Source organism: Enoplosus armatus, chromosome 16, assembly GCF_043641665.1.
Source record: "Enoplosus armatus isolate fEnoArm2 chromosome 16, fEnoArm2.hap1, whole genome shotgun sequence".
NCBI lineage: Eukaryota > Metazoa > Chordata > Actinopteri > Centrarchiformes > Enoplosidae > Enoplosus > Enoplosus armatus.
Genome location: NC_092195.1, coordinates 14,187,731 through 14,248,678, shown reverse-complemented (window position 1 = coordinate 14,248,678; position 60,948 = coordinate 14,187,731). Strand labels below are relative to the sequence as shown.

At 41.1% G+C, this 60,948-nt stretch overlaps 7 protein-coding genes and 1 non-coding gene across 8 annotated transcripts in view; 5 read left to right on the top strand and 3 right to left on the bottom strand.

Moving 5' to 3' along the window:
• Nucleotides 1-14,468: 14,468 nt before the first annotated feature.
• Nucleotides 14,469-17,874, bottom strand: cks1b (CDC28 protein kinase regulatory subunit 1B). Its single transcript, XM_070921800.1, has 4 exons — nt 17,790-17,874; nt 17,476-17,543; nt 17,196-17,323; nt 14,469-16,182 (listed from the first exon to the last, which is right to left on the bottom strand). The coding sequence occupies exons 2-4, from the start codon at nt 17,532-17,534 to the stop codon at nt 16,133-16,135; spliced, it is 237 nt and encodes a 78-aa protein (XP_070777901.1). The 5' UTR covers nt 17,535-17,543; nt 17,790-17,874; the 3' UTR covers nt 14,469-16,132.
• Nucleotides 17,875-19,510: 1,636 nt separating this feature from the next.
• pbxip1a (pre-B-cell leukemia homeobox interacting protein 1a) lies at nt 19,511-27,472 on the top strand. The gene is made up of 12 exons (XM_070921719.1): nt 19,511-19,597; nt 20,417-20,544; nt 21,615-21,699; nt 21,836-21,903; nt 21,994-22,002; nt 22,364-23,015; nt 24,446-24,679; nt 25,004-25,027; nt 25,470-25,513; nt 25,689-25,784; nt 25,956-26,136; nt 26,313-27,472. The coding sequence occupies exons 2-12, from the start codon at nt 20,473-20,475 to the stop codon at nt 27,362-27,364; spliced, it is 2,517 nt and encodes an 838-aa protein (XP_070777820.1). The 5' UTR covers nt 19,511-19,597; nt 20,417-20,472; the 3' UTR covers nt 27,365-27,472.
• A 3,121-nt stretch (nt 27,473-30,593) lies between these two features.
• On the top strand, nt 30,594-32,613 carry s100a11 (S100 calcium binding protein A11). The gene is made up of 3 exons (XM_070921843.1): nt 30,594-30,665; nt 30,779-30,925; nt 32,274-32,613. The coding sequence occupies exons 2-3, from the start codon at nt 30,797-30,799 to the stop codon at nt 32,406-32,408; spliced, it is 264 nt and encodes an 87-aa protein (XP_070777944.1). The 5' UTR covers nt 30,594-30,665; nt 30,779-30,796; the 3' UTR covers nt 32,409-32,613.
• Nucleotides 32,614-34,137: 1,524 nt separating this feature from the next.
• On the top strand, nt 34,138-41,688 carry s100u (S100 calcium binding protein U). Its single transcript, XM_070921558.1, has 3 exons — nt 34,138-34,234; nt 37,014-37,144; nt 37,478-41,688. Exons 2-3 carry the CDS (start codon nt 37,025-37,027, stop codon nt 38,030-38,032), a joined length of 675 nt encoding a protein of 224 aa, XP_070777659.1. The 5' UTR covers nt 34,138-34,234; nt 37,014-37,024; the 3' UTR covers nt 38,033-41,688.
• Nucleotides 41,689-41,932: 244 nt separating this feature from the next.
• s100s (S100 calcium binding protein S) lies at nt 41,933-44,240 on the top strand. Its single transcript, XM_070921254.1, has 4 exons — nt 41,933-41,975; nt 43,301-43,349; nt 43,696-43,849; nt 44,043-44,240. Exons 2-4 carry the CDS (start codon nt 43,336-43,338, stop codon nt 44,238-44,240), a joined length of 366 nt encoding a protein of 121 aa, XP_070777355.1. The 5' UTR covers nt 41,933-41,975; nt 43,301-43,335.
• A 6,827-nt stretch (nt 44,241-51,067) lies between these two features.
• On the bottom strand, nt 51,068-58,486 carry LOC139298591 (SH2 domain-containing adapter protein E-like). The gene is made up of 6 exons (XM_070921253.1): nt 57,974-58,486; nt 55,027-55,153; nt 53,052-53,288; nt 52,395-52,623; nt 51,992-52,111; nt 51,068-51,251 (listed from the first exon to the last, which is right to left on the bottom strand). Exons 1-6 carry the CDS (start codon nt 58,484-58,486, stop codon nt 51,068-51,070), a joined length of 1,410 nt encoding a protein of 469 aa, XP_070777354.1.
• Nucleotides 53,784-53,965, bottom strand: LOC139299495 (U2 spliceosomal RNA). The gene has a single exon (XR_011598783.1). It is a non-coding gene; the product is annotated as a U2 spliceosomal RNA (small nuclear RNA).
• A 2,225-nt stretch (nt 58,487-60,711) lies between the features above and the next one.
• pygo2 (pygopus homolog 2 (Drosophila)) overlaps nt 60,712-60,948 on the top strand; it is a 2,633-nt gene continuing 2,396 nt past the window's right edge. The window contains exon 1 of the mRNA XM_070922185.1: nt 60,712-60,813. Within this exon, the coding sequence (XP_070778286.1) occupies nt 60,765-60,813 (49 nt within the window). The 5' untranslated portion in view covers nt 60,712-60,764. The remainder of the gene's footprint in view (nt 60,814-60,948) is intronic.

Below are 60,948 nucleotides of genomic sequence, written 5' to 3'. Positions count from 1 at the left end.
CACACTCCTTCCTCTCTGTCTTTGCTCATTATCCCTCCTTCCCCAACTTCTTGACTTGTCATTTTTTCCAAAGCCTCTCCCAGATCTCCTCTGTGCATCTGTGAATTGTCTCTCTCCGTGGCTGTGCCCCTGTACAGCCAGACTCTTCACTCCATCCATCTCTGTCTCTCTCCTGCCTCTCCCCACTCCCCTCATCCATCTCTGCTGCTCCCTTATTCATATCCTCTGAGCTTTCTCTCCTCTCCTCTTTGTTGCGTGTCATGGCAACCAAGTTTCTCCTTGACCCTGTGTAGCGAAAGCACACACACACATTACTGTGACATACGTCAATACGTGAGAATATCATTGTAGAAAGTTACGTATTTTTATTGCTCTCTGTGTACATTATCTATCTATCTAAAACCACCACTTTCTACTATATTCTATACAAATAGGACAACTCAAACATTACACCCATCTGTAATTGTTAAACATCTCATTCCAAAATGATGGGCATTAATATGCTGCTATAACAGCCTCCACTCTTCTGGGAAGAGTTCCTCCTTGTTCCTCCAGCTAACACAACTGAATGCAGAGTCAGAGTCAGTTTCAGTGGCGTCTGGCTGAGCTCTGTTACATCAAGTTACACAAAGCGTCTGTATCCAAACTGATTCATTCAGAACTAGACCCAAATATATGTGGAAAAGAGTGTCACCATACATTTGGTTGTATAGTCTTATCTGTCTACCTATAACCCTGAATTATTGATTGGTAGCATCAACACCAACACAGCAAGTCAGTAAACACCCAACTTCACTTTCTCAGGGTCTGTTGCACGCACAACTGTGCCCCATGAAAAAATCAGCATGTAGGAACTAAAATGTCCCTGACATATGAGGACATGAATAAGCAACGAATGAGAAAGTAGTACAATATTTCTCGAGATTCACTCATTGGCTTTCTGGCCACGAGTTAGAAGAGAAGTTCAATATGGCTCTCATGTTTGTATGGTAAATATGAAGCTACAGCCAGCAGCTGGTTGGCATACTGTGGCTTAACTTGAAGACTGAAAGGTTAAAAAAATCAGCCTATCAGCACCTCTACAGCTCACTAATTATCTTGTTTGTTAAATATGTACAAAAAATGGATTGGATTGTTTCCAGCTAAGCTAACTGTCTCCTGGCTCCAGCTCCATATTTAAAGGACAGATATGAGAGTGGTATCAATTGCCTCATCTAACTCTAGGCAACAAAGCAAATAAGCACATTCCCAAAAAAGTTGAACAATTAAATGAAATGTGATACATAAACAATGACAGTAGTTATAGAGCTGTAATTGATTAAATAATACCTATTTAATAATAAAACTTTGAAAACTCTGCAACAGTCTCTGCAAAATAGTATCGTGGAATTATTAACTAACACAACATAGTTTACCACAGAATGTTATACAAAACATAAATGAGTATGGTAAACTTGATGTAATGAGTACAGTAACTAAGGATACGTATCTTTATGGATAAATGCATACACAACAGCTTGCTCATATACACGTGCAGCCGAGCAGACAAAAGTCCAGTCATTCCTCCTCCTTTTCTTCTCCTCCCTCTTGTGTCTGTCTCCTCTCTTTCTCACTTTTCCTCCTTCCCTCCCTCTCCACAGAGCAGGGCCAATTAGAGAGCATCCCATGTTCCTTCTTGGCTCAACCAAGACACTCTCCAGGGCTGCTAATTAAACACAAACCTTCCCCCTTTCTGTCTCTTTCTTTCTCTCTTTCTCTCTCCCTCTCTCTCCCTGCACTGTCACCTCTCTCCATCTGCCTCACATCCCTTTTGCCCCCCCCCTCCAGCAACCTCTTTCCATCAATTCACTGTTTCCCTCTTTTCACAACTCTCGCCTGGCCCTTCATCCCTCGCCCTCTTTGCCTATTTGTCACGGTGGAGGTTTGATATTCACATTGGGACAGTCTTCAGAGTCAATCTGTACAAAGCGCCGGACTTGTTATTCTCTTTTGCTAGTGTTAACCATGCGCCCTGTGACCTCAGCCATGTACACTTTAGGAGAATGTCCAGATCTGACAGTGCTGCTCCTTTTTAACAATGTTCCTCTGCAACTACTGTTGCCCACTGTCCACAGCTGAGCCCACTGACACTGACAACCAGCCCTGTTAATAGGCCAGTCATCGTTACCCGTTGCTTTCTCTCTCTCTCTCTCTCTCTCTCCCTTTTTCTTTTCTCCCCCATCACTTCCTGTCAGGGCACAGCATAAAGAAAATACATGGAGCTTCATGGAAACATTCACCTGGCTTGGAAACGTGTCAGTCAGTTCTCACTACCTGTACATTTTGGCAGAGAAAAACAGAAGACGTCTGTTGTTGCCATATTTTTATAAAATGGGTTTCATCCAAGAAACTCGACTAGCCAAAGATGTGATCCAGCCATAGTGTTTATTCCAATTAAGCATTACACAGGCTATTTGTTCTTTTTTTTGGCTGCTATGCAAAGTCTCTAATAACCAGGGAGCTAGTTAGCAATCTTTCTTGTTCTCTCATTTTTCCTCTTATATCTAGACAACTTTGAAGAAAACTTCAGACACCACAAATGTTTTGTTATTGCATCATTTTCATACTCTCTATCACAGGAAAGAACACCCTGTTGTGCACTATTTCTATGTAAAAGACTCCCTAATGGTCTCAATAAAAGCAAAAAATATCTCACAAGCATATCTTTCATTCCCAATGCAAAATATGGGCAACAAGAGATTCCTGCCAACTGAAAAAGGAACAGCTGTAGATGCTCATTCTGATTCATGTGTTGCAAACTAGTTTCTTGTTTTCGACTGATGGAGGTAATTAGTCGTGATTTTTAGGGATGGACTACCTCCAGAAAACAAGAGGAATTTGAATCTGCTGATGAGGTGACGTGTCCCATCTTCTGGTCGGTCACACTCTGTTTACCCACTGTTTTACAAGCAGACACAAAATTAATATATAACAGTGGTTACAGTAACAGTGGGGGTGGGAAAAACAAACTTTTTTCTGCCACATTGTGCTTATATGCCACATAAAATGGTTATATTTTCAGAGCTTTCTCTCATCTATTTTCTTGTGAAATACTCGATAGTTTTACCATTCAACTTATTCAAAATAACAATCCAAGTTCTCATAGCTTATAAAAATATGTAACCTACTAAAGCAAGTAGTTTTTTGAGCTAAATGTTAATGTCAGCATGCTAACATGCTCACAATGACAATGCTAACATGCTGATGCTAAGCAGGTATAATGTTTACCATTAGGATTCATCCTTTGGGAATTAATGAATTCCATGGCAATCCATCCAATTGTTGTCATTTGAAGTTGATATTTCAATCTGGGCCAAAGTGGTGGACTGACTGACCGACCGACATTGACTTACCTGCTGCTAGAATGGCTCAAAATGTTGGGAATCATTGATGTATAGGATACATGAAAATAGATTGTCTAAAAACCAATTACATATTATTTTTTGGAGATATTATTTCATACAGGATTTCTTATGATAGTCACAGACTGCAGGTCAACGCTTTTATTTACTACGGCATCATTAGTCATCAAGTGTGCTTCCAGTGACGTCCAGTAAATATACGCATCCCGGAGGGCTGGGAGTGCAGGGTGAGAGAGATTGTTCTGGGTCTCACTTTGTCAACAATTGATTGATAAGAGGTTTTGTTTTCATGACGCCACCCAGATCACCCAACTCCCTCTCCCTCATTCAATCCCCAGCCCCTGAAGCAAAACTAATCCTAACTAAACTCCCAGGATTCCTCCCAACTCCCATCCCACTCCTCTTTCTCTCACTCCCCCATGTTCTGTCATTCCTGAAGTGGCACTAATCCTCCCCCCTTCTCTCTTTTTCTTCTCTTCTTCCGTCCCCTCCGTGTTTTTATGATCTGTCGTTACCGGAGCAAAACTAATCCCCCCCCCCCCCCCCCCCTCTTCCCGTGGTGGCTCCAGTCCCCCTTGCCCCCTGCTCGCTACCTCTTATCCTCCCTCCCTCCTTCCCACTCTGGCTCCCTCTTCTTCCTCTGACACCCAACTGTTATTCACCTCAGACCATAACTGTATTTACCCCTCTCCACGCTCCCTCCCCACCACAGTACATCTCATCTGCTCTCTACGGGCAAAGTTATATTGACAGCCAAGCCTTTGGAAAAAAGACTCAGGTGAAAGCTGCCGCCATGTATGTGATGTTCCCCCCAAAAACAGCTTACACAAATAGACTTCATCTGACACTTTGTATCCAAGAGCTGTACTAGAAGGAAGAAGATGTACCATGTAATAGTGCTCTTCCACCTTTCAAATAGGAGGCAGTGGCAGTGCAGCAGGAATAAAAGCAGAGGCAAAGATTTTTTCCCAGACATACCTGCAGCCTGGACGAATTCAGACATACTCTGACGTCTTGTTCATATACTGACATACAGTCACGAGTCCTGACAATGCAGACACACTCAGACGGCCGCACACGCAAACACTCATGTATTTGAATTGAAAGAGGCCCTGCAATTTTAGCTGCATCTCAGGAGTCCATGGAGGGAGAGTGGACATAGAGAGAGCACAAGGCTGTCAGCTCATTCTTCACAGCTCCACCACAAATGCGTATATCTGCTGTAGCCGCATAATTACAGAGTTATCAGAGCCTTTCTCAGGTCCTCAGCTACCGACAGCATATGAAAAGACCCCAATTAAGCAATTATCTTTAAAGGTAGAGCCTAATTCAGTCATTTGAGCTCCAAAGAAGCATTGAGAAGGAGACCACAGTGGCTGACAGCTAATTCAGAAAGTGGGGCTAAAAGCATTAAGGCTTAGATAAAAATGGAGAGGGCTTGTCATCATGTAATGCTCTGTAAAATTGCAATAGCAGCACCGAAATGTCAGACTCTTGTCAGATAAGATTATAGTTTTTATATACATGCTATGGACATTCATGCCACTTTATCATACATGTCCATTCTCCCCTATGGTTTTCATAACACTGCAGCTCTGAGTTCAATTCACTTATACCAAGATATGGCACTAATAGTACAACATTAAGCAATTAAGTGTAGACATTTTTTTCGCTCTCTAATGGCTAACGAGTCAATAAAGTGCCCTCTCTGCAGCATGCCACCTTTTAGCTCTGCTGTTTAACAGCGGCTAAATGCTGCTGTCATTTTTACAATTAGTTTCTCACACTTTCACTGCTTTCACTCTCTGTCTTTGTCACTCTCGCTGATGTGAGAAGTCCTCCCCCTAAACGCTGTCCTCACACTGTAATGATCATCACAAATCACCACCAACACGATTCCACGGCTTATGAATCAAAAGGAGAAATTGTTGCAAATTTGTAAAAAATAAATAAAAAAATAAATAAAAAATAATAATTACACCAATTTACCATTTTTGCTTTGTCTAATGACATATGTGATCATTTGTACGTACAAGTCTGTATTTCATTTTGTTCAGTCTGCATATTCTGATATTTCCATTCCCTTCTTGATCGCTCGAGCCCAGGCGTCCGTAACTGTTGTGTGTGAGCTTTCGGTGAGAATACAGTGCTGCTGCTATGGTCTGCTTTGTTATGTCCAGAGCTTTCTGTGTGTCTCTACGGTTGTATCAATCTCAATTGTCTACTTTATACTGTTTGTCAATGTGTCTATAGTACTGGGGCAAAGTGAAGTGACAGACGACTTGACTACCCGCCTCTTGAGCTTACAATGTACGGGGAAGGAACTGACAATTGCATTTCTGGCTTTTTCGAGTATTGTGCTGCAGTATATTGTAACTATATGTTAGGGAGGGTTAGCTGTCGATGTATACTTTGCTGTTGGATGTAGAGCTACAGCTGAGCTGAATGTCTTTTCATTTCAACAACAGTGCTCTGGCTCGTTCTGACAATAATCAACACAATGATAGCCAGACATATTGTGATGCATTATTCATTTTTTGTCTGTGTCTGATTACCCGCTACCATTTGACAACCATCACACTCAAATGTGTTTGGATTACAAGCAGTGAGGAGTGAAAAGGGGAAAATGGCTCATATATTGCCTATCTATCATGCAAAGAGGGTCTTTTGCAGCAGCAAGGGAACAGAAGTAAAGATTCACTGACTCACTGGGAGTATAGTTCATAAACACAAAGCTGGAGTTTGACACAATGTCTATCCTGAGGGAGGATAAGTAGCCTCACGAGTGGTCAATAAGTCAGACTGTGCTCCATAATCCACAAAGATAAATCCACGGTGCCAAGGCAATTCATAACATTTGAGTTGTGTGGGGTCATTTAACCATTTCCATTGATTACTGTCATTTTGGAAGTGTGTTGCCGTCAAGGGGCCTGAATGGAGAGGCTACTTAAGACTCGACATGCTGATCAATAGTGCAGTCTCCAGGTCCAGACGGCCTCTCACACATCAAGGCCATGTGGAAGTCCTCCCCAGCTCTTCTCCAGATGGATCAATACGCCATGCAAACGCACAATCACACGCACTCCATTTGCTCCCAACATCCCATCAACAGGTGCAGTTTAATATGCCTCATTTATACGCGTGAGTCATTGAATCAGCCCAGATTGAGTTGCCTTGTTCTACATAAAGAGAGCAGTCAGACGCTTCGACCGCCACTCGCCAGTGCAAGAAATATACTAATGTTTAAAAGACCCCTAAAGGATCTGCCAAGGTTGAAAATCAAGATAAAGCGCTCAGTCGATCATAAAATTGATTTATAACCCACCTCTCGCAAAGACCTCTTGAAAATACATGAGCCAGTGCCACAGTGTTTAAGACTGATTTCATTTTGAGCCGTATTCCCTTTGAATAGAGTCTCAGGATGTAATCCAAAAATATGGTTGGATAATATTTCTGTCAGCCTTAAAGCTACCTCCGGGGAATGATGGAGAGGAAACTAAGAGACCCCAAAACGCTGTGTATTGTGTTTACAGTGGAGCATTATAAGGACAGGCAGCTTGACCCCTGCTGCTCATATCGACAGACATTACTGATTTTTCTGCTGTCGGACTCATTACTGATTTTTCTGCTGTCGGACTCAGCGTGCCGCTAGCAATCCCAACAGGCCTGCTCATGAAAGAACTTGCACTGCCAATCTCAATATCCTTTTCAATGGGGCCAACTCATAGAAAGGCTCTTACACAAACACGCCATAAAGTCCAATGAGCAGAGTCTGCAAGGCAAGATCAATACAGCTAACCGGCAACGTGCCCATAACCAAACATCTTAAAATCTGTATCACCAGAGGTGCCAGAGTCGCTCCTCAGACCAGATCAATGCCTGACCGGCTGACTCCATTAGAGGACCTTTTTACCAACAGGAGTGATTGGTGGAGGTGGATGAGTTAGAGCTGGCTCAGGCTTTAACCTCTTGCGGTAGGTTTCAGTTCCACTTAAGTGGATGAACTCATTTGATATCTTGTTTACTGACTAAGCTTCGACCAGTGTTCAGTGGAAACAAGGACAAGATGAGGAACTGGTAAGAATGCACACATTGAGCCGGCCAGACTCTGAACAGATCAAGCCTGATTTTTGCCATGAATTGGTCGCCAAATTTCTGCCAGATCAGTTGTCGTTTGACGTGCAGTTTGAGGAGGTCACCTGCCTGATTAATTGCCCGAACGATCTGGCTCTCGCACGATTGGTTGGATTTCTGGCAGGTCAGAAATTTAGGTTGGACTATTTTATTGGACTTACATTCTCCAGGTGACCAGAAACTCGACTCCAACTGAATGCCAATGTTGCTTTGCGTCTGCTGGATGTGTAAATAGGCAACTGTTTGCTGGCATACTTGCCATATAAACTTAATGAGATGATAATACGTCAATGTTATGTTTACAGCTGGTTGCGCCGCCCATAAACAACCTTAAAATCAATGCTGGTTTGAAATGCTCAATTACACACTAGAAGAAATCAAACCTTAGTTGAACCAGTCCATTGATTTGTTCATACAACATTTACATACAAACATCTTGCCAGGAGTAAAATTCAATGGGAACCACATATTTTTGGCGTGGAACATTTTAAAGACAATGAAAAATATTGGCTATTGGCAGGTTCAACGCAAGGAAGGGGTATCGTTCATCAACCAATACAAGTCAAATTTGCACTGTATGTATTTTGCTCGTCACAAAAGAATATTGTGCTCTCAGCTGGAGGAGAGGTAAGACAAAGCCAGCTATTTCAATTACCGTGAATATTTGTGGTAAATGTTAAGGTCTGATCCTGAAAACCTTAATATAAATGCTGCCATAATAGGATTTTATGTTGTTTCAGATGAAATGTATACAACTTGAGAAGCCATGAAAACCTTAGAAAACATTTGACTGTACAGAATGTCATTGACTTTGCTCAGAGGTCTCTGAATCTGCAGTGTGGTTAGCACTTTCACTCAGTTTTTACAATATTGCCACGGTTCAACAACATTAATGTGGTGTTAAACACGGCTCCTTGGAAGTTTAATTTATGTCCTCATTTAGTTTTGCAGCACTAATTCTCTGTAAAATTGGAACTGTTAAACACTAGACTGAATCTATGATTATTTTAAATCTTATCTGAGAAAACTGTTGTGACAAAAGTGTGTGTGTCTTAAATGCCATATTAGCCAAAGAGTAAAGCTGAAATTTGGGTAACACATACTTCAGTCAGGTTCTATAGACCTAAACACCATATTACATATAATACTTTGTCATTACATTTATTGAAACTTGTCTTATGCTATGTGACATTTGGATATTGTATTTTTTTTAATACAGTACAAGGACATAATCAGTTTGACACATACTGCATTGTAAGTCTTTTTGAATATATTATAATACAACATTATAATGTGCCAAACTTGTGCAGTATTTAAGGCCATTTTGAAAAAGTTAAAGCAACTTGTCACAAGGTTATGTAAAACTTTGCAGGGGAGCGAACAAGCTGTCACAGTGAGTGACGTTCACTTTTTTAACTTTCATTTTGTGGGGGGAAAAAAAAACATGCTTTGTAAGAAGCTCACAGTGGGGATTTTTCATATATTGTATTAAAACTTGAAACAAGTTATTTTTCCATTTCTTTTTGTCTTCTATAATGTGCTCAGCAGTGTGCCTTTGACTCTGGACAGATCCCACCAGGAGCTTTAATTTAATATATGACACTCATTTTTGCCAGAATTGCCCTTCTGGCCCTTAAGGTCTCATGTCATGTGTCTTTAGGGGGAAGGGATCATTTCATATTTTCATTTTCCCTGACAGTATCAGTCTGACGCAAATCAGTAAATCACATTAACTAAATTATACATTTTGTGAAATGTATTATTCAAAGATTAATTTATCACAGACAGTTTGTTGTTTCACAGAATATTAACCTTACAATGAATTGCCGGGTTTTTTTCCTTTTTGTATACTTTGATAGATTAGTCTTATGAATTATTTCGTGCTGTTCTAAAATTCATTTTTAGAATATGATTCTCTGGACAGTCTAATGGAGCAATTTTGGGCTCTTTGTTCCATCAGCCGTCTTTCAAACAGCAGCTCTCTCTTCTCTCGCACTCTGTATCAAACTTGGCTTCCTTTTAGAAGGCTCCCCGCTGTGTCGACGACACCCAGACATAAATACCCCTTCTCGCCAGAGCACTTTCCATCTCCCTGTCTGACCTTCTTTCTCTCCTCTCTCTCCCAATGCCTTTCTCTCTGACTTTCCCTTTTTGTATTCCTTTTCTATTCACATCCCTCTCCTACCTGCTCCTGTAAAGACTTACCTTTTGCCCTGTTTGTCTCTTTGTGTCTCACCTCCTTCTTTCAGTGTAAAACCCTCCGTCGTTTCTCTCCTCTGGTCCTTAACGGAGCACATCTTCACACCCCGTTATCCTGAATCACACTTTCCTCTCACCGCTTTTCATTTCCTTTAAATTATTCATATACCTGGCTAAACTTAATAACACTTCAGAGCTCTTTTGGAAGTTTTCTTTATTGAATGGAGGTACAATGTCAATTCCCAATACCAAACTAGAACTTTGTCTTTGTCATTTTGTCATGCTGTATAAATGTTCATAATGTTGGGATCTTTGTCCGAACCCAGAACTTACAATACTATTAGTTTTTATGGCTCACAGCTACCAAAAGGTAAAGTGAAAGGACCAGTGTATAGGATTTAGGGGGATCAATTGGCAGAAATGGTATATAATATTCATAAGAATCGCTGTGTTTTCGTTAGCTTAGAATGAGCCCTTCATATCTACATAGGGAGCAGGTCCTCTTCCACGGAGTCTGCCATGTTGCATCGCCATGTTTCTACAGTAGCCCAGAACAGACAAAACAAACACTGGCTCTAAAGAGGGCCTTTCGCAGTTTTACGCTTAAGTGGCAGCTTGAATTTGGTGGCGCAACTGCACTTGTAGGTCACCGTAGGTTCTCCTACATGCTTGGAAAGGGAGGGGTGAGGGCAGCAGCTACATCTACAACAAGAATGAAAGAAGGTTGTAAATATGATTGTATGTGTATAAAATGAGTATAGTTTTTATATCAGTGAAGAGTAACTTCACACCAGGCCGAAAAGTAGTATTTCACTGCCCTCTCTGGTTGAAGGTTTCAAGCCTGTTTCACCTCTGACCACGCCCAGCATCAGTGATGGAGTCTGGTTGGGTGTGCTCTGTTGCACTTGTGACCACACCCGACAATGATGTCACAGAGTCCTGGAGTACACCTATACATCATTGCAGCAAGGTGAGACGTTAAACCAGCAAAGACTATAAAAAAAAGATTTTCAGGGGGTGTTAAGTTACACACTAAAAATTGACCCAGTTTGGGTCGATGTGGCACCATCGGTTGTACTGCCCTGTTTTAGTATGATTTTTACATAACTGTTGGTTTGTTTAATAAACTAAAACATGGCTTTCTACGCATTGGTACTGGGTGAAGTTAAGCTATTATTGCATTGATGCCATATTAACCCAAATTGGGTAAATTTTGACTCAGTGTAAACTCTTTAAGGTGGAGGGGGGAGGGGTCGTATCTGATGGATCTGATTCATGTACAATAACCAATGAAGGGTGCTCTGATGCCACAAGGCTATCAAGATTCAGGTTAGCAAGATTTATGCAGACAAAAGAACAACATGTGAAGAACAACACAGACAGATTTCTGACAGGGATGAAAAATGAGACATCATTAAGCAAAACTGTCCACTATTCACGAAGGCTCGAGAGCAAGATGTCCTTCTGAGAGTTTGTGTCTTTTATTTGCAAAAACTTTAGTTGCATTTCTCAATTGAAGAATTTACAAACAAACATTTAAAGAGAAATGTTTCATGATCAGGCTTTTGACGCTTTGAAATGAACTAATGGACCCTAACTTAAATTGGTTAAATTATCTTCCTTAATTTATTATATTTTTTAAAAGCAAAAAAGACAAACTTGTTCCAGCTTCTCAAATGCTATAATTAGCTGTTTTTCTTTGTCCAATGTGATTTGACAAAACACATAATTTGAAAACGTCACCTTTGGTTTAGGAAACTGTAATTTTCACTCTTTTCTGACATTTTATACACCAACCAATTAATCATTTAATTGAGATAATGATCTTAATAAGCTTAATTGATAATGGAAATAATTGTCAGTTGCAGCCCTAATTTCAACCACTCAGTGTTTGTCCACGACATTTTCTTCAGGGTGAAACATCCTCTGAATCAAATCATTTCTATGAAAATGAGCACATTAATATTAGTAATAACATTATAAGTTAAATGCCTACTGGTAGATCACCAAACATTGGCCTGATGAACTGGTTCATTATTTTGCTGCACCTAGCTTTTCTGTAAATACAGATTTAGGTTATCATTTACCTTTAAGACTCCAACAGGAACCAATTTTCAGCATGATTCATAGATACCTCTGGCAGACGCTTAAGCTTTTTTTTTTTTTCCACCTTAAGGCGTCAGAACATCTTATTCTGCCCACCACACATCTCTGGATCTCAGCAGGAGGCTCAGATTGCTGACCATCACAGCCTGGTGATTACCTCGGCAACATTTTCCAGAAATTGTCAGAAATCTCCCTGTGATTCACAAAACATTTCCTTTCCTCCATTACCCGTGACTTCCAAAGTTCTGCAGTTACTACCCACTGTGTCTGACTGTCGCCACGAGCTCTGTTTGCACCCACTGTTGGCGTGTGTGTGTGTGTGTGTGTGTGTGTGTGTGTGTGTGTGTGTGTGTGTGTGTGTGTGTGTGTGTGTGTGTGTGTGTGTGTGTGTGTGTGTGTGTGTGTGTGTGTGTGTGTGTGTGTGTGTGTGTGTGTGTGTGTGCGCACATCTGGGGACACACAGATTTGCTTTTGTTAGATCACATTATACAAATAGTTTTACAAATGTGATGCAGACACATAGAAAGTGCAGATTCAGTAAAATGTAACCCTGAGTCATAAACGTTTTGTTTACATTTTGAGTTCAGAGCAGCTTATATGCAAAAAGACAACTGAATACATGTAGATCGCCTCCTCCTTTTCCGTAGTTGTGTCGTACTGCCCTCCACAGTCCAAAGTGTGGAACTTAAAAAGTGGTGTGTCACAGCAGAGACATTTCTATGGGCTCCATGTTTTTGATGTTCTACTGTATTTGAACGGGGCTTTTCATTCTTGCATTGAACCGTTTTGTGAATGGTTTATATCTTACTCTGATTATTAGAAGCATTCAGCCTGAGGCACCTGGACGTGATGGCAAACAGGACGTTTTCTTTGATTTAGATATTCTATGATCACAAAGAGACAATTTATGTAGACAAATTACTAAATAAGACATTAACCCTTTTGCAACTATCTCCCTTTTAAGGTTGTACTGCCTAAATGGAAACAAACTGACTGTTTCTGATTGCTATATAAAAGGCTGCTGGATAGCCTTTTGGTCATATCAATACCCCAAAACAAAAAAAAGGACACCAGTTTACTCCGAGGGTGCTGCTGGGAATTCAGAGGCCCATGACAAACTGCAACACTTGAATCCACACCCTGATGAAATTAATTACAGCATCACCTTTCCTCCTCCTCCTCCAGCTTAAAGCTCAGTGAAAGTATTTCCCCACTTTTTGTCCCACTTGCAGCACCCCAGCTTCAGCTTCCACAGTTCTCTAACCCGGTGCTGCTACTGCTGCTGAAGCAACCTGGAGAACTGACCTACATTAATTGTCAGCTAAAATGTAAACAGTAACTAGACCTGAAACGATTAATCAATCGACAGAAAATTAGAGAGCAACAATCATGCAATCTTCTCAAATATTTTCTAATACATTTTCTTAGTCTTACATGATAGTAAACTGATCATCTTTGGGTTTTTGTCTGCTGGACAGACAAAATATATGTAATTCGATAGACCAAATATTTGAGAAAATAAATCAGATTATGGGATAATGTGAAACAATGCTGGTTGCAGCCCTAAGAGCAATATTCACAAATTCTTGCTTCAGTCAAATTTGTTCCCTTATCAGTGGTGGCAGGTTTATGTTGTAAGTGGTGTAATTTGTTACACCGTTTGCTGTCGTAACATTTTTATGTGCATCTGTCTGTCAAAGCCTTTCGGCCTCTTACCAAGCAACTGTTGCAGTCAGTTCTTGGATAACCCGCAAGGTTAAAAGACAACTTTTTATAAAAAGGTCTTAGAGAACAAAATGTAATTTATGAAGAGCTGAATCCTGTCTAAAATTGACAACTGAACCAACATATCCTCTGAATTATCCAACCTATCCTCTGAATTATCCAACCTCACGTTTTTGTTATTGCCTGTTCATTGAAGCCTCTGTACAGCAATAATCCACCAGTCGTTTACACCAACTAACTAACTTTTAAATGTGTGGCAGATGCTGCGCCTGCCTCTCCCTTCATGCACGTACACCATCATAATGACTTGCCCATTAAATAAAACATTTTGTCCATTAAGCCCACAGACATTTACTGGTGGATGAGACCCATATTACACATGAAATGGGAGACACTGGAACTGTTTGAGTGGTAATATCATAATAAGAAAAACAAGAGTTCAGTGATGGTGCCAGATGACAGATGAAGTATTACTGTGCCATTGGAAGAAGAACAACTGTGTACCATAATATCACACATTCATGGAGGTGTGCTGTCTGGCATACATGCCTGCTTGTTTTGTCAGATCACAGCTTTATCCCAGCAGGGCGCATCACATTACACTATACAGGTATGGTGATGTGCCACAACACCTGATTATCGTACACACTTACAGCACAGTTTTGGCTCAGTTATTCCAGTAGCACACATGTTGATTTGTAATGAAGCTGTGAAGAAACTGCTAGTCGTTTCTGGGGTCATACAGGAAAGTAGTATGTCTGTATCAATTAAAAAAAAAAAAAAAAAAAAAGCTGTATGACGGCCAAAGATTTGGTGTTGTAAACAGGGATAACACTTCAGCTTTTCAATAGTTTTATTTTTTCATTTATTTTATTATTTTTTTTAAATCAATGATTGGGACCAATTGGATCTGGTGTAGCCAAATAAATGGTTCATACAGAAACATGAAGGATTGGAGGTCACACTTAGCACTCTATTTGATAAGCAAAGTTTTCCAAAGAAAGTAGAAAGCAGGGTTAAAATAAACATTTAAAGCATTGTTGCAATGGGCCCAATTGAATTTCCTGTGAGCCTCTTTCACAGATTATGTTCAAATAGATGTATACTATAGTGAAAATGGCAAATGTGGTTAAGTAAATGTTTCCATTTTAATGCAGCAGCATACTGTTGCAATACAAAATGGGGCATTATCAATTCCACATCTGTAGTAATCCAATATTCTAGTGTTATTCTCAAATGACCAAACCCCATCTCTCACACACAATAATTCTTAAGGTACAGGGATTTCATCCAACACCTATTTCATGTCAGTTGTTTCATTAAAGACTGAATGCATCATAACTTTGCCAATATTGTTTTTTTTTTTTAATAATTCTGAAAGGTAGAACAGATCTATACCTACACATGTAATACCTTACAAAAAGGCACAAGTTCACAGAACAACTTTTCAAGGCAACATTTTAGCCTCATTGATAGAGCAGTTCAGTATGTGGCAGTAAAAAAAAAACAAAAAAAAAAAAAAAAGAAGGGACAGAAGGTACATACAAACATGTCAGAGTGGGTGCAGGTATTCAGAATGAGTTTGACAATGAAAACAAGTGCCTTAATGCAATATTTGTAAATACCAAAAAATCCAAAATAAATGCAATTGGCTTTCCAACATCTCATTCAATGATCCGGATTTATTAAGAGCATTTTTAGGGTCGTGTCTGCCATCAAAGCTGTCAACCTCCATTTTTTTTATTATTTTCACATGCATTTTCATGTGTCAAGTGGCTCTGTGTAATTGTACAGTAGTTGTAAACCACCAAATACTGCCAAAACCCAAGTGCACACTAACAAGATTTAAAAGTTTACATTTATTTCAGAAAAGGCAAGACATTCATAAATACTGAGCAGCTCACTAGTACAAATCAGACCCATCAAAATGTTTTGTTTTAAAGTAGGCCAAAGCTATTATAATATGCTCTTATGGAAAAGAGATCAAAACCAGTTTCTATGTGACTCTTTCAGATACGGCTTTCCATGCACATGACAAAAATTGTTAAATGCCAAATTTACAGTGTCATTTAAACCAAGCAGCAACATGTCACTTAAAACCGCAATTTGATGTTTCAGAGTCTAACTTAATTTGGGATCCAACTATTCTGGCTTGAGTTCTGACCCGAGCTTGACCCAGAAAGCACTCTGTTAGAATGTTTGAACAAGCTTCACTCCCCACATCTTATAACAATAGTTCTAAAAAGCTGGAATATCCAAGCAGGTTCAGCAAGTTGGACAGATAGGTTAAGTCAAAAAGACAGTGTAAGATGATTTGAAGGTTTCTGGCAGACGGCGTGTCGCTGTTAACACATGAAGAAGTCTTTTCCCCAAGAGAAGGGTGATGATTTTTTTTTTCCTTCAACGCATACTCCACAACCACTGTTCATAAATGTGATAGTCCTTCTCTCGGTCCAACATGATCAGCCCGAATCACAAGTCACCTACTTGCATGATCCCGATTTGATGAGTTGATATGTGGCACATAAGTAGGACTGATCTTCCAAAGGACCCAGAGAACCTCTCCCTTATGACTTTTGGCCGGGCAGAGGGCGCCGGAACAGCAAGATGTGTGGCTCTGAAGGAGGAAGGCACACAACATATAAGCAGAGATAATGATGCTTTAATTCCTTATGAAGGAAACTATTGAACCGTTTATAACCAACTATAATTCTGTACCACCTCTTCAAAAAGGTGCAACTTTACCCATTATAACATCAGCCCCCCACCAGACTTTGTATCTTTCATCTTCTACATAAAAAGGACATCCAGATGGGGTGGGTCCCCTTCCTGGCAATTACACTAGCTAAGACAAAAAAAGGGGGCCAACAAAATACAAGAAAAAGGCTTCAACTTTTTTTGTAAATGCAGATTTTGTGACATATTGCATTTGTAATCTGCAGCCTTACTGTCAAAAGTTAGTGTCCTGTGGTCAAACAATTTCTCTACTATAAAAATGTAGACTTAAGAAAAAGAAAAAAAAAGGCACAGAAGCCAATTTATACATATTTGACTCAAATAGATAGACATGCACTTTTATTAAACTTCAACATTGCTATCTAGATTAGAATCTCATTTTCACACTTGATCAGAACAAATGTCTTGGAACGGCTCATTAATTATGGCACTGTACTTTTGTGATAGCCATTAGAAACCTGAAAATCTACAGCTACACGTTTCTAAACTTAATGGTCCATCGTGATGGGTACAGGTCTCACTGTTTATTGTTGTCATAGTCTCCAGCCACTATTTACATATCTGGGCCCCTCAAATTATCTACCAATGATGTTAACTAGTGCAAATAGTAATATACTGTGTATCTAATAACTAACACACATGTCCTTCCATGAATGATAGTTCAGCATGTGTGCTAAAGTGCTCATCTATGAACGGTCTCAGTGACAGAAACAGCCAAAATGGCGTTTGTTAAATTGGCCTGTCACTAGTCCCAGCAACAGAGCTGGGCCAAGGAAACAATATTAATCACAAACTGATAAGGGAAAGCTATTGAGGACTTCTTTGTTTACTACTGGAATATTTCCAGATAATTTGTTAAAGACATCATCCCTACCTAAAAACAAGATATAATACCTGGCTGGTGGATCATGTAATGCACCCATCCTTGGCTCTGCTGGACCCCCAGGTTCCTCCACTCGGTCTCCGACATCAAATGGGTCTTGGGTACACGCTTTGCAATTTCTTTGGGTAGCATTACATGCCTATAGATAAATATAATTATGATGTATCGTGTTACATAACTGACGACAGTTTCAACACATTGCCACCTTTGTAACGTTGTTAATGTAGTTATAGAACAGCGTTGACACACTGACAAAGTTAAATTGCATGTTGTAACATGAGTCATACATACCTGTACTCGTATTTGTCATCGTCGTATTTATCAGAGTAGTAGATCTGCTTATGAGACATGACGGAAACCTGGTGGAGAGGTTTTTAATATTAGTTAACATTCAGAATTAGAAATAAAGCAGACTGGCTAAATATTATAGTGTCCATCGAGGCAGAAACGTATAGTTAGCATCGCTAAGCGAGCGTGGCTAACAGTTAGGCTAAGGTCATCCAAGTTAGCCGAGAGCAAGCGACTCTGACAACTTACGTTTATGTAAACGCCAAACTAGATGTTTCTGTTGTTGTGCGACGCAATCGATGAGGTTTTAAAGTTACCTTATATGATTGCCAAAATATCCTGATGGGGAAAAAGTCAAATATTCCAGTTTTTGCGTCCAACAGTGGCGAGATGTTGACTCCTTCTTTGTTTCCCTCTCGAATGTTTGCGAGCCCGCTTTTCACCGTTCAAATACACCTCGTCTCATCCTATTGGTCAAACGAGCTGAAAAGCCCTCTTGCCATTGGTCAGTTCTGTCTGTCGCACGAAATTATCGTAATCGTTATAGGGCCTCCCAATTGGTCAGCAAAAAAATCTAGTACCAAAATTGCAGGAAGTCTGCGATACAATTCAAACATGACATACTTTTAATGTTATTGCATAACTAGTGACCCAGATATTTTCACTGTATCATGGATGCATTATAATAACTCCAAGTTCATAGTTCGAACGCTCAATAAGAGCTCTCTTAACACAACCGTGAGTTTGACACTGTTTTATATATTGATCAAAGAGACAGAAAGAGTGACATGATACTTTCAGAGCTGCCAGAGTTGGACTTCAAGTAAAATGATGATTTTGTCTTTTTAAGTTCTTAATAAGAAGGTTTTCCTCCTCAAAATGTTGGTAAACTGTTCCTCAACCTGAACAGGCTAAACATGAATACCCTAACTTACACCTTAAAGAATTACTCAAATGAACATGTAGAATGCAGTTTCTCAATACTTCTGCACATGTTTATCGACAGAAATGTATGGCAAACATAAGATTTATTATAAGCAATCAGAAAGCATATGTCTCAAATAACCCATAAAGTAAAATATAATGTTCATTAAAGTTTCAGTTTACAACAACACCAGAAATAGTGGACAAATAGTCACTGCCTGATAACTACGCAGTCTCTCTTGTCATAATCAAATCAAGTTGAAAAGGGGACTCTGATCATGAAAACAAGTCAATATAGTATAAAAAGCCACAAAGACCAACAACATACAATGTCTATATACAAGCCAAGTGTTCTGTAGATTGTAAACGAATACAAATAGTGCAAAGGAATAGACATTGAATGGGCAAAGTACCAGATTATTTTATATACCTGAAGTGGGGTGTTATGTACAGTTTATGCGAGTACACGTCTATACACATGTACATCGTGCATGGTTTTAGATGGATGATACTTACATGTTTAAGCATAGTGTGTATTTTAAATTGTAAATATATCATTTTTAATTTGTAGGGAAGTGGATGTTTTAATGTTAAAGGGTTATTGACACTATATCACATATGTAGGGGTATCAAAGTAAATGTGCCTATCACAGACAAAACAGTTAACAGACTAATTTTAGAATAAAAGGAGTCAGATGATGAAATAAATGTTCACACTGGAGCAACCGGAGTGGAGGGGTTGTCCGCTCTGGTAAGTCCCGCAGTTCAAATATAGCTCTGCAGACGTGTCAGTGTGCGGCTGGTCCTGGTAACTGCTCCCGTCTGTATATATATACGTGTGTGTGTGCACGCATGCATCTTGAGGGTTAGGTTCACACATGAAGCCGTATTATTAAAGACCGGGGGAAGGATCTGTGTCTATCACCTGTCACTTTCACCTGCGGACGTCAGTCATGCTGAGATTTGCGTCGTTTTCCCCTGACACGACACTTCTATCTGATTGGTCCAGCCTTGCTTCAGGGGCGGGAGCTCTATAGCCTCTGCTGAAATCCCATTGGACGAAAGGCGCCCTGGTTGACGTGACGCAGCTTGGAATTCCCAAAGTTCCCAAGTTCACGGGAAGAGAGGAGCGTTGCTCATACTAAAAAACAAAACGTTTTGAAGGAAAAAACAGCGAGCGACTGAGGTGTAAGCAAGTGGGGTAAATAACTCGTCTTCTTTGTGTTTAATTTGACAGAATCGAGCAGGTGTTTGAAGCGCTCGCTAACAGTTGGGCCTGAGTGAGAACGCGGAAGAGTGGGAGTGGGAATAATATACAGCCTACCATCCTTTGTTTACCATCATGAGTGAACCTTTAATGCGGTTGCTACAACAACCAAAAGCCCTAAATTTTGTTTCTTATATGTGCGAAACAGAAGCTTAGCGCACACAGTGTTGTCGACAAGTGAGTATTAACCGTTGTTCGCCCGTTTCTGGATCAATGAACTGCTCGTGTCTGGGATTTGACCATTTTTGGTAATTTAGCTGCCTCACAGATTGAGCGAAAGGATGCATCTGAATGAATGGTGGGCTGGAAATATCATCGGTGGTGAATGCTATCAGGAGATTCCTGTTTCTTCTGACTGAACCCTTTGTTTAACTGCGCAGCAGTATATTATGGATGCCACCACATCGTTACATAACTTGTATCAACGACAATCTGGTCTTTATCTTGTGCGTGCGGTGAATTAGGTCCCAAACTGTAACGTTTTCGCATAATTGAGTCCTCTTAGATTACTATTTACATAACCACTATGAAAATACTGCAGAAACGATGCATAGATTTTCATTTTGTGTGTATTTTCATGTTCAGAAATGTGCATACTTATAATTTAGGCTATTAGCCTACCTATATCTGTACTAATAACCAAGTTACAGCCAGATTGTCACATCTAGATAATGAAGTTAACTCTCACAAGGCGTATAGTGTATGCATCTGGCATGTTCAATGAAGACACGTTGTTTCTGTCGTCGTCTGCAGAAAATCATAAAGCTGAATCTGCACCGTGCTGTGCCGAGTTGAGCCTGAGGAGGGCGATGTCTGACAACAGCAACAGCACAGGCAGCAGTGGCTCCTCAACCAACAGCTGGACCCTCCTCTCCCCCGAGGTGAGACAGAGAACCAGCTCAGGAAACTCTGCTTGAAGCTCTGTGTGCCTGGATGTAATTTGGGGGATTGTTATTTTCCTTGCTTCATGAATACAAGTTCATTTAAAATATGGCATGTCTGTACTTGCACCCCCTGAGCTTCCCATAATGATACAGTTGTGGCGAATGTTTGCAAAGTATCAAACAGTGGCGGAAGAAGTACTCAGAGCTCAAGTAAAAGTAGCAATACCACAGTGGTACAAATACTCTGTTACAAGTAAAAGACCTGCATTCAACATTTTAGTTTAGTAAAAGCACAAAAGTATTAGCATCAAAATATACTTGTAGTACAAAAAGTAAAATAACTCATGATGCAGAATGACCCATAGCAGAATAATGTATTTATATTGCAGCTGGTAAAGGTAGGGCTTATGTTTTTACTTTATATACTGCCGGGTAGCTTGTGAATTTCACCACAGGATCAATATAGTCTTATCTTAACCTATAATAATACATCATAATTTATTTGTTGATTATATTTTTAATTATTAATCCAAATCTGCAAAGTAGCTATAGGTATCAAATATATGTAGTGAAGTAAAAAGTGCAATATTTCCCTCTGAATTGTAGCGGAGTAGATGTATAAAGTAGCATAAAATGGAAATACTAAAGTATAAGTACCTGTACTTAAGTACAGTACTTGAGTAAATATACTTATTTACTTTCCACCACTGGAACACTTGTTTGTTTGTTTTGTATTTCAACTCTGTGTGCAAGTATTTGTGGATGACTGCATGTCTGTGTTTAAACAGGTCATTAAGGACAAACAAGTATTCATGGGAGAAATGCGACTTAGTATCTACTTCATTGTTATTTAAGACAACAAAATGGCACATCACAACTTAAACATAAAATCCCACAATTCAATTACAGCGATAGATGATGAACAAGAAATATTGATATGTTTCCCAGTCTAGGCTTGTGTGTGTGCGTGCCTGTATTGCGTGTGCTGTAAATGTCAAAGGCAGTGTTACCAGCGAGGGTACTATGGGTGGTGAAGCCTGATCTCCTGGGATGTTCTCTCTACACAGGAAGCTGCTGTTGAGAATGTCGGGCTGGTAGATGACGGCACCGAGAGCCTGGGTGACGTCCCGAGTCTCTCTGAGGAGGTGACCGGTAAGTCAAGATCTGTGGCTACTGGCTACGGTTGTGACATAAAATAGGAATCAACGTTTAAGGCTGTAAAGTTTGCTCTGAAACCTGTTCTTAAGTTTCATATTTTAGTTTTTACATCGTGTGAATGTTATTTCAGGAGCTGCTGTGGAGTTCAAATCAAGTGAAACTTCAATAGAAACTGTCCTCTCTGAAGAAGGCCATCAGGTTGGTACACAATAAACTAGAGAATAATCTAATCAAGGCATAAGTTACTCCAGCATATTAACTTGTTATAACCAGCTATTGTTACAGCAGCTCTGTTGGGTCGGTCCACAAAAATGTCCCCACCCCCCGACCGTTGTGTGTGTGAAGGTGTGTGTGAAGGTGTGTGTTTGTGTTCATGCCAATTGGTTAAAAGGGAGCGTGGTATTGGGAGTGGCCTATCGCAAAAAGATGATAAATAAGGTAACTGGGAAAAAAACTACAGCAGCCCAGTCTTGCCTACGCCCAATACAAATTGAGAAGTTGAGACCTGTTCACTTTGAATTTTCAAATGTCACTCTGAGCAGCACAGGAAGTCATTAACTGAAAGAGAAGCAGTGTAGACAATACAGACTGAGGGTAAATGGATCAACATATAAAAGTATCCACAGATAACTTTCGTCCTTACTGCCCTTATTTTTAGGTGTGTCAAGAGACCTCTCCAGAGTCCAGTGAGGGTCCCATCCCTTCTAGTCCAGTCCGGATGAGTCCTCTTCCACCCAGCTCTCTTGACCCTTCGGACCTCGACCTGGAGAGTCAGCCTCCGGTCATCCATGACATTGTAACCAGCTCCCCCAGTGACAATGAGCACATAGGAACCACACCCTTCGTTACCAACATTGATTTGGGGGCTCCGCTCGATATTTCTGCTGCTGAACTCCTGCAAGCTGACCCTGAAGAGTCCTGCTCTGCTCCCCTCCTGACCGAGATCCCTGTCTCTACAGAACAAGCGCTTGATATGCCTGCTGATATCGGGCTGATTGCTGCGAGCCCTGCTGGGGAGAGTCCTGTCTTCACTGCTGAACCTGAAGTCAGCATCCCCACAGAGACCCTTACAGCCACTGATCCTCCCTCTCATGTTGAAGCTGATATTAGCTTTGCTTCAGAGAGTACAGAGCCACCAAGCCAAGTCCCGGAGAGCCTGGTGACAGAAAGCCCCATCAATGATAGTCCTGCACCAGAGACTGTTGGTTCAGGAGAGGCAGAGGAGGAGGAGGAGGAGGCAGCTGTGGAAGAGGAAGAGATAAAGTCATCTGAGACAGTGATCCAGGATGAGAGAGAAGAAGAAGAAGAGGGTATGGGATCATCTCTTTTTTCTTATGAAAAATAGGATGCTTTCAACTCTTCAGGCCTTCAAAAATCTCCTAAATATATATATTCATTCCTTTAACAAGACAAAAAGTCTCTACCTTCTGTTAGCTGCCCCTAGAGACAGCCATGTTAATTATATATGTATATTATATATATTATTGTACACCCATGGCAATTTGGCATGTATATCCTGCTCTGCACCAAAGTGTTGGACAAGCCGACATCACTGTCCTCACGCTTTGCTACTAGTTGGACAAAAGCCAAAAAACCATAAGAGTATAGCAAAATAAATGCCAGTAAAGTTATACATCAGTGAAACTGAACTGAAAATGCAATAGAACAAAACAAGTGAAACAAATAATCTATCATTTCTGAACACCTGATCTTTAGCTTTGGGAAATGGACAGCAGAGTCCACTCTGAAGTGAAGTCATGGCTAGAATAACCTGCTATGAGGCCCCTGAGTTGCTGGGCTCCTACTAACCCCCCATTCCTCTCATTCTCTGTGCATTGTGTACAGTGTTTCTCCACTAGATTAATACATGGCCAAGGCTTTACTGTGTGGTAATATGATTAAACACAAACTAATATAAGAATATGCACCATATAAGCATAATATCAGCTGAAATAATGAGGTATCTTCAAGACAGGGTCTTGATATTAGCCCCCTTTTTAAGGCCCTTATCATGTCAGTTAATATTGTGCTTTAGTTGTGCATATTCCCAACCAAAGTTACAATTGCTCATATTACCATAAGCCAATTGCCACGCAGTGAACATGGGGCTTTTGAGGGCCCCTGGGGGGGTCTGAGTCCCAGCAGCAGTGAACAGCTTTGCCCTGTTAGTAACTGTGTGGTTTATGGCTCTTTGTAATTAGTGCTAGTCAATAGAAGCAGAAAATGAGAGTCCTCTTGCAGAAGAATTGGTTAACATGTTTCTTATCTGTGTCACGCTATAGCAGCTGGAAAGTGATTTATCAGAATGACAGGGAGGCGTTCATCCCGCTGAGAAAATGAAGAAACCCCCATGCATGAAATGACTGTTGTTGTAATTTAGTGAGAATGTCATCCATTTCCACAAGCAGCACAGACTTTTTGTCAGCCTGTTTTCACATGCTGTTTACACACTGTTGTGTTTTGCAGTTCATGCATTCACTTAAGTTTTTGGTATTTTGTTTGAGACAGTCTGCCAGTAGATAATTATGATTTTAGAAAAAAAACCTCCAGTTCTACACTTTTATAGCCAAAGATGTTGAGATGATTTGTGACTCGGGGCCACATTTGAATACATGTGTTTTAACTTTCGGCTCATCTTTCTCAAAAATACATTATAAAATGTGACAACTCTCTGCTGTCTTGCCATTGCTTTTTCATGTTTCATGTCTTCTTGCTCTTGTTATATTTCACCCTCCGTCAGAGCCATCCAGCAGTTTTGATTTGGGCGACACGAGCGGCTTTGATGATGGACTGAGGAGGAGGAACGCCCCCTCCTACGAGGCACCAAGGCCGCGAACATCAGATGAGGAAGATGAGGAAGAGGAAGTGGAGTTCAAGCTGGCTGAGAAGAAAAAGGAAAAGTCATGGTTCTCCTTGAACAAATGTATTGTGGGTTCTCTGATCCTGCTCTTCTTAGGTTCCCTCTTCCTGTCAGGTGAGTTCCTCTAACACCTGACAAAGCCTGCTAGCGTGCTTCTGCTTTTCACAGTCAGTACAGTAAGATTAAAATCATGTTTATGATATTTAAAGATGCTTATGTTAGAAATTTCTGATGATCAGAATATGTGCACCTGTTTACAACTGTTACATCAGAGGTTAGACAGTTTTAGAGTTTATTGTAAAAATTACGTTACAACACATTAGCTTATATGACAATGCCAGTATTTACAAATGACATAAGCACATTTATTTGCAGTTGTCAGCAATAGACAGATGTCTGTTTTTAGATTCTGCCAACTAAGCTGTACTATGTCAACAGGTTTCCTCTCTGACCTGGATAATGGTAGGTCCAGTACTAAAGATAAGACAGCAGTGTAAGCTTCTGCACTAGCTGGCTAACGCTCAATAGCTTGTCCAAGCACTTATCTGGCCTGACACTTCATGCAGTGGCAGCAGAAAATGGCAATAACACGCATTCTGAATTGTACAGTAACGCTCTTTATCGCTGCTTGGAAGGACTCACTGGACGTTGAGGGTGCTTAAGTTGAGGGGAAAATTGTCTATTGCTGGCAATTTGCTTGTTTAGGCAATAAATATGCTTTTTTAATGGAAGTCTAAAACAAATCTGCCTAAATAAATAGTTTCTGTGTAGTGCACAGGTAGTGCCTGAGCTTATAGAATGCACTTCACAGCAAAAGCATCTAAAACAACTCGGCAGCTGTGTGTCAATAAAGGTGCCTGTTGTAAGATGTGTGTGCAAGATGTATTGTTTTCTTATCTGACAGGTGACTTTGACGCCTCTGAACTGAGTGACGAAGAACAAAGCCAGGTCTGTTCCTACCATCTCTCACTTCACCTACTCAATCTCAGTGTTATATGTTATCCAGTATGTGTCTATAGAGTAGTATTTAAAGAAAGAGTCTTAAAACTTAAAAGACAAATGCTAAAGATGGGATTATTTAAAAATATGTGTTTTATTCATTTGCCAACAATTGTCAATCCAGGACTGGCTTAGCAGTGATCCACAGGATATGAAAGAGCTATTGGATAAACTGACACAGGAAAACCAACAAATCGCTCAGCTGGAGGCTCAACTACAGGTCAGTATACCATATTGATGCTAATGATGTCGTTTTACCCTTTCATTATGTTTTAATGCACTGCAACATATACACAGCATGTTTTCAATCAATATTTGTGTTGTGCAGAACCTGGGTTCAACAGAACTGGGTTTGTGAGCGTCACTATTTTTGTATTTTCTATTTTTTCAGTCTCAGAAGGAAGAACTCGACTCAGCTCTGAAGGCAGTAGCAGCAAGCGGTGATGAAAAGGGTCAAGCCGATATGGAAAAAGAAAACACAAAGCTGAAGGAGGAGCTGTCGTCTCTGCCTGAGCTGAAGAAAGAGCTGGAGAGTCTGAGGGCCAGAGTGACCGAACTCAGCCAGCTCACAGGTACGATGTGGCAAACATGAGTGAAATCAGTGCTGCTGCATATTGATTTCAGTTCATATTTATTGAAATGATAATGCATATAAATACTGTTGGTATTGCTACCTCAGAGTGCTAATCTTTTGACCTTTCTCATATAATTAACCCATTATAACTTTAATATCTTGAATCCTTCACAGCTGATCAGGAAATGCCTCCGGCTACCTCAAGCTCAGCCCCTCAGCCCGGTGACAAAGGTGGTCGGAGTAACCAGAAAGCAGCTGGGCCTGAGAGGAGGAAGGACACAAATGAGGGAGGAAGGCTGAAGGAAGAACTCCAGAGGCAGAAAGGTCTTTTGGAGGAGAGCAAGAAGAGACTGGAAGGGATGAAAAAAGATGGAGGCGGCAGGAAACAAGTGAGGGATAGTTTGGAGGAGATCCAGAAGAAGCTTTCTGAACAAGTTGAGAGGTGGGGTAAGAAGCCGCAGGAGTCTAAATGGAAAGGGAACAAGGGCAAACCCAATGAGCGGGACCACTGGAAGAAAGAAGACAAGAAAGAGTGGAGAGGAGAGAAAGACTGGAAGCACAGCAAAGAGGGAGGATGGAGGGACAAAGAAGAGAAGAAGGAGAAGGAGAAGGAGTGGAAGTCTCAGAAGCAAACCTCTCACAAAGAGGCATGGAGGAAACACCAGGACGAGTGGGAGAGGAAGAAGGTGGAGCGCAGAATGGACAGAGAGGAGAGGAGGAAGGAGAAACCGTGGCACAGCCGGCCTGGTAAGAACTCCCACAACCACAACCATCATCATCAGCACCAGCATCACCACCAGCAGCCCCGCCAGCCTCACCAGCACAACCAAAACGGCTTCTGGAGAGACCAGGAGCAGAAGCTCAGACGCAACGTCCGCCCCCAGCTGGGCTGCAGCTCTGTGGAGGGCTGCGCCAGCAAGGAGGGGCTCTACCCGGTGGAGCTGCCCGAGTTTGAGGAGCTGCTGGAGGGCTACCTGAGCAAGCTTGAAGGATCCTCCTCTGAGAGCAAAGACAAGATCAGGAAGTTGGCTGCGGAGTTCTTTGAGAACGGCGTGTTCATCCACGACAGGGTTCTTTTCAGTGACTTTGCAGAAGACGTGGCAGACATTCTGGAGGACATGGTGGACGTTTTAGAGGACGGTGGGCAGAAGGACGACGACTCCCTGGAGGAGGAGATGGAGGAGTTTGAACGAGAAGCCCTGTGGAAGTTTGCCGCCACAGCTTAAACAGACAAAGAGGGGAAGAGGAGTCAAATACAACACTAAGATGCAGCATAAGTGGTGGTTTTATAGGACATTTCTTGCCTACATTCTCCTCTTCAGAGCTGTAATTGTAGTAGCTTCTGGCACAGAGTGGTTGTGCCTCTCATAAACGTGTCCCTCTGAGTCTCTAATTATAAACTAGACTTGTGCTTGTCATTTTGGACATAGTTATTGTTACCTACCTCTGTCAGGTCATGCCTCCTAACGCGAAATCCTTCAGTAATGTGTTGTGTGGATTTTCCTCAGCTGTATAGTGTTTTCTCAATACATAGTGCATGTTGCAGTTCATAATGTACATTCAAGCTGATAATATTCAGATCACACAAAAAAACTGGGCTTTAAGGAGATGGTATTTGCAGATAATTCAGTTGAGCACTAGTGCAGTGGGTAATATATAATCAGACAGTATTAGATAAGCTGTCAATTACAGAAAGACGTGTTAAATTGACTGTTAAATACTTCTCTGTCATCTGACTTTCTCCCTTCTCTTTGAAAGCAACCCGCCACTTCTTCAAACAGGTTAAAACAAATGCTGATAAACTTTTTGCAGATACCATTTGCCTCAAGTCAAGTATAACTGTCCAATCCCAGAGGATGAGATCCCGTTTTTTTCAGTGATAAGAATCGAATCAGGTCAGACCAGTTTTGTGTCAGCAGCTCTTTAGTAGATTTGGGAAAACGCACACAACGCTCTCACACAACGAGTGCTGTGTGAGAGCCCAGAGCGTTTGGGAGACTTTTCATCCCCCAACTGTCAGTTGACGGCAGATGTGTGGAACAACCAGGAACCGGTTTGTGAAACGGCTCATAAAAAAGCAATAGGACAAAGTGATAGCCATAGCTAAATTTATGACTGCTAAACCACTTTAGCACTTTTCTCAAACATTCACATTTACAGTTTTTTCTTTTCTCACTTTTCACTTCTGTTATATTTTTTTAGATCATTAGTTCTCTTTGATGTTTTTGGTCATGTAGCCATGGGGACCTCCAACACATGATCGATATATGCTGGGTATCCCAGAGCATTCAGAGTGAAAAGTATATAGAGTTTATTGATCTATAGTAATCCCCAAAGAGTTTCATTTAATGGATTTGTTAATATGCCATAAATTCGTTTTTTTTTCTCATTGCCTCTTATTTTGTTAGCAGGTCAATGTTAACTGACTTGCTCACAAGTGATATAATAATAGTTCAAGAAAATGGCAAAATGAGGAGCTGCTGCATTTTGTTTTTCAAATTTTAAGTTAAATGAGCCAGGCAAATAGTAGTCCATTAAGTATTTCAGAACAGCTCTCCAGCATTGGGTACTTCTTTGAGACAAATGTTATTTTTTGTTTTAGTGTTTGATTCTAGTGATATTTGATTAGGAAGTTTTTTCCCTCTTTAGGTGGATGTGAAGTTAAAATCGACAGGTTGTGATTGTTGGTTCTCATTTCTCAGTGGTTGAAATAAGCTTTGAAGTGTTTCGTGTTTATTTATTCTGTCAGTACACTGCAACTCTTTTCCTTATATGTAACGAGAAGAACCACAGACTGTGTCCCAGGCCATACACATTGAATGTGTGAAAATGGTTTTATTTCGGTTTTCAGAGATTTAGTTTGCCAGCTACTGCTTACGTGCCTTTATTATTATTATTATAAATATGTTAGATTGGGCAAGAGGTCTTAGATTTATTTTGCTTCTGCAAGTTTAAGAAGAAAACCGTTTTACAAGTTTACTGCTGTTTATAGGGCAGAGAGTGAATGTCATAGGGTTTACACATGAAGTGTTGAACAGATTTGTGTTAAACGTTCTCCTCTGTTTGTTCAGAGCAACTTTTTGTTTTTTAAGTTTTTAGACCAAAGGGATCAGAAGAAAGCTTAATTTCAACATATGAATCCTTTAGTGAAACACATTTCTGAACGTTTAATCAATATTTGAAAGTTATTTTTGTCTTTGTGGGACAACAGTAGGGCTCTGTGCTTACTGATAATGTAGGAACTGCCTTAGACATGCATGTAATTGATCCCCGGACAAATGCATTGATAAATTTGGAGCATTTTTAATTTTTTTCCATCATCAGTTATGTCCTCTTTTAGGAAGTCAGTGTTAAGTTCAATAAATTTTTCATCATTAAATATGTGTGTTTCATTCATTATATGGAGAAATTTTAAAAAAGATATATCACAGAATGTATCCCCTGCTTCAACGTTAAGTATCAGGATGGGTTTTATCAATTAACTTATCTTAATACTGAAAAATGTACAATGATACCCAGCCATGTGTGACTCGCAGCGTCTGACTCACTCTCTGGCGGGAAGTAGTGTTGGCATGAAAGGCATCTATTATCACAGCTATGATGGAAAACTAAAATATTTACATCCAGATTAAATACTCAGAGCAGGAGCTTACACGTCCACAGGCACTAACTCCCTTTCAGCTTGTACACGACACATGAACCAACCAGGGTGGCAGTCGGTCATTGACCCGACGTGCTGATGAACGAGAATGTAAGCAATGATTGAGAACAGTCACTAGGAAACTACAGAGAGAGCTTGTCATTCTTTGAGTTCTACAAAACGAGTCACCATGCAAGCATCTCTGTGTGTTGGTTTTGCTTTTTTTTTTCCACATTAAAAGTGCTGGTAGATCAGCAACTACAACATACCTAACTAACAAGCTTGAGAAAAGAAATGAGAGAAAGTTAAAATACTCAAAAACGTTGCTAGAATGTCAGCAATCTAATAAAAACATCTTAAAATGCTGTAAAATGTGAAACCATTTCTTTTTAAATCTCACTGCAACCTCTTACTCCTGCAACTGGACTGACTTACACATGAGACAGCGTGTGTTGTCCTGAATGCGTATTATTTGAGTCATGTTTTGTATAAACGAATTACTGCTTAGACAGGCATGATTCAGCCGCTTGATTAGAATGGCCTGACTAAAATGCAGTCAGTAAATCCCTTGTTCTGCAAACACACTGAAATGGGTTTTGTGCTATCATCAGTACAAATTTGCCCTTTGTGGCACAGAAAGGCAATTTTTTTTCTTGTTTTGTGTGTGTGTTTATGAGGCTGTGCAGTTTTGTGATGTGTGTCCCCAGCGTAGTGGAAATCAGGCAGAGATAAGGTCAGCCTGCTGGATGGGGGAGAAGAGGGCAGGTTAAGTGTTTTCCGCTGATGTGTGCATCAGTGAACGGAGATGAAGCATATATATTTGGAGAGGTGATGGTCGGAGTGGAGTGACACGGTTCTTCATACCACACAGCATCTCAACACGAAAGGTGAAAGCACAGCCTCTGGTTTTCAGTGCAAATCTACCTTTGACTCGTTTCTTCTTTAAAAGATATTTGCAGCTTTGTTGAGTCTTTTGTTTCTCTATTCATTCACCATCCAGGTCTCAGCACAAACCATCATGGAAGCTGCCATCTGCACCCTTGTCACCCAGTTCAAGACGTATGCTGGGAACGATGGATCCTCCAGCACCCTGAGCAAAGACGAATTCCACAAGCTGGTGAGCTCCCAGCTGCCCAACTATGTCAAGGTAAATCTCTAAATTGTTCTCATCCAATTTGCCTGCTGATTGCTATCGACTTTGCATCCTGAGCACCTACAGGTTGACATTAAGGAGACTGTGCTGTATTATGCAACATTAAGGTGTCTGAGGCGTCGCTGTACTGTTATCCATCCTCATAAGAAACCCATTCTTGCAGCCACTAAGTTTTACAGATTACTTTCTCTAGGTTTAGCACGATGTTACACACATCATCATGTCCAGGCCAGTGGTGGAAGGAAGTATTCAGATCCTTTACTTAAGTAAAAGCACTAATATACACTGTAACACACCCTGTTACATTGAAGAGTCAGTATAATCAGGAAAATTTACTTAAAATATTAAAAGTAAATGTCCCCTGTGACTGTTATATTATTATATATTATAGCATTAGATTATTATAACTCATGCATTAATACAAAAGCAGGATTTTACTGTTGTGGTTGGTTAAGGTATTTTGTATCGTACAGCAACTAATGATTATTTTTATTAGGGATTAATCTGCTGATTATTTTATCCATCAATCGATTGATTGTTTGGTTTGTAAAAATTCTGAAAATAGTGAGAAATGCTCTCTACAAATTCTCAGAGCCCAAAGTGACACACATTATTTACATTATTGTAATTACATACTTTTTATATTCCGGTTTAGTGCCACATTTTTATGCTGTGTGTTTGTGTATGACGTCATTCTGAGGTCTCATGCTACAACGTACAAACAATATAATAGGGCTGCAGCTAATTTTCTTTTTTAATCTACCAATTTTCACATTACTCGATTAATGTATATTAATGTGTTTCAAATGTAATTTCAAATCTTAACTTATCATTAGATGATGTCCAGCAAGTCTTAAAATGACTTGTTAGTCAGGAAAATGTATTATACTACATAACTTACAGTGTTATAAATGAAGGAAAGCCAGAAAATGCCATGTTTAATCAGCTATAACCACCAAATATTTCATAGTTTTACTCGACAAATCACTTAAATGATGAACTGATTATCAAATGTATCACTAGTTAATTCAATATTTGCAAGTGTAACGCTGGATTGAATTTCTATGAAAGTGGAGGAGAAATAATCATGTTTGACAAATATGTAAGACACTATATACGTATGCAAAATATATGACTTGCACATTTTACAGGATATATTTAATACATGTTTTGTAATGGCCATTGTGAGTGCTAGGATTTGAACTGTAATTGAATTTGCACTTCAGTTCTATTTATTACGACACTCAACCATTAGGTGGCAGGACAGTCCTGCAGAGCAGCTGCTGCAGCTCAACAGTGATCTTGCAATGATCAGGGTCTCCCCTCTGTGATCCCCCCACAGAACGCCAGCGATCCCGGGGCGATCGACGAGCTCATGGGCTCGCTGGATGAGAACAACGACGGGGAGCTGACTTTCTCCGAGTTCTGGCAGCTGATTGGAAAGCTGGCGAGCAAACAGGGAGGCTTCACTCAGTAGAGCTCGCCGTCTTCTGTCAATGTGTGGCTTTGGAGCAGATTGTGCAACACCAATCAGCTCAATTTAAGCTGTCCAACTACAAAGTCAAAGGCATTCTTCTATCACTCCACCACTGCCACATGTGTAACTCTTTAGTTAACCATTTGTTGAATACAGGGAACTTTGAATTAAAGGCTTCATTGTCATGAACCCTCAGCCACCAATACTCTGTCTCCTGTCATTCATTCACCACATTATATGATGTCCAGCCACCCACATTTGAGCGGGAGTGTATTACAGCCTTGATTTAGGGGCCTGTAATCCTATACATGTTGCTGCTGCCACAACTACACCATGCAGACCATATCTTGTTCCATAGAGCTTCATAATGTCTGTACAAAGCTGCCTGTCCGAGCGTTAAGCACGCGGTGAAGCAAATGCATAGCCTGGCCTTCCCTGTCTGTCAATGAGGCCTCAGTGGACTGTGTAATGGGGATATGTGGACCAAATATATCCCATTATGTTTGGGAGGACTCATTGTTTTTGGAGCTTTGTAGTTTAATTGCATTGTGCTTGTTTGGCTGGTGATTCTTGGTGTAACGGTCACTTTGTGTTAATTCTGATGTCTAGACAGAGTTATGTGTGCTGGCGTGCTCCCCAGCTGTTTTACAGCCCGTAGGCCTGTTTTAATTTTTGTAAAAAAGAGACAAGGTGCTGCTAACTGATGTTGACACCGCGGATCTCTTTGACAGATAAGAAAATGTGACCTTTGTATCCAAATTACACATGCTAAAGGTGCCAGTGCGGGAGGGTGGAAGATGACGGGCAAATGACTCAGCGGCACCACAGTGGGAGACGAAAAGAGCAGGGCACCCATGTAGAGTAGGCTGTGTGTACATTGTCTGTATGGGGAAGTCTCCTCAGTTGGCAGTTCCCTTGTTAACGTGGAGGCTTGTATCTCACGTATCCACAGAGAGAAGCACCAGTAGTGAGATTTAATCAGTGGAGGGAATTTAAAAATACTTTGTGAAAGCCCTTTCAAGAATCTGGCAAGACCACTTTATCTCTTGCACCACTTTTGCCACCCACTTTTCACTGTAGTATTTTCACTTTAGATTCACTCTCAAATGTTCAAAATTGGGGAAAAGATTGACCCTCCGTCACACCCAAAATTAAGTTTTAACTGTCTTTTGTTGCTGAAAACTGTGATTTTGTTTGTGTATGTTGGATGTGTGTCCCATCTGTGTGTTGTCCAGAGACACACACGTGTTTTTTTAAAAGACACATCCTCCCTAAAAAGGATTCTAAGATTATGGATAATAGCTGTACTTTCAGTTTTAAAGTGGGTTTTTTTTCTATGTCTACATTTAATAAGTGAAATAGTTTTGAAAGTGTCTGAGCCTCTTGCAGATGAAGTAATCCCACCCGCCCTGTCCCCTCGTCCCCGCAGATGAAGCCTCTCCAAGCCATAAGCCCGGCTAGTTGGCGTGAAACCGTGTAAATCACACATGACGCGAAACAGCTGGCCCACGAGCCAAAGATAATTCCAATAAAAACCCATGTTTAAGTGTTTTGATACACTTTCACTCCCTTTTCCTGAGAGTTAGAGCCGCACTCTTCCACATTCCCAACTCTCCCTCTGGCTCTTCCAGGTACACGCCCTTTGACTTGTCAGGGGGGGAAGTTTTAAGGAAAGAAAAAAAAAAACCTAAATCACGGAAGAGATTCTGCTGTCCTACTAGTTTGGCAAGTTCTCTAGGCTCAAAGCAGAGAAAGGCGGAGAAGAGGGCAGAAACTCAAATTTTGCGCACATTTATACACTTCTCTTGTCCCGCAGACTGAATACGGTGAGTTGAACGCGTCTTTCTGGATTCTTTGAAGTTTCTCCTGCGTATGAGCATTGTATTTGTTCAGAGTTTTTGCCACGTTTCGATAAACTCTTGCAAGAGCCGTCCCTTGAAACTTGGCCGCGCTCTGACTGCAGGACGGTTTCAATGACTCCAGCCCTTCAGTTTGAAGCTCACGTTGCGCTTTTACAAAACAGTAAATGATCATAGTTGTTGGCTGTTTTGCTTTTATTTACGTTTACGTGCTCGGTTTTATTGACCGTGTTTGATTACCATATGCTCTCCCTCTCTCTCTCCTTCTCTCTCTCTTTCTCTCGGAAAGATATTTGATATTTTGATGTAGATCAGTTGTCAAGTTGCCGATCAATTGCAAACAGCCCATCAAAAATTGAGGTGACTTTGGGTGTCAGAGTATTGAGCTTGAATGTAGAGTATCCAGTGGGCGTCCGTGTCGCGCGTTATAGCGTCATTTTGCGCAAAAAGCAACATTTTGCGCACACTATGCTTTTTCATAAAGAGACCCGCAGGAGTGACAGCTTGTCTTGCTGAGTGGGTTTTTGAGGAGTTGTGTCGTTTATGACAACTTCTCTCAATACTGTCTTTCAATGATTCAAACTGCGTGTGGTGTTAATGAAGATGAGTCCTTGGTGATGGTGTTGCGCACGCATCTCGACGTTCAGCTTGTCTGTATTTTCAAAACCTAACTGAGGAATTGGATGAAAGACAACCGCCGTACATCTGCTCACCGCAATTTACAGCCACAACCTAACTTGTTCCTCTGTTAATATTTTATGCCACACGAGCGGTAGTATTGTCATTACTCTGCGCACATACCGTATCACATTCGCCCATTTGGAAACGCAACACTCAATCTCCTTTGGGCTCTGGAGGGAAACGGGAAACCTCTGGTTGTAGGCCTGTGCATTTAATTATTTGTTGCAGTTGGTTTCTTCTCTTTTTTTGGCCTTTTAAGAAAAATAAGGAGGATCAGTTTGTCTCCTGAATGACGTGGGACGTGGGTGATGCAAGCCTTGAATTCATTTGTGGAAATTAGTGCACGCGTCTCTCTGTCCAAGCAGGCAATACCACCTTAAGAAAGGTCACTAGGTAAATAATGAATGTGTGAATGGACAATGTCAATCCAAGAATAGAAGAAATGTCTTCGCTGGTTGTTTTTGGACAGGAGGCACGGAGGGCTGTTGAGGCCCTTGTGTTCAGGCTGAGGAGGGTGTGTCACCTTGCAGGAAGAAGTCCCCTAAAGTTTCTTCAAAACACAGGCTGTGTCTGTAATATAACAAAACCTGACAAATGACATGATGCAGGGATGGATTTCTTTTTTTTTCCTTTTTTTTTTCTTTTTTAAGATACTTATATATAAAACATTGTTATTGCTCAATGACAGCTGCATTGACAATCAGCTATGCTTACTCTACTACATGAAACTCGCGGTTGTATTGTGCTCATGTGGTGGCAGAAGCAAAATGACAGTTAGAGAGCCGCAGAGTACAACCTGAAAGGGGCCGAGTGAAATGTTAGGTTTTAATGACCCTATGCTACAGTGTCAGTCCTCTCTGCCTCTCATGGTATAATGACACTAACAGCCACATGCCCTAATTGGTCATATATGCTTGTGGTGACAGCTGTAGAGCAATTGCTCGGCTGGAGGGTGTTGGAGTGTGACATGCACTTCTGTAATTGAGATATTAGTTCGCCGTCTACAAATGACCACTCAGCTGACACGAGCGAGGCGGCACCCTGTTGAGACAAGGAGTCTGCAGTGTGTTTTCTCACTCATAAACCGTTGTTTGCTCTGCAGCATTTGAATACCGAAGCCGACAGACGAGTATGGTCGCCCTGAACATATCCTCTCACTGCTTTGGGGCATACTGGCTCGGAGTTGGCCTGTAAATTCCTGTCTAAGTGATCTCCACAGACAGCAATGAATGGAATTCCTGCAAAGATGTGTCACCTACTGGCATGTTTTACATTTTGGTCAACGTCTGTAGAAACTGTCAAGTTCTAAATTTATGATTGTGTCTCTCTCTCTAATTCATGTAACATCAAGGTAGACATTTGTGCATGTTTTAAACCTATAGGAATTTGCTGCTGGTATGTAACGGAAGCCTTAAAATCCTTATCAAGCCCCATTGTCAAATAGGTGTATTTGTGTACAACAGCGTGAAGGCAAAGTGAAAATGAGACAGTGGCAGGCAACGGAAGAGAGAGTGGCATTGAAAGAGAGAGGCAGGAACAGCTGGTGATAGAGAGAGAGAGAGAGAGAGAGAGAGGAGCAGACAGGGACTAGGTAATCCCTTAGGTAATCTGAAGCCCAGTCCCCTCGGTAGCTTCAGCAGATCAGATGACCTATCAAAGATCAGAACTTCCATTGTGCATCACAGCTTGTCTCTCAATCAGACTCCCTCTCACCCTCTCCCCTTATCTCACGTCACCGTCCCTCCCTTATTGCGGCTCTAGACTCAACACCTGAAACAAAAGGCCTCGTGGGGACACGAGGAGATCCTCTGTTTCATTTTCCACTGGATGTGCCCTATCACTTGAATGCGTTTTGAATCAGACCATCCTGGAACTTCCTGCCTTACACTGCACGCAACAGCAGCAACAAGTTTAATCACTTCTGCGGCATCAATCAATCAATCAATCTATCTATCTATCTATCTATCTATCTATCTATCTGTCTATCTATCTATCTATCTATGTGTCTGGCTATCTGTCTGTCTATCTGTCTAACACCACTGTCTTGACCTCTTCCTTTTCCCAGAGAGAGGAGTCATGGAGGCTGCCATTCAGACCATGGTGAAGATCTTCCTGAAGTCGACCAAGGGAAAGGAAAATCTAGGAAAGAAAGAATTCCAGGGCCTTGTCAAGAACCAGCTCTCCAACATCCTTTCGGTTAGGAAATCTTCATTGAACCTCTCTGAAATGTCACCAACACTTGCATTATGTAACCACAGTAGTCTTGCATTAGCACTAGCAAGTTTAAACCTGCCCAGATTTTGAACATGAGCATTGTGACCAAATGGTGGTGTAATATAGAGCATGTGAACTGGGAAAAGTGATCCGATGTGATAGAATGACATTCATCAGCATTATAATGTAAATAGAGCCACTGATTGAGGGTCATTTACTAATCGTGTATGGTGATTTCACCAGTGAGAGTCCAGGTAGAGTTACACATCATCATCATGCTTGATTGTTTCATGGTTGTGTGTGCCCATTACCCAGGACACAGACAGCAAGGAGGCAGTCAACAACATGGGACAGGGCCTGGATGCCAACCACGATGGCAAGGTTGGTTTTGAGGAGTACATGAAGCTGGTCGGCTACCTGGCGGTCTCGCTCAGCGAGCAGCGTAGCCTCGCCAAAGAGGAGTCTACCCAAAACGCTGCGTCCGGACAAGTGGCACAAAGTGCCCAGGACAAAGAGGAGGAGAAGCCAGAGGCAAAGCCAGAGGCAAAGGAGGAGGCAAAGCCAGAGGCGAATGAAGAGGCAAAGGCAGAAGCAACTGCTGAAGTAAAGATAGAGGCAAATGCAGATGCAAATGTAGAAGTAAAAGTAGAAGCAAAGGCAGAGGGGGAGACGAAGCCTGAGGCAGCAAAGGAGCAGGAGGACCCAGCAGCAGCGGTGGTAGTAGCAGTAGAGGCGGCAGCAGCGGCAGTGGAAGAGGTGGTGAAAGAAGAGGAGAAGGAGGAATCAAAAAAGGTGGAGGAAGCTGTAGAGAAGCTGGCTGCAGCTGTGGAGGAAGAAATTGAGAAGAAGACAGAGGAGGCGACCTCATAGGGGACAATCCAGTCCTTTACACAAAGAAATCACACTACACGCTTACATTCAACACTACACGAAACACAGCATTAATGCCAAAATAAGTTGGTAAGCCACTGAAGAGTTTTTTCAAATACACTCAACTTTAAAATACCAAATATCAGTAAAAGTTCAAACACTACAAACCCAGCTCTGAAGAAAACCCCATTCCTTATATATGATAAATAATACATGTACATGACAGTAGAATTATTGCTTTGTACTACAATTCACCACTATGTTCATATGTACAGCATGTGCATCCCACTATATCGCACATTTACCTCATTATGATCATATACTATGATAGCATGCGGACGTACACTATCATATGCATGCCATATCCCTGTGAAAACTTTACTGCAAAATATGATTTACCTGCAGCCGCACACCGACACACGTGATCAAAGTGTCACTGTATGTTAACATACCACTGCAGCCAAGATGTTTAAACCCCGTCCTCTCCCCACTTTTGTCTTTATCTGGGTGTCTTCTTCAACTCTTCTACACTACTTACTGTGCATTAGTCCTCAGTAAAACATCAGCATCTTGCTAAGCACTAACAGTTTAGCAGCAAACGGAATAGTTTGAAGTTTTTAAAATGCGTTTATTAGCTTTCTTGCCAAGAGTCAGATGAGACGATCGACACCACGTCTTATATGTGTCCATTGAATATGAAGCTACAGCCAGCAGCCAGTTAGGTTACTTATTAACATGTTATATCTGGGCAGTTTAATCTGGTTTACACTTTGGTTTTCGTGCAGATTAAACAAACAAGACGTAACGTCTGAAGAAGTGAGGATTTTGTTGCCTTGGGACAGAGCCAGGCTAGCTGTTTCCCCCTGTTTACAGTCTTTATGCTAAGCTAAGCTAACTGAGTACCTGACTTAATTTTTACCGTACAAACATGAGAGTGGTATCAACCTTCTAGTCTAAGTCTCGCCAAAAAAACTAATAGGCATATTACCCAAACCTTTGCACTATTCCTATAATGGTTGCATGAAAATCTGTCAATGACACTTCATAGAATTTTGACATTCTCATCTTTTTAACTCACAATGCTATGGAGCTGATTTGGCATGACAATAAACACATTGTTTTGCTGAAGCTTTGATTTAATTCAGCTCATCTTAATTGTGTACTCAGTGTCCCATCACACCCTCTCCTCTATCTTTCGGGCCTACATTATGGGCTCTCTGTCTCTTTCTTTATCTTTAATCCTAGACAGGTTCACTTCATGTGGACCTATAGTAAACTCTCTTCACTCGTAGTCAGCCATGGATTAGGAACTGGAAGATCAGGTGTGGCCCTTAGCTAAATAATTAAGCTTCAAGAATGGAATCCACACCAAAGGACCCTTGCGGTCAAAAGGGAGCCCAAAATAGTCCCATGGGAGTAGGTTGGTGACTATAGGAGCAGGTCAGAGAAGGTGTTCATGCAACCTAATCTACCTGGATTAGAACTGGTAGAGAAGAACAAGATAAACACCAAGAACAAGAAACCCATAACATGTCACTTGGTGGCAATTTTTATCTCTTTCCGATACAATTGGTGCATTTTTATTTGGTGTGTGTCTTCCAAACTATATGGTATTTAAACGGTCAGGTTCTACTTATTGATCCGTAAAGGCGCTGGATGGTACATGATCTAGAGTGACCACAGGTAGCACTGGACTGGAGTGACAGAAACTTGACCTTTGTTTTGGAGGCTCTCTCTTAAATTGCTCATTGTTGCTTGTTGTTTTCTGTTGGTTTTAGCACCACTTGTTCAGGCTTGCGTGCATGTGTGTTTGTCGGTCACACCCTCATACAGTTTAAAGACCCCGTTTGACCTGCAACTGGATCCTTGAGCCCCAGGCATTGGGAAACTACTGGATTAGGCATTTGATGGGTAACACACCCTGGGACACAAACAATTACATGAAAGTAATCCCAGGCTCCAGTGACCCTGCCCATCAGACGAGGTGGTAGTGTCAGAGGGATCATTGTCGGAGGTTGTGCTTTTTTTAACAAAACAAGAATACTGAGCCATCAATATGAATCTATGTGGTGCGATCTTTTACAACAGGCTAATACATAAGACGTTGCATGCTATCAGAAATTATTTGCTAGTATTTCCATTGCATTGCAATTATTGTGGCCAAATATTTAAGTTCGACACGGCCTCTTTATATTTAAATTTTTAACTCTTTCTCGTTTTGGACCACTATGGAGATCACTTGAAAATGTACTTCTTTGTCACATTATATGCAATTTGTTAATTACAATTTAATGATTTGTAAATTGTCTCATCATCAATAATGCAGCCATGAGAAAAAGGCTCGTGTTGCAGGCCTGCCATGTTATAGGTCTACCTGGCCAGCCGCGTAGTGCTCAAGGGACACACATTTTGGGCACACTACCAAATGTGCACCTTCCGCACTGTAACAGCACCTGGCACTTCAAACTGCTCAGCAGCAAAATGGGCAAGACAAATAAACCTGAGTCATGTGGTCACCCTGCCTCACTGCGACACTCCCATTGCAAATATTCTCTCATTTACACTCACTCTGCTCAGCCTTTATACTCATTCTACATTGCGTTTCCTGCATGCTCTATAACTAACAAACTTATTGGACATTTTGGGCTATTTACACTAGCCTATATTATTATTTCCTTTATTAAAAAAAACTATATTCTTTTTATATCAAAAACATTTTCTAATCATGGTACTTCCTGTGAATAATGGAAACATATCACTCTCTTGCACCATCTACAGCCAGCTTTCTGTTCAACATGTACATAGGCCTCAGGCACTTGCATCTTGTATATATATATATATATATAGTATATATATATATATACTGGCAAGCTGCATACCTTATTTGCTATTCCCCATTGGCCAGGCAAGTTTTGTGCATCTTTGTGTTCTTTGTTTGCTCTCAACCAATCATCATAAGCAAAAGTATGGTAAGAAGAAAGTGGAGTCTGGTTAAAATTACTGTATTTGCACCACCAACAGATTTGGAGTGAACAGTCCTGGGTTAAATATCATCTGGAAATTATTTTATCACAGCTAATGCTTTCTTTTAACCTATTTGGAATAGCAAAATGGACGGAGTGAACTTTGAGAGCTAAGCTTTCTTTCAAAAAGGTTGAACTGTCTGCACTGGTAGTTTTGTTACTGTCCCATAGTGTAAACCCCACCCAACCTTAACTCCACGTAGATTAAAAACATGCTGGAACGAAACACAGCAGATTTGCAGCAGGGAGTGTTTGCAGCCGCACATAAAGTCTCATTCATTCTTTTGACAAAGTAGATGAAGATAAATCCTCCCAGTCCGTATTATGTTAAGTGTATATGCAAGTATATGGATGTGGTTGAAAGGCTCATTGGGTCAAAATGTTTGTGATTATGGGACCATTCCCAGGATATTGCAGGCTTTCATCATTGTGCGTCGATGTACTCTGTTTATTTCCTGCCAAGTACTAGAGGGTGTGTGTGTTAAGCAGTTGGACTCATTTCAGTCCACTGTCATGTCCAGTAAAAACTCCACTATGCTAGTATTTCAACTTCATATGTAACGCTGTATCATTTTTGCTTATTTGATGTAACATGTGTAATGGTTAGTATTGAATAAAACTGTGACAATAAGATATTTGTACTTGTGGCCTGCTATGTGCTCGGTTATTTGCAAGAATCCTGTTATCATGTGTGTGTGATGGAGAGAGGAAGGGAAAGACAGCACCTGCAAGGAGAGAGAGAGAGAGAGAGAGAGAGAGAAGCAGAGTATGTAAGTGGGTGAATGAGTTTGGGGGGGAGGAGGAGGGAGATAGGCAGGTGATATTTAAGCCACTGGCAAACTCTCTCCCCATCCATCTCTGCCTTGGCTCAGTCCCCTGCACCTCTTCAAAGACAAAGGAGGCCCTCCATCAGCACTCAGGTAAGACGGACAGCTTGGAGGGGTTGCTTCTCTGTACTTTCTCCTCTGTATCTGATGAAGGTTTCTTTGTAAAGGTAAAGTAAATAAAAGCATTTTATCAGCCGTGCAACTGCAGTAAATAGCTGTAGAATCAAAAACCTTTAGAGGAGAACGACACTGGGCAGTGGGCGCCCAGCAGAAGACTTCAAAACAAAATAGTGGGAGTCATTAGAACTGTTTCTTGTAAAGGAATTGTTTGAGTTCTTTTGATGTGCGAGTTTTGGGAAGAGCATGATAGGAAATGTATACAGCAAACAAGTGAAGCCAATAGGGATTTGTTTCAAAGCAAGAAATGACAAAGACTGGCATTAATGTAGAATAAAGTAAGTAAAATGTATGAATAACAACTATAAGCATTGCATGGATGTACCACACTATTAGTACTGCAATATTTCCTGCACTATAAAATTCAATTATCCTTTTTTTTAACCAAATGTTTTACTTTCTCACGCAACATGGATATTGTTCAATAATTTAAGTTTACATAGTTCATATTCATTATTACCATACTCAGTATTGTGTTACTGACAGCATTTTCTGTCTCCATGGTTTCCTTTTGTATTGTGTCAGTCAGTGAGACAGATGACCCCTATAGATTTTCCAGTTAGCCAGCTTTGGTGTCCACTCGCCTCCTCTTTTGTCTCCGCTGCCTACAACTCTGACCTCTGCGGTACAATGCTGTGCGGCAAGATGAGAGGCAATAACCGGTGACTGACATTAGCATCCCTGTCTCCTTTTGTAACAGCTGATAGTTAATAAATCATGCACAGGGAGACTGACGGATTGATTGTGTCCCTCTGTATTTTGCGTGGTTATGCATTAGCCTCAAAATACATTATTACATTAAATCCCTAAACTTTAAACTTGAAGGTTGAATGTGACTGAGCGAGTGTGGAAGTGAATGAGTGCCCTTGTCTGTATGCACAAGTTAGTGTATAGGTTACCAGGTTACTCGGCCCCTTAGCTTCTGAGTGTGAGTTTTGTGTTTCACTCCTGGTTTCCATTTTGAATGACAAGGCTGTTACACGATCAACAGATAGAGTAGTTTTACACTGAAACCACCTTTCATTGATGATAACTGTTACATGCATTACCAATTCAGCATACAAGAGCGATAATCCAAGAGGTGGACCATCTAAACTACTCAAATGTTCTTTAAACTTCACTTTTTCATATGCAGCACATGAGGTGATATGAAATGTTTTTTTACACCTTGAGACCGAAAGTCTTCACACTGTCAACTCTGCATCATTGACAGTGACTTATCTGTGTCCTTGTGTGCACAGTCTCTCCACCAGAGTCCAGCACAAGAAGCTCCAAGATGCCGGACACAATGTGTGTAAGATTGTTCGAAAAAGCTTTTCCAAAGCTGTCCTCCATCTTTCCATCCAAACCTCTGAAATGTAAAACCCAGTAAGGCCTCACACACATAGTGCCCACACCACTTAAATTAGGGTCAGTAATAGCCTCTGCACTGCACGCAGAGCGTTATTTGACCCTGTAGAAATGGGAAAACCTCTCTGCTTTGGTTTCCTTCCATCCATCCATCCATCTGCCTGTCCAACTATCTTTGTCTTGGAGGTGGCTTCACCCTCGATTGCTATGTGACCGCACATGCAATTGGGGGCTGGAGCGGGCATTTTATGGTAGAGTCTGACCTTTTGACCTGATACCTTTCCAGCATGTCCAAGGAGCCCAGTTCCAACCTGGAGAGTGCCATGCAGATGCTCATAAAGACCTTCCACAAGTACTCGGGGAAGGAGGGTGACAAGTACACGCTGAGCAGGGGGGAACTGAAGGAGCTGCTACTAGAGGAGCTGGGGACTTACTTAGGGGTAAGAGAAGTGTGTAAGGAGGCAAATATGTGTTTTTTTACAGTCATGCAGTTTGAAAATATGCGACACACAAGTGAAGGTATGCGCTCACATACTCAGACACACAAGTTCAGACAAGCTTGTGCAGTGATGTATGCCCACACACACACATAACAGAGAACACATTCTTAACTCTCTTGCTCCCCACTGACAGACCTCCAAAGATAATGAAGCAGTTGAGAAGGTGATGAACGACTTGGACGCCAACAATGATGGGGAGGTGGACTTCACCGAGTTCATCATCCTGATGGGCGCCCTCACTGTCGCCTGCAACGACTTCTTCCTGGAGTTCAAGACAGACGAGAAACCGAAAGACGAAAGCAAAGGCGATTCAGCGGAGAAGAAAGATTGAATCAGTGCAAGAGGGAGGGGGGGGAGAAAAGTGGGAGGGCGAGGTGGAAAGAGGGAGAAGAGGAGGAGGGGGGTGGGAGGAGGAGGAGGGGAAAGAGCTGTAAATCAGGCAGAGATAGAGGACAGAGTTGTAATGGATTTTCGTCTTACAGCTACAGCTACACAGACAGTTTGTGGGTTCACAGAACACGGGGCATCCAGCAGGACTAGTGTTTTCCCTCTGCAACAATTTGTTCATACCACAGCATATCTAGTTGCACTGTTCTCAAAGCAGCGAGCAACTTCACATACAGAACAGGGTATATTTCAACTTCTTTCAACTCACATATAGCAGTTTTGACAGTTTCTTGTATGCTCGGGAGTAAGGCCCTGGAAGGAAAGGAAGTTAGAGGTTTTGCAGAACGCACACCAGGATGTTTGAGCACTTCTTGCACATGAATAATTTGTGAACATATACTAAGTTACAGATTATCATATTGTTGTATGTACTCAGTGTTGAACAATAGAATATGATTTATCCCCTCTCTTGCGCCTATTTTGTAATCCTTTTTGGTAATAACCAATGCATCCTTCTAAATATTAAACATGGTATTTAACCTACTACTAGTTGTGGTGTGTCTGGTTTCACATACTCAAAAATCCCTCATGCTGCACAAGTATTCATCGACATGTCGGCCATGAATTGTTGCACCTGGAAATCAAGTTGAATGGTGCAGAGAGAAACAATGTCAGCAAACTGTGAGTGTGTGTTGGTGTGTGAGCGTCCATGTGTCTCTCTCTGTGTCTGTTTGTGTGTGTGTGTGTGTGTGTGTGTGTGTGTGTGTGTATTGGAGATTCCCACAGAGTAAACTGCTCCAGCTCACACATCCTGCCAACAATATCCTGCAAGTCTTGTTCCACTAGATATAAGCTGACCCAGATGTTTGACTTGGATCTGCATGGAAAACTTCTTCAAAAGAGAGAGAGACAGAGGGAAGAGAGGGAAGGAGAGAGAGGAAGAAAAAGAAAGAGAGAGAGGGTGTGAGGGAAGATAAAGAGTGTGCATGTGTGCATGTGTGCATGTGTGCATGTGTGTTTGTGTGCATGTGTGTGTTTGTGAATGAAGGAAGGATAGCAAAGGCGACGGGGAGGGAATCCAATTTATGGAGTACATTAGGCAAGTATGTAACTTGGAAAGCAGTGGTATAATCACAGAGGAATGTTCAAGTTGCTGTGACTCTTAGCACACTTAGTGTCCCTCAGTGTCTAACACACACACACACACAGATCAGTAAATCAACACGTCCTCTTCCACCTCATTGGCTTTTACAGCTGCTCGTCAGTTTTAAAATATGACGGAGGAAGAAATGCTGAGCAGCTGAATCACAGATATTCTCCTTTCAACCAGATGGATTTCTTCCTACTTCTGGGTGTAATTGTGCTTGAACGCTGATGAGCTTAACCGCCTCCTCTTCTTACCTTCAGCAATATTAAGGAGCTGATTCCAGGTCAGCCACTGTCTATGGGGCGGAGTTCACCCTATCTGCTTTCATTCCTCGCCCGCTGTGTCCTCTAAAGGCTTCCTCTGATTGGGTGGTTTGAATATTTGAGCTCGACATGCTCGGCCTGCAGATAGGTAAACAATTCAAAACAAAACAGTGTCCATGACTGTTAACCCTGTTTCAGCCTGAAGGGAAACAAACAACCTGTTAACAGCCTCGGTTAGCTGTTGTCTCACAACAAAGGACAAACAAGTCGGCTGTTTTCATGTAGGACAAAATAACATAAACACCAAACACCAAACTCCAAAAAGGAGAAGGAAGATTAAATGCCAATTAGCAAAATGTGAGTTTTTGAGGCAAATTATTAACCCATAAGAACCCAGACCCATTTCCCCTTAAAGGAAAATTATGGGGAGTACACCACAGACCAAGTGGACCACAATGAAGACATTTCTGATGGGGTTTTTTTATACTACCCCTTAATGTCAAAGATCTGTGATGGTACATATACGTTACGTTGGGCGTTAAATTTACTTGTTTTATTGTTTTATATTAATTTGTTCAAGAAATATGATCAAAACAGGTTGACTGTATACAGGACACACTATTAAAGCATTAGAATCGTTAAATGGGTTTTAACTTACCCTTAGTATCAAAATACAGGCTTTTTGAAATTAGTTGCTTCCTTCACTTGTGTTTACATGTCACACCACCATTTTGAAAAGGTCCCGACCTGACTGTGACATGACCATCACACCAGGACATTTCGTATATGTCGCTTAGGGACTTAATGAGTTAAGATCAAGCACAAAGCTGTATAAGGAAGATTTTGGGGCCTTTGAAGTGTGTGTTACACTGGTGTCACCATGGGTTCTTATGGGTTAAATATGCTGAGGGGAAAAGTTTCAAAAGTCATGTCAAATAAAAAAGTCATGACATCACATGTCAAATACAAACAAACTGAATATAACACATATAACAGGTATACAGTATACCTACAGTAGTGGAAGAAGTATTCAGACTACGTAAAGTACAGCATTTTGCAGCTAAATGTACTGAAAGTATCAAAAGCATTCAAAAATGACCCCTGTGAGTTGTATATTATATTGTATTAGATTGTTAATACTGATGCATCAACACATTAGTAGCGTTTTAATTTTGCAGCTGGTAGGGTTGGAGCTTAATTTAACTACTGTACATACAGTTGGGTAGTTTAGTCCAGTCGTTCCCAGTGTAGAGGTCGGGCCCCCTCCGAAGGGTCACAGGATAAATCTGAGGGGTCGTGAGATGAGTAATGGGAGAGGAAATAAGAAAAAAAAGGAGGTTCTTTTCTTCATCTAAGAAAGAAGTTTAGAGGGGAAATGTCTCTTTGGTGAAACAGCTAACAACTCATCTGAAGTGTTACAAGGAGCTCCAACTACACACAGATTTGTTGTGAGTGGGTCACACGTCAAAAAGGTTAGGCAGCACTGTTTTAATCTTTAACAATGCATTGTGTAGTAAAAGAGAGGCGGCTGATGTTTTGTAACTGAGGTGTTTCAGTTGTGAACCAGAGTGAGACAGACATCCTCCATGAGTTATGCTCTGGAGCAGTTACTTAATTCTCAGTCACATGGCCTTTTCAACCACACTGGGACAAACGGTAGCTGGAGGACATCCTGCAAACAGTATCTAAAAACACGCCTGACCTTACCAGGTGAGCCGACTCAAACTAAAAGGCAAGAGTCTCTCTGCTGGTGGATCACACGTGGCAGGTGGTGCCTGTGTGAGGAAAAGAGATGAGCAACACAAAGCCAGGCCATGTCACTGGCACCGGGCCTGAAGCATCTGATAAGGACGGCAGGAACACTTCGGTTACCCAACAGAGCAGGTCAAGCGACACCCAGATGTCAAGCCACCACGTCCATCAGACGGCGATCACGTCAAGCTGTCATGCAAGCCCGAGAGGGGGGCAGCGATTGCATGAGAGTAGGATGGCATGCATGTGAGAGCGAAATGAAGTTATTCATTCAAGTATACAGTAGCATAGGTGGCTCCAGTTCTATATTGTGTGATGATTAATTCCTTTCCAGGTGTAGCTCGCTCTCTCTTGGGTAGAATTTGAGAAGTCTCGATTTCCTCAGGTTCATGAAATCCATCTTGATAGAAGACCGCAGGGAGACCTTATGGCTGCAGCACTCTGCCAGAGAGGAGTCAGGAGACATATGAATTACAAGGCCCTGGCACTCCTGATTCATAAAGGCCGTGCTTTGATATAACAGGCAGTGGTGGAAAGTAACTCATTACATTCAAACAGGTGCTGTAGTTGACTTGATTATTTCCATTTTATGCTACTTTTTAGTCAAACAATTTTGTGCTTTTTACTCCACGTCATTTATCTGACAGCTGCAGTTACTTTTTAGATTAAGATCTTAATTCTAAAAAAAGATATAGAATACATCACATTGTTGAAGATTAAACCAGTGATTTGTTTCATTTAAACAGTTCAAATTATCCAATATTTCACAAAAGAAAATCTAACATTAGAGAAAAGTCTAAAAATTAAAACAAATTAGTGTCGCAGAACCTTTTTTTTTCTTCTTCTTTCCACCTCATTATTCATCTCACAGCTCCTCAGATTTATCTCATGACACCGACCCCCAGGCTGGGAACCACTGGACTGAACTGCTATCAGTAAAGTAGTTAAAACTAGCTCCATCTCCACCTGCTGCAACATTAGTGCTAAAAATATCATATCAGTCACAGAGACCATTTTTCTGCAGAACGAATACTTTTACTTTCGGTGCTTTCAGTATATTTTGCTGATAAAACTTTAAATGCAGAACTTGTACTCCTAATTTAATATTTTTACATTCTTGTATTGGTACTTTTACTTCTTCCACCACTGATAACAGGTTTATTTTTGTCAGTTTAACAGGTAAAAGTGTCTCATAAGTCACCTGCAACCAGTCAACTGCTTCAAAAGTTCGCAGCAAACAGTTGATAACGTTGTGAGATAACACAACAGACGTGAGAAGACTGAAAGTTATCTCTGGTTTTAGAGTAATGACACCTCACCTGTGGGTCACTTGCCTTCATAAATTAAAACAACTTAAAACTCTTGGCACCAAACAGAAGCAAGCGGTGATAGTGTCCTCCCCGAGAGTCAAGGAGAAGCAGGTGACGGACAGACATCAGCCTCGGATAACAGAGTGAGGAAGGTAAAGGAGAGGGCGATACGTAAGAAAAGGAGGGAAGGACGGAGGGGTGGTGTCAATTGCTCCTTTTTTCCTTCACATTAAGCGTCCTTGACACTGGTGTAATGATAGTACTCTTACTCTTTGTCTGTTTTTAGTGCTGCATTTACCTTAGATCTACACATGGCACAGACTGGGGTGCTCCTTACGGGTACGTAAGATGTTTATCCTCAACATGATCCTCGGCTTAACCTAATCTCCCCACTGGACCTTTCCTCCTAACCTTTTCACTCGAACCTGCCATAATAATCTAACCCCTTTTGGCGAAATGGAGTACTAAACTTCCAGACAAATTACCAAACTGCTGAAACCACAATCAAGCTCTTGCAGTTAAAAGATTCATTATGCTCAAAAAAAAATGCCCTCATTCAGTCATTCCAGCATCTGTGAGGAGGCTGGTTCCTCAGGGGTGAAGAGACAGTTTGATGCTTTGATCATTCCCGTTCAGAGCACACATCGCTGACACAAACACCCTCACATTTTGCTGTTCATGTTGTTGATTTATTGGGATCACAGAGAAGCTCTCAGGGGATCTCCAGCATTGAGATTCAAGACCTTTTATTCTAATCTGTTTTACAATGTTTGAACAACATCCACATCATCAAAAGACAACGGTGGAAAATGTACAGCAGGTGTGTCTCTTCGTACAACTTCTGATTCAGCGCCAAAAACTACAAACTGACCTCCCTTGAGTCCCTGGAGAGATATGGAAATGGCAGACCTCCAAAAATATACAACATAAGACAAAATGTAACCTTAGTCATCCCATATTTTATTGTTATCCTGGCGAACATCGGGCTGTGAGGAAGATCAGAGTGATTTCCAGCATATCTCTAAATTAAGAGTTCACATACCATGCCAAGTGTTTGAGTTACATTTAGAATACATAAAGAAAAATACGACTTGAATACAGTATAATATAGTTATCACTTCTCAGTTTTGTGTTCTGCCTCGTAGCACCAGGGGGCATTAGACCCTGAGGGAGAACAGGCCTACTTTTTAGCAACAGGAGTCTAAATTAACAATATCAAAAAAGAGAGAGGCTATGACAAGACTGACACTTTTTATGATGATATTTAAACCGTTTTTTTTCTTGTTTGCTTTATCATAAATCTGTAAATGATCCCCATTTGTAGACCTAAACAAGTTTGACATAAGACATCCATTTTACAAATCACATTAATTTGCAGGATTATTTTACAGATATTGGCCAAAATGAACAGGCTTGTTTAGCTCTAGTCTCAGTTCTTGTCATGAAAAACACTAACTATTGTAAATTTATGGTCCGTCAAGCACATTGCATCAGGGTGAATCACTCACTCTTCACAGTGCAGATAATACAGTGGAAACAACGCCCTCATTCACAGTAAAACAGAGGAGATCCTCAAGGGACAGTGGTTACAGACAACTAACAAGTATAAGAGCATAAATTAGAAATATGCTGCGAGCATAAACATTAAATAGCTGCTATTTGTTCATATCTTGATAAGTGGAATGATATGCTCTGTGCATGGATTCGACCAACCATCAATTTTGAGGAAAGAAGGGAATTCTTTGTGTTGGCATGTTGGTGCAGTGTACCAGCACGTCCACCAGAGGGAGAAAGAGAGCTACAAACAGATGAGTTTCACTCTGTATCAGACGCTCTTTCTGCATCAAGTTCACTTGGTAACAATAACAAAAAATATCACGTGTAGCTTTTGATAGAGCCACTTGGATAATTAAAACATCACATCTGTGTTTGAGTCTTGGTCCCAAGTTACATTTAATCATTAAAAGTGCCTCGCTGTCTGCGCTTTGCTTCCCCCTTGTTCACATGCAAAACAGCAGCCTTGATGTTTTGCATCAGCTGCACATCAAAGAAAAATAAAGACTGAAGAAGACATCCAGTTTCTAGACACAGAGTGAGCTGTAAATATTTTCTGATGATCAAATAAACATCATACAAATAAGACATAAAGTTGGGTCAAAGTGAGACTCGCCGAAAAGGGCAGATCAGTAGAAGTACACATTGATCAGAGGTGAGGTCTTGACTGATTTTTGGAAACACTTTGTCCATGTGGGCCCAGAGGGGTGTTTGGTTTGTATACCTAAGCTGGGCTGGGGTGGAGTCAGTGTATGCGAGGCACTGGGTGCAGCAGAGTCATGTGCTCGGCGCCGTTGAAAGGCAGACGCTGAGTGCAGTAGTGGTGCACTACCTCTGGGATGCTGGGGAACACGCAGCTGCTCTGGTCCAGGGTGTAGCCGTTTTCTTTGGTCTGGGCGACAATGATATGAACGCAGCCTTGGCTCGTCCTGAGTCACACAGAGGAGAGGAAAGGAGAGACAATAATTAACCAATTTTACCCCATTTTATTCTATTCTGGAGACGTGTCATGAAAACAGAATTTCTTTGTGTAATTAAAACGTGAATTACTGCTGTTAAATTTCATTTAGCACTATACAAGTTTGTTCATATTGATTTCACTTACTGGTATGCGTATTCAGTAATGTAAATTTAAAAAGTTAAAGGATGAAGCTAACATTACTCTATATTTTTCTTGTTGTCCACAAATCTCTTGAAAAGACCAAAACCAACAATGTGTTAGTTTGTCATTCCCAATGAAGATGTAAATAATTTAAAAGAGAAAACAAAAAGTCACAAATACATACTTTCATTTTTATAAAAGGCTAAATAATTTCCTTAAACAGCTGGGCACTGCAGTTTTTAGCAAACATTACTCAAACAGGAGTAAATAGTGAATTTGTTGGTGACTATTTTTAGCTGCGGATTGATACACATTTGTGCTGAGTATAAACTCAAAATAAACTCCATATTTATCGTGATCAAAGTTATGTTACCGAGTGCAACCGTGTGGTTTACTGATGTGTGAAATGTATTGCTCTGGTCTTTTAAAGGATTTGTTGAGAAAAAGAAAAATATTGAATATTAACAACCTTTAAAAAGTCACAACTTTCATACACCACAGTGTGTAATCAATAATTACTATTTCTTCCCTTGAGACACTACAGATGCACTTTCAGGCTACACTCACTTGAGGGCGATGGAGTACTTGCTGTTGTCCGATTCGCTGTTCCTGAGCAGGAAGCTGGCCTCTTTGCAGGACTGCAGCTGAAACTCTGCCTCCTGCCGAGTCACACAGCCATGGTACCAGCTGAGACAGAGGGTGGGAGCGAGGGGGATTACATTTCATCTGCTATTGATTAAGTGTCGAACCTCATTTCATGCAAAACCCCTAGGAAATGAGCATTACTGTTACGCAGCAATGAAGTGTATTAAAATTCTGGAGTGAGGTTTATTTCAAGAATAAGAAACATATGCAGACACATGACACACATAACATTTTAATTACTTTTAAAATAGTTTGAATATTACAGCATTAAATATCTAAGTTTTATGTATCTACAGGGAAATCCCGACATTGATTTTTGCCTCACCTCTGTTTTTCCAGGGGCAGCGAGGGGTCAACACAGCAAGCCTCAGTTTCAGGGTTGCTGCCGGGGGTGGAGGATGGCAACAGGGTCGGAGGGGAGGACCTCAGGATCTTCTGGGTCCAGCTTTTCTGCCTCAGATGCTGATGCTGCTGCGGCTGGGCTGGCGGATGTTGGGGCTGCCTGGTGAGTGTGGGGTGAGGTGTCTCATCTTTGGCAGGGCTGTCAAACTGTGCTGGGGGGAAGAAGAGTGACGAGAGAAGATATGAATTTATGTAAAGAAACAACTGACTCTATGCCTGAGCTTGAACTGGGTGCTGAAGTATACAGTAAATATATAGTCTTCAATAAGAAGGCAGCAGTTTGATGATTCATGCAAGATGTTATTCAGTATGCTGTTGGTTTAGGCAGCGTATAAAATATAAATGTGAGAGCAGGCCTGAGTTGTTTCTTGAGTAAATATACTTCATATTGATCCAAGGCAGAGAAGAGGCAGGGTTGGAACTGTATTATAATATTAATGTATTTAAGTGTTGCTATTTGAGGTATAAAGATAAGCATGAAAGGAAGAAACAGAAGCACAAATGTCCTCACTTTTCCTTTAGAAGTATTCCTTGTTCTTAGATATCATTGTGGATGTGGTGTAACAAACGTCTGATGTACCTGACAGAGTTCGAACAATATGCTCCTTCTTCCACTCCCAGGGCAGCTCGTACTCAGCAGGGGGACGAGGATCCAGCTCGGGCCGTGTGACTGCCGTCATGTCACCGTCACCGCTTCCCTCATATGGGACGTCGTATATCTGTAAGGGCACAGACTGACCTTCCTCCACCGGACCCTCACTCGCCTCCATCAGCACACACACCTTCAGCAGGTCCTTGGACCCCCGACGTCTAATCTCTGGCAGGTAGAAAACAAGGGATTAAAGATTAAAGACTGGAGTGATGTATGAGATCATCTGCAACAGCTGCAGGGAACACTACATCAGTGAACGGCAGGGACACTGGACAAGAGACTGAAAAAACAATGGAAGTAGTCAACATCAACATCAACTGACCAAAAACAGCCACAGCATGCCTGGGAAGGTCAGAGCCAGAGAGATATGGTTCACATCCGACAGACCATCCTTGAACTGAGAGAGGGACTACGATCCAACATACTCACAACCACCTGTTGTCACATGTGATGAAACCTGAGCCACCTCCACTTGTTGAAGGAAGGATATAAGAATGAACTTCCATGTGCAAAGACTAATGACAGGCTTTTTGTAATGGCTTTATCAATGGGTTGCCAGGTTGTGACAACCGCAATTGCTTGTGGTTGTCCTTTTTATATGGCAATCAGAATCAGAATCAGAAATACTTTATTGATCCCCGGGGGGAAATTAGACAAGGAGATGGGTGCACCATTACCGGCGGCACCGCAATAACGTGTCGATGCGTGGAGCAAGCCCCTTTTTCAGCTCCCGGTGCTAAAAATCCATTTAATATCTTGTCCCCTTTTCGAGGACATATCACATATTAAACTGATAAGAACAGATACTACACTTGATCTTAGCCACAAGGCAGAGAAGCGATGCTATAATATGCAATAATGCTGTTATGAATGTTGGTAATCCATTAAATGCTAAATAAGATGTAAATGAATAGATTTTGGTCCAGAAGATTAGTGTTTATACGGTCACATACGATTTTTGCTTCTCATACATATCTATATGCAACCCACCAAGAATGATCCTTACCGTTAACCTGTTTATATTTTTAGCATTGTGTATAATTTGGATTTGCACCTCACTGAAATTTTTATATTTTATATTTATATTATTTCATATATTTGCACTCATCATCATGTGGTATTAAGGGACATGTTTTTCCCCCTAAAATATAGAGTTAGATTCGGGTGATGTCAGCTGCTATATAGAGTGTTCATAATGCTGCCCTGCTCTCATGGCCTTGCTCATTGAGTCACAATGACATCAGACTCTTGCTTACTTCCTCAGTATGATTTAAGCCTCATAAATTGACTCAGTCACATCATCACATCCTCTGTAGACTTCTCTGAGGAGGCCTGGAAGTAGCACAGGCACTGATTGAAGTGAAAATCTACTAGAGAGCACTGCAATAAAACATGTTCACGTTCACAGCAGGCTATTGTTTAACCCTTTTGGTTAAAACAATGGAGTGATGGAATGAAAGGTCAGGAAAGCATGTGATTGGATGACCGGCCACCAGTCTTCCTAGATGCTGGGAAGTTTTGATAAATGGTCAGACAGGTCCATATAGGGGGTTACACAGAGCTGCGTCCGAGAGGAGGTGGGAGGGGGGCACTGAGGGCCAACTTCCTTTCTAGAGAATAGAACCAGGAAACAGAGACAGGAAAGAGGAAGCGGGGGCAGGAAACTGCACCCATTGTCCGAACGCAACACAGTTGCTATGGTAACCCCACGGGGTACAGAGAGCACTAGGGGAGCGAGTTCATGTTCCCACTGCTCGGCCTGCGGAGACTGAAAATGGGAATCCTGTCATTCACACAGGAGCTACGTGGTCGAACAGATTCAGTGAAAAACCACAGCTCTCACTGTAACAGCTGACAGCTACATGAGGTTCAGTGAGAGTATATATATCGATGAGGGTCTTACCAGTAATCATCTGCTGGGCGTCATAAGGCTCCATGTAACCATCGTTCTCCCCGACCCTCTCCGCCTCCCGTTGCTCTCTGGTCTTCTGGGCATCAAAGGGATCAGCGTAATCCTCAAGGATGATCACCTGGATCAAAAACAATTAGATACTTTTAACTCTGAAAAAAGCTAGAAAAGTTTTCAGAATGGCACCAAATAATACAGGTAGGTTGACAAAGAGAGCTAAAAGTAATTGATAAATGGTTGAATCGTCCAGCTTCTGCCACTCCATGTGGTAGTACTACGAATATCCAACCAGACATACTGAAAAAAGAGAAAGCAAAAGGACAATGGACAGTTCCAGGATCACTGTCTGGTTCAAAACAAATATTGTAACATTACCCACCTTTATATAATTAATAGTGTTAAATATCATCCACTTTAAAATAGGGCTGCAACTAACTAATTATAGATTCATCAGATTATTTTCTTGATTCATCAATTAATTGTTTTGTCTATAAAATGTCTGAAAATTGTGAAAAATGGCCATTTTATATTTTGCCAAATGTCCTGTTTGTCCAAACAACAGTCCAAAACCCAAAGATATTAATTTTACTGTCATATATGGTAAAGAAAGCCAGCAAATCAAAGCAAGTTTGGCTTTTTTGCATGAAAAATGACTGAAACAATTGTCAAAACAGTTGCCAATTAATTTTCCTTCGACTCATTTTTTCAGCTCTAGTTTGAAATCTGTTCAAATGAACACATGTGTAACATGATGGGTGGCGGCGTACGTCAGATACAAAAAAAAGATGGTAAACAGCTAACGCCCCATACGTCTTGTCTAAGGAGGCGCTCTTTATTGTTCTCTTCACATTCAAATCTCTCTGTTGACAACTTCTACTCTAATACATCACTCATGCCCGTCTGTCTTGTCATCTTATCAGTGCCATATAATTTCTTGTTTGTTTTAAATGCCACTGGACAAGACACAATGGTAGGCCGTAAAATGCAGTTGTCTCTCTCTAATCACTTCCAGTCGTATCCCCTCGCCAAAGTAATGTTGGTGTTTGAATGAAGTAGCAGATGTTGACGGGCTGAAACTCAGAGTTTTGTTAAGGTGTTTAGTTTAGAGAGGTTTAGTGGAACAGATGCAGACTACAACACAGATACAGAGACAGACACATTTTACTTACAGCATGTTACACCTTCACCTCCTGTTGTAATAACTTTATTTATTATTACTTTATTTATTTATATTTTAACAGGGAAACTAAGAGGTAGACATATAACACACAGTTACTCGACCAATCAAACCAAGTGGCTGCTGCAAACATGAATTTGAGATCAAGAATTCCCTGTGTGAAATACAAAACTCCCATTTTATGCTTCCTCTCTTTTATCTGTCTTTTTTCTCACCATCTCTCCACTATCACAATCCCTGACTTCTCCTGGGTTTTTTTTTCAAAGCCAAGCTGGAGGGGACTTGGGTTAGCGCCTGGGTGTCAAATAACACGACGCTTTTTATAACATGATAGCCTTCACCAGGGGGGCCTGCATCCAGTGAAAGAGAGGGGTGAGACGGAGGGAGGGGGAGGTGAGAGAAGGGGAATACTGAGCCAGATTACACACAGGAGAGGAAGGTAAGGCCTCATGTCTGACCACAGCTTTGTATTCAAGGCAGGGAGGGTGGGTGTAAGGGCGAGGGGTGGAAAGGAAGAGAACTAGAGATAGAAAGACATACTGGGAGGAGAGGACACAATGGGTATAGTGGAGACAAAGGGGAAGGAGAAACTGAAACAATAATATCAATTTTCAGAGCTTGGACTGGGTCATTGCTACTCCATTGTCAACAGTATTGATGACACCACATGTTATTTTTGCTGGAGTGTTATCCTGCTGCTGATTTTACTTAATGAAACTCAGAAGTAATAGCAACAAAATGTACTGAAGGTATCAAAAGTACTCATTGGGCGACAGAATTATCTTATTATGTTACAGTATCACAACATTATATTATCAGATTGTGATAACCAGTGGTGGAAGAAGTATTCAGATCTGTAATTTAAGTAAAAGTAGCAATACCACAACATAAAAATACTACAGTAACAGTACTCCTTATACAGTTTCATAATAATATAAATTGTATTAATGTGTTCATCACTTTAATGTTGCAGCTGGTAAAAGTGGAGCTATTTTAATTACTTTATATACTGCATCTGCGCTTAATCTAATCCATCATAAATTATTAGATGATTATATTTTGTATTAATAATCCTAATATGTATAAAGTAACAAGTAACTCCAACTGTCAAATAAAGTTTCGTAAAGTAATGGAGTAAAAAGTACAATTTTTCCCTCTGACATATAGTGGAGTGAAAATATAAAGTAGCTGAAAATGGAAATACTCAAAAGTTCCTCAAAATTGTACTCAAGTACAGTATTTGAGTAAATTTCACCAATGATGTTTACAGATGTATTGCCATGTAAGTAGCGATAGATTATGGCAGCTGATTGAGGTAAAGCTAATTCTAACCACTTTATATACGGTTTGGTAAAGTCATCCTGAACATTGTTTCATCTTCACACAAATGTAGTAGAGTAAAAAGCGCAATATTTACTTAATATAAACATAAAGTAGCATAACATGGAAATACTCAAAATTGTAGTATTTATATTACTTTCTAACACGATCCATGGGGAAACAAATCTACCTAAATCAGGTCCCTTGTTATGTCAGTAACAAAACAATACACGATTTTCAAGGATGAACACTCAAAATATAAATATATATATTAATATGTAATAAAATATATTCAGAATATATATTCTAAACATGACAAAAGTGAAATATTTGGTGCCACAGATATTTGCATGACATGTGACAGGGAGAAGAAAACTCAAGGAATTTGAGATTAAATTGAAGTTAAATTGGTGTGTTCGGGCTGAGGTTGTACTGGTTACTCACTGTTTCTGTCTTGCACTGGACTGGTTTCTCTGCTTCAGGTGCCACTGGACTGGTGATGATGGTGCCGCTGTTAAAGTTGGGGCTTTTGTCCTGCTTGTCCACTCTGATCAGCCGGTTGATGTACGAGTTGGCAGACGGAGAGCTTTTCAGAGGTCTGTGCTGCTCCTCAAACACCGGCTCCGCTTTGGAGTTCTTGCGACTTTTCCCGGACAGGAGGTTGTCCCAAACTTTTCCATCTTTCGGGGTGCTCACACCGTTTCTGCTCAGCTCTATGGTTAAGTTCTTTCGGTTTCTTCCGGACAGGAGAGACCCAACTCCTCCACCTCCTCCGCCTGTGCTGTCAGCAGAGGAGTTTTTGCGATGGCCCGTTTTGGAGCCTGTTGTTTTGGTACCAATGCTGGCCACCAGCCCGGTTTTATTGGCTCTTGGTTGTGAGCCTGATTCGGAGGCTGAGCGGATCCTGTCGGTACCGTTCTTCAGATTGATGGGGAACTCCTTGAACCACTTTGCCATTGTAACTCTGATGGAAACCAATAAACCTCTGTGCCTGCTCCGACACCTTTTAGCGCCATACACCAGGGCCCCAGAGACGCACCTTTAGAAATCACAGCCTTTCTAACAAAAGACTTCCGTTGCTTTATTCTAGGATAGAGCCTGTGTGGACTGCAGGATCTCCACACCTCACTTTAAAGCCTGTCATAAATGCTTTCAAAAGTAAATGGCTCTGTTCTTAAACCCCCAGCTTTAAAAAGTGTTTGGAAGTAAAAATGTACAGGATACATGCCTATTTGGCAAAGGGGGGAAAAAAGACCATTACTTTATCCCATTTGTGATTTTCTTACACCTGTTCCTTCTTCAGCTCAGAGTAAAAGTTTATTCCCTTTGCATGAAAAGATGTCTTCGGAGTGGGAAGACCCGAAAAAAGGCAAAGTTCTTCTTGCTTCTGATTTGTGGTCCCATTCCCAGAGTGGCTTATCTGGTCTTTCACAACCTTCTAGTGTCGCAATGAGGTCCCTGACTGCGCCTGGAGTACAGAGGGGAGGGGGTATCTGAAGTTAAGAGGCCGGACCGGGTGGGCGGTGATAAGCTTTTAATTGTAAACAGCATGGTAGAATAATCATTTTGGGAGTTTAGTATTCTAGTTTAGACTGACCTGTGCCTAGGTGACCTACCAAGGACAGGGACACCGTTATTATTCCTTGGCTTTATAATTAATGCAGCCTCTGTTTCAACTGTAATATACAATATAAAAATTATATACGAATCAAAATGGCTAAAAAAGCAGTGTATAGGCCTCCCAAAATGCTGGTATTTCTATAAACATTGATTATGTTCTGACGCATGAATAATAGGCTACCACAAACATAGGCAATGTACACTGTAGCCTACCTCCATTCATGCGAAAGTTTGTTCAGATAACGACTAAAAAACGAATTAAAGTTGACAGCTATATTAATATTTTGATGTTGGATGTTAATTCAATATTTATCATAATGTCATTTGATAATGTGCTTAATTGGCTGTCTAATTAATGTCCACCCCTTCTTTAATTGTACAGGGTATCGTTGGGAAATGGTCTGCTCTGAGCTGCTCCACATATACCAGTGAAAAGGTACGGCCCTAATTCTATAAATCAAAAGAAACACTGTGGACGACGGTGATGCTGGTAGTTTTTCAAAATATCACACTATAAGCTCATGTATTATACAATAGAACCTGTGTTTTAATGATTATCTGTAAAAATGCTTTTCATATTTATGAAGTATACTTATCGACACCCCCATTTTTGCGATGAGGTGTAACCGTCCATGGTGCGCGATACTCCTGCTTGTCCCTCTTTGTCCGGTGGCGATAGAAGGCCATGATAATTATAGCAAAATTTGCGTTTTTGAATGAATTATAGTTGAATGGTGGATCAACAAGCATACACCGAGTGAGGACTGGTTTGCTGGCAATGACACACCAGAGAGTTTCAATTTAAAGGACAGCAGAGCAAGCAACGGAGAAAGGGTACAGTTTGCTTCCAAGACAGTCTGCAAGATGGCTAGCTATCTTCAGTGGCATGCTAACGTTAGCTAGCAAGCTAATGTTAGCATAACTTAGTAAACAACAGTTTTCAAAACATGATCGATTGCTTTATCTTATAAATGCTGTGACAAGTGAAATTAAATGCACATTTTCACAACTGAATGTAGACAGTGAAATCACAGTTTCGGTTAATGTTCCGGTGTTGCGGCTACTGGGTGAAATCTCAACGCTGCTAGCTAGCCACATTGAGTAACGTGGCTATCTAGTTAGCCAAGGTAGTAACTAGCTTGCGTTAGCTAGCTGGTCGAGTTGTTTGCTACACATCTGTAAGTGATCATTTAGAGAGGGAGGTGGGGTGCTCTGTAACTTGCTTGTACTGGCAGTCAAGCCAGGTAGCAAGCAACCAGTTTCACTCCGCTCGTAGAAACTGGCTTGAAACAGGACGAACTTGTGCTATATAACGTGAACCAGCTCGGTTTTACCTGACGTTTATTTGGTGACCAAATCCCGGCGTGACAGACACCGTGGCGAAAGATTTGCAGCTGGAAAGGACTTTGCAGACCTGGGCCGGCGTTATAATATAATCTAGTTTCCAATACGTATTAGCTATTGCTGTGATGATAACCATTTTAGCGGTATTGACATGACCTGAAGGCAGATTCCACCTACTCGGCTCATAGCCTTCAAGACGTCGTCATTTTTAACTTTTTTTTTCTTGCATATGAACGGTGATATGCCACTTCACCGACAGTCATATTAGCAAATGGCTGCCGAATCGGGGAGACTACTGGCGGGACAAGGAAAACGGAAAGGTAGGAATTAATTTCACCCATCTCCCAATCAGATCGGAATCATCCATTACTGCGCTGCAATGGGCTGCACTGGTGCTGTTAGCAAATCCCTTCTCGCCTCCCCCATATGTAAACTTCACGACTGTCTCTCCGGTG

What these genes read in the sequence shown, in the direction of transcription:
- cks1b (XM_070921800.1), bottom strand. Translation starts at nt 17,534, where the DNA reads ATGTCTCATAAGCAGATCTACTACTCTGATAAATACGACGATGACAAA. An exon ending in GATGACAAATACGAGTACAG is followed by an intron (nt 17,324 to 17,475) that starts GTATGTATGACT and finishes ATTTATCTATAG; the next exon opens with GCATGTAATGCTACCCAAAG. An exon ending in TTACATGATCCACCAGCCAG is followed by an intron (nt 16,183 to 17,195) that starts GTATTATATCTT and finishes TTCCTCCTTCAG; the next exon opens with AGCCACACATCTTGCTGTTC.
- s100a11 (XM_070921843.1), top strand. Translation starts at nt 30,797, where the DNA reads ATGGAAGCTGCCATCTGCACCCTTGTCACCCAGTTCAAGACGTATGCT. An exon ending in AGCTGCCCAACTATGTCAAG is followed by an intron (nt 30,926 to 32,273) that starts GTAAATCTCTAA and finishes ATCCCCCCACAG; the next exon opens with AACGCCAGCGATCCCGGGGC.
- pbxip1a (XM_070921719.1), top strand. Translation starts at nt 20,473, where the DNA reads ATGTCTGACAACAGCAACAGCACAGGCAGCAGTGGCTCCTCAACCAAC. An exon ending in TCTCTCTGAGGAGGTGACCG is followed by an intron (nt 21,700 to 21,835) that starts GTAAGTCAAGAT and finishes ATGTTATTTCAG; the next exon opens with GAGCTGCTGTGGAGTTCAAA. An exon ending in GAGAGAAGAAGAAGAAGAGG is followed by an intron (nt 23,016 to 24,445) that starts GTATGGGATCAT and finishes ACCCTCCGTCAG; the next exon opens with AGCCATCCAGCAGTTTTGAT.
- s100u (XM_070921558.1), top strand. Translation starts at nt 37,025, where the DNA reads ATGGAGGCTGCCATTCAGACCATGGTGAAGATCTTCCTGAAGTCGACC. An exon ending in AGCTCTCCAACATCCTTTCG is followed by an intron (nt 37,145 to 37,477) that starts GTTAGGAAATCT and finishes CCCATTACCCAG; the next exon opens with GACACAGACAGCAAGGAGGC.
- LOC139298591 (XM_070921253.1), bottom strand. Translation starts at nt 58,486, where the DNA reads ATGGCAAAGTGGTTCAAGGAGTTCCCCATCAATCTGAAGAACGGTACC. An exon ending in CGCCCAGCAGATGATTACTG is followed by an intron (nt 53,289 to 55,026) that starts GTAAGACCCTCA and finishes TCTACCTGCCAG; the next exon opens with AGATTAGACGTCGGGGGTCC. An exon ending in AAGTACTCCATCGCCCTCAA is followed by an intron (nt 51,252 to 51,991) that starts GTGAGTGTAGCC and finishes TGTGTGACTCAG; the next exon opens with GACGAGCCAAGGCTGCGTTC.
- s100s (XM_070921254.1), top strand. An exon ending in AGCTGGGGACTTACTTAGGG is followed by an intron (nt 43,850 to 44,042) that starts GTAAGAGAAGTG and finishes CCCCACTGACAG; the next exon opens with ACCTCCAAAGATAATGAAGC.